This window comes from Cololabis saira, chromosome 24 (genome assembly GCF_033807715.1).
Source record: "Cololabis saira isolate AMF1-May2022 chromosome 24, fColSai1.1, whole genome shotgun sequence".
NCBI classification, from domain to species: domain Eukaryota; kingdom Metazoa; phylum Chordata; class Actinopteri; order Beloniformes; family Belonidae; genus Cololabis; species Cololabis saira.
The window spans coordinates 21,357,326-21,429,414 of record NC_084610.1 but is presented as its reverse complement, the minus strand read 5'-3'; the positions used below and the strand labels follow the sequence as shown (position 1 = coordinate 21,429,414).

The 72,089-nt window shown below is 42.3% G+C and overlaps 4 protein-coding genes across 7 annotated transcripts in view; all 4 read left to right on the top strand.

Moving 5' to 3' along the window:
- The window catches only part of LOC133425239 (protein EFR3 homolog B-like), a 34,090-nt gene extending 29,115 nt beyond the window's left edge, over positions 1-4,975 (top strand). For 3 of the 4 annotated variants that reach the window (XM_061715977.1, XM_061715976.1, XM_061715978.1), the window contains 5 exons: positions 339-472; positions 1,335-1,426; positions 1,516-1,564; positions 1,639-1,745; positions 3,295-4,975. In XM_061715977.1, coding sequence (XP_061571961.1) covers positions 339-472; positions 1,335-1,426; positions 1,516-1,564; positions 1,639-1,745; positions 3,295-3,429 — 517 coding nt within the window. In that variant the 3' untranslated portion in view covers positions 3,430-4,975. Of the gene's footprint in view, positions 1-338; positions 473-1,334; positions 1,427-1,515; positions 1,565-1,638; positions 1,746-3,294 lie in introns of those variants that run through there. The other variant, XR_009770942.1, reaches the window with a different exon arrangement.
- Positions 4,976-18,965: 13,990 nt separating this feature from the next.
- Positions 18,966-21,357, top strand: LOC133425246 (tripartite motif-containing protein 16-like). Its single transcript, XM_061715989.1, has one exon. It carries the CDS (start codon positions 18,966-18,968, stop codon positions 20,688-20,690), a length of 1,725 nt encoding a protein of 574 aa, XP_061571973.1. The 3' UTR covers positions 20,691-21,357.
- Positions 21,358-30,270: 8,913 nt separating this feature from the next.
- On the top strand, positions 30,271-33,961 carry LOC133425247 (tripartite motif-containing protein 16-like). Its single transcript, XM_061715990.1, has 2 exons — positions 30,271-30,322; positions 31,450-33,961. Exon 2 carries the CDS (start codon positions 31,655-31,657, stop codon positions 33,338-33,340), a length of 1,686 nt encoding a protein of 561 aa, XP_061571974.1. The 5' UTR covers positions 30,271-30,322; positions 31,450-31,654; the 3' UTR covers positions 33,341-33,961.
- Positions 33,962-54,822: 20,861 nt separating this feature from the next.
- LOC133425248 (tripartite motif-containing protein 16-like) lies at positions 54,823-58,594 on the top strand. The gene is made up of 2 exons (XM_061715991.1): positions 54,823-54,916; positions 56,127-58,594. Exon 2 carries the CDS (start codon positions 56,285-56,287, stop codon positions 57,962-57,964), a length of 1,680 nt encoding a protein of 559 aa, XP_061571975.1. The 5' UTR covers positions 54,823-54,916; positions 56,127-56,284; the 3' UTR covers positions 57,965-58,594.
- The last annotated feature ends 13,495 nt before the right edge of the window (positions 58,595-72,089 follow it).

The window sequence follows — 72,089 nt, the reverse complement described above, 5'->3', positions numbered from 1 at the left end:
CCGTGATCGGGACCAAAACGGTACTAGTTTCTTCTGAGCGTAGTCAGATTTTGGTCCGCGGGTCGAGGTCGTCACGTGATCCCGCTGCACCAATAGGATGTTACTAATACACAATATATTCATATTAATAACCCAATATCAGCTACAGTTTGTCACCTCCTGTGTGTGTGTGTGTGTGTGTGTGTGTGTGTGTGTGTGTGTGTGTGTGTGTGTGTGTGTGTGTGTGTGTGTGTGTGTGTGTGTGTGTGTGTGTGTGTGTGTGTGTGTGTGTGTGTGTGTGTGTGTGTGTGTGTGTGTGTGTGTGTGTGTGTGTGTGTGTGTGTGTGTGTGTGTTTCAGGCTGCCAGACGGTGAGCTGAAGGTGACTGAAGACTTTCTGTTTATCCAGTCAAAGATGTGTGAGGCTCTGGCAGGAAGCAGCTACAGCGCTCACTCAGAACGCCTCAACACGCCCTACACGCCTCAGCTGACAGGTACACACACACACACACTAGGGATGGGCGATATTTTACCGTTCACGATAAACCGGCAAAAAAATTCGGTAAGAATTTGTCATCTCGCGGTAAAAAGGATAAATTCCCGTTGATGTTTTTGTGTAAAGCTGATTTATGGTTCTGTGTTAAATCCACGCACAACGTACGTGAAGGAAGGAAGGAAGGAAGGAAGGAAGGAAGGAAGGAAGGAAGGAAGGAAGGAAGGAAGGAAGGAAGGAAGGAAGGAAGGAAGGAAGGAAGGAAGGAAGGAAGGAAGGAAGGAAGGAAGGAAGGAAGGAAGGAAGGAAGGAAGGAAGGAAGGAAGGAAGGAAGGAAGGAAGGAAGGAAGGAAGGAAGGAAGGAAGGAAGGAAGGAAGGAATATATGAGCCTGAAAGAAAGAAAGAAAGAAAGAAAGAAAGAAAGAAAGAAAGAAAGAAAGAAAGAAAGAAAGAAAGAAAGAAAGAAAGAAAGAAAGAAAGAAAGAAAGAAAGAAAGAAAGAAAGAAAGAAATGAGCCTAAAAAGAAAGAAAGAAAGAAAGAAAGAAAGAAAGAAGGAAATATATGAAGAAAGAAAGAAAGAAATGAGACAGAAAGAAAGAAATGAGCCAGAAAGAAAGAAAGAAATGAGAAAGAAAGAAAGAAAGAAAGAAAGAAAGAAATTAGCCAGAAAGAAAGAAAGAAAGAAGGAAATATATGAGTGAGGAAAGAAAGAAAGAAAGAAAGAAAGAAAGAAAGAAAGAAAGAAAGAAGTCCATACCGCCCATCCCTCACACACACACACACACACACACACGCACACACACACACACACACACACACCTGGGAAGTGTGTTGGGAGTTCTCAGAGTGTGTTTGCTGTAGATGACGACCGTCTCTCCAGGAGGAAGAGCATCGTAGACGCCGTCTCCCTGCAGATGTACGTGGACCTTCAGGGCAGCTCTGATGCACCGCAGGTGAGAGTCCGTCTGTCCGTCCGTACGTACGTCCGTCCGTACGTCTGTCCGTCTGCATGTCTGCTCACGGGTCTGTCGGTTCTCCACAGAAACCTCAAGCCGAGCACATCACCTTTGAGACGCTGAAGAACGCCATCGGTAACGGCCTTTCCTTGTTTTGGGTTTGAGACGTTGATCTGTGCGTTTTATTAGAAATGTCGTTTTTCTTTCAGAGGATAGAGGGATGGTGGAGGAGGAGGAGAGGAGGAAAAGGATGCAGGTGGTGGAGAAGTTCCAGACGGCTTCTTTTGAGGAAATAGCAGCTCACTGTGGAGCGCGGGTGAGACTGTGGTTTAGACCGGTTTACACTGGTTTAGACTGTTTTATAAGGGTTTAGACCTGTTTATACTGGTTTAGACTGGTTTATAATGGTTTACACCAGTTTATACTGGTTGATACCAGTTTATACCGGTTTATACTGGGTTATAATGGTTTATACCAGTTTATACTGCGTTATAATGGTTTATTGTTTAATAAACCTTTATAACCATTGTTTAATAAACTGGTTTAGACTGTTTTATAATGGTTTACACCAGTTTATACTGGTTTAGACTGTTTTATAATGGTTTACACCAGTTTATACTGGTTGATACCAGTTTATACTGGGTTATAATGGTTTACACCAGTTTATACTGGTTGATACCAGTTTATACCGGTTTATACTGGGTTATAATGGTTTATACCAGTTTATACTGCGTTATAATGGTTTATTGTTTAATAAACCTTTATAACCATTGTTTAATAAACTGGTTTATACTGCTTTGTACTGGTTGATACCAGTTTATACCAGTCTATACTGGGTTATAATGGTTTATACCAGTTTATACTGGGTTATAATGGTTTATTGTTTAATAAACCTTTATAACCATTGTTTAATAAACTGGTTTATACTGGTTGATACCGGTTTATAATGGTTTTTACCAGTTTAAACCTGTTTACACCGGTTTATACTGGTTAATACCGGTTTATACTTGTTTATCATGGGTTACACCAGTTTATACTGGTTTAGACCGGTTTATGTCTGCTTAGACTGGCTCACTATGGTTTAAACCGGTTTATTCGGGTTTACACCAGTTTATACTGGTTTAGACCGGTTTATGTCTGCTTAGACTGGCTCATAATGGTTTAAACCGGTTTATATGGGTTTACACCAGTTTATACTGGTTTACACGGCTGTAGACCGGTTTATTCTGGTTTACACAGCTTTAGACCAGTCTATACTGGTAAATACTGTGTTATAATGGTTTATACCAGTTTAAACAGGTTTATAGTGGGTTATAATGATTTATTGTTTAATAAAACATTTTAACCATTGTTATAACCATTGTTTAATAAACTGTTTATACTGGTTTATACTTGGTTATAATGGTTTATACCTGTTTTAACCTGCTTAAACTGGTTTAGACCAGTTTATACTGGTTGATACCAGTTTATACTGGGTTATAATGGTTTATTGTTTAATAAAGCTTTATAACCATTGTTATAACCATTGTTTAATAAACATTTTAAACTGGTTTATACTGGGTTATAATGGTTTATACCTGTTTTAACCTGTTTAAACTGGTTTAGACTGGTTTATACTGGTTGATACCAGTTTATACTGGTTTATAATGGTTTATACCTGTTTTAACCTGTTTACACCGGTTCATACTGGTTAATACCGGTTTACACTTTGTTAATAATGGTTTTTACTGGTTTAAACTGGTTTAGACGGGTCATGGCTGCCCATAAAACATGATTTAAATCACTTGGTTATGGAAACGTGTGAGACTAGTAGCAGGTTTTTCAGCCGCTGGTCCAGCTGCTAATGTTCTGGTTTCTGTCTGCAGACGTCGTTGCTCCAGTCCAAACTGGATCAGGTGTTTGACCTGATCATCCGTCCTCCTCCGTCCCCGTCTGGACAGTCGCGTCCTCGGTCAACGCCGCTCCACGAGATGAAGTTTCCAGACCTGTGCGTCTATTAGGGTGATGTTGGTGTTGGGGGGGGGGGGGACTGTAGCACCCTATAATGTAATAATTTCCTGAAAATGTAATAACGCCAAAACGTCAAAATATCCTGACTGATATTGTAATAACATGTTTACTGATAATGTAATACCTTATTACATTATTGGGAATTTATTACATTTTCAGATGGGTCTTTTTTTTTTCCAAAACTGATAATGTAATATTTGACAAATAATGTAATATATATTATTATTATTATTATTATTATTATTATTATTATATATGTTCATTTTCAGTCCAGAGTTCTACATTTTGTGTTTTAAGAATCTAAGAATGTTATATACGCTGGATTTGAAACACCAGAATGACTATTGGGTTAAATTGCAGACTTTGAGTAGCATGTAATAAATTCCCAATAATGTAAATAAACGTATTACATTATTGGTAAAAATTTTATTACAATATCCGTCAGGGTATTTTATTACATTATTGGTGAAGTTATTACATTATTGGGTTTTATTACATTTTAGATTGAGTTAAGTGCAAATTTTATTACATTTTCAGGAAATGATTACATTATAGGGTGAAATGATTACATTATAGGAAATGATTACATTATAGGAAATGATTACATTATAGGGTGCTACAGGGACGTCCCGCTGATGAGCTGCTTTTGCCCCTTTTGATGTTGTTGATGAAAACTAGCTCACTGTTCCTGAATCTCTGCTTCAAACGTTGTCATGTTCCTTCAGCCTGCTCGCCAGAGATGAAGCTGGAGAATTTAAGAATTAAAACCTTTTATTTGACTTTCTGTTTGTCCAAGATGTCTCCGAGCTCATTTCCTCTACAGGAGCCACATGACCAATCACGTGTCTTTAGGCTAATTAGTATGATAAATATTCTTTTGCAACCTTTTGAGTTATTTCTTAGTTTGGTGACGTGCTGAAGGTTTGATCTGCAGATAATCAGAAACTCCTCCCACTAGTTTGAGTCTTCAAGGACGTGACAACTGATTCTGGATGAACTTTGATGAAAAGGTAGAATTTTTGTCTCCTTCAGCAGCTAAAAGGCTCTTTATTATTCTTGAAAAAATGTTTAATTAATATGATTTAATCTTAGACTGGAGATAAAACTGGGATGTTTTCTATAAAAAAGTTGGGAAAAAAGCACCACTACCCTAAAATACATAACAGAATAAATTATTTATATGTGCGTCCTAAAATGTTGGATATTTTGAACAAAAATCAAGAAAAATGCACATTAAACAATGAAAATAATAACTTTATGGATATGTAGCTCCGTTTACAGAGAAATTAAACACATGATGATGGTTTCTATGGTTCCCAGTCAAAGAATGCCTTGGAACATGCTCTTGAACCAACAATGTTCATTTCTAACATATAAACTAGCTTTTATAATTGAATTGTATGAATCTGATCACATCAGGAACTATTAAAGTATAACTAAGGTTTAATTAAAGGTAATAACTTGACTACAATGGTGTTAAATTCTGCTTTGTTTTCTGTACAAACCTTTTCATGAAATAAAGTGTAAAAATTCAAAGTGTCAGTGGACTGGATTCAAAGGTCCAATGTTGTTATTTTAATGTTTCGCTGTTATAAAGCTGCTGCAGACCAACAACCTCAAAAAACAAGAGCCAGAGGCTCTAGATGTAGATAGAAAACACTGAAAGAAATCCAGAAAACTACTGACAGCGTAGCTCAGGGTGTTTACCACCAACATTGAAGTGTAAAGCTTCAAAAAAAGCATTTCATTGTGTCTGACAAGTAGCTCAGAGGGTTAGATGAAGCTCTGTAATCCACAGGTTGAGGGTTTGAGACTCCCAGCTGAAAGACTTTTTTTGGTTTTGACTCTAAATGTAGATAGAAAAGACTGAAATAAATCCAGGGATCTACAGACAGCGTAGCTCAGGGTGTCAGAGAGCTGCCTGGGGAGTCAGAGGATACAAGTTCAATCCCTGGGAGGATCTGGGTCAAAGTGATGGAGCCACAACTTATGATGGATTCAGTTTTTAAGGCCACAACCTAGCGCATTTAACCAAAAGTTAAATGCGCTACGAGAACCAGCCTCAGTGTGAAGGGGATCGGTGGCGTGGCGGGTTAGTTCACGGCTGTAAGGCACCAGGAGGTCGGTGCACGCCGGTTCAAACCCAACGCCGGTACCTGGAGCCCTTAAAACTGGAGTCACTGTGGTGGGGAAGGGGAGGAGGTGAGGGTGTCTCCTCCCCGAAATACGGGGACACAGAGGTAGAGGGTTATGGAGGAGGAAGCAGGAGCAGAGGGGGTTTTAGTGCTCAACATGAGGCTAGAAGAGGATTGAGTAAATTACTGACATGACTAATTTAAGTTAATTACAAAAGTAGTAAGAAAGTAAGTTATTTATGTTGGTAAGGTACTAATAAAGTAACGCCCTACTTAAGTATGTAAGTAACGCTCTACTTAAGTAACTTATAGTAAATTACTGACAAAACAACAAATCTAAGTTACTTAAGTAGAGCGTTACTTTAGTAGGGCGTTACTTTATTAGTACCTTACCAACATAAATAACTTACTTTCTTACTACTTTCGTAATTAACTTAAATTAGTCATGTGAGTAATTTACTCTATCCTCTTGTAGTCTCATGTTGAGCAGTAAAACCCCCTCTGCTCCTGCTTCCTCCCCCATAACCCTCTACCGTTGAGTCCCCGTATTTCGGGGAGGAGACACCCTCACCTCCTCCCCTTCCCCACCACAGTGACTCCAGTTTTAAGGGCTCCAGGTACCGGCGTCGGGTTTGAACCGGCGTGCACCGACCTCCTGGTGCCTTACAGCCGTGAACTAACCCACCACGCCACCGATCCCCTTCACACTGAGGCTGGTTCTTGTAACGCATTTAACCTTTGGTTTCAGGCAGTGGAGTTAAAAACTGAATCCATCATAAGTTGTGGCTCCATCACTTTGACCCAGATCCTCCCAGGGACTGAACTTGTATCCTCTGACTCCCCAGGCAGCTCTCTGACACCCTGAGCTACGCTGTCTGTAGTTCCCTGGATTTCTTTCAGTGTTTTCTATCTACATTTAGAGTCAAAACCACAAAAGTCTTTCAGCTGTGAGTCTCAAACCCTCAACCTCTGGATTACAGAGCGGTCATCTAACCCTCTGAGCTACTTGTCAGACACAATGAAATGCTTTTTTTTTTTTTAAGCTTTACACTTCAATGTTGGTGGTAGAATTTTGGTCAAAATGCTTTGCTAAAGTAAACTCAGTTTTTACACTTTAAATGAATATTGAAAGGCCTAGTTGAATTATCTATGTCTTAGTTATTTCACAATAATTTTTGTGAAATTATTATTTCACTAGTTATTTTAAAGTCATATAATTCAGGCAACAGCTCAAAAAACAGTTTTAATAACACAAATCAATATCGAATCGGATCAAATGGTGATAATTGATTCTGAATCTTAAGAATTGGAATTAAATCGATTCCTGACATTTGATTCGATACCAGCCCTATTAGAATATTAGAATAACACATACAGTTATCTAATACATTTGTTTTTTTTATACTTTTTTTATACTTGATGTTGTGGCAGGATGAGGCTCGACTCCAGAGGTTGGTAAAACAGGACTTTATTCCCACACAAGGGAATCCAACTGACAACAGAACTGACAGTTGACAACTAACAGTAACAAACACCCTTGCTAAGCAACACTTGTGACCACGCCCCCTTCCCTACAGTGCTGATGGGTGCAAGGTCCATAATTGTGTCCGCCACACAGCCCCCCCCAGAACACCCAGAAGGTTGTCCTGGAAGGACCATCAGTCCCTCACTGGTGGCTTAATCAGCCGACCATAACGGCTGCGCCGTCCTTCCTGTACCACCACAGGAGCATCAGTGTGAGCAGGACGCTGCAGGGAAAAAACAACAGTCTTAGGTGGTAAATCCACAAAGAATAGTTTGCGCCCGCAAATAGCGCTGTGAATTGCGCCGCATTTGCCCCCGCAATTTGCCCCGCTTTAAGGTCTTATTCACAAAAGATTTTGCTCTAATGATATGCCGGCGCAAACACGCCCATAAAGTTTTGCAGCTGAGTGCAATTGTCCCTTGTCTGAGTACACCGTGTCCTCACTGCACACATTCTAGATTTATATGTTTATATGGTGGAATTGTTTGTAATAAAGCAGCCCCTTACTGTATGGATGAATCCTGAGCTCCGTCCTGTTATTTTTATTTTTAAATCCGGGATAAGTCCACAACCCGACTTAATCTGACTGTCTACCGTCATGTCTGACTGTAGATTTCACCCTTAATATCATTCAGTATCACACAGGCTTGAATAATATTGAAGAGAGAGAGAAACAGAGACAGAGGGGGAGTGAGGAGTGAGTTTGCGTGCAGTTAATACACGCTTCGAAAAGACGGTATTTGCTCCACTATTTTTGCGTGTGGCAAAAAGCGCTGGCCTTTGTGAATTAGACGGTTTTTGCAATGAGGCTTATTTGCATAGAAAAGGCAATTTTGCGCCGAATGTATGAATATTACCTAATTTACATGCATGCAAATGGCACAGGCGCACCATGACACTATTTGCTTGGCAGCGCAGTTTGTGGTGCAATTCGCCCTTGGCGGGTGCTTTGTGAATGAGACGCTCTCTTTTTTTTTCTCTTTTTTCAATTCTTTATTTGCGGAGCTTTAGCAGATATGAGATTAAAATGCGATTAATTAGATAAGGCAAGGTAAGTTTATTTATATAGCACAATTCAACCAAAGGGTCATTCAAAGTGCTTTACATCAATATTAAAAGCAGCAAGACACAATTAAACAGTAAATAACAAAAAAATGAAATAAAATGATAAGAAAAAAGGTAAAATAATAGAAAGCAGCAGTTGTTAAAAAGTAAGGGCAGTAGAGTACAATAGGGAGAGTACAGAGTACAGAGAGGTTTTCCATACATTTAGATTATATTTTGTTCCGCGGTGGTTTTCCATACCTTTTAGGTCCTATTTTGTTCCGCTGTGGTTTTCCACACATTTAGGTCCTATTTTGTTCCGCGGTGGTTTTCCATACTTTTAGATTATATTTTGTTCCGCGGTGGTTTTCCATACATTTAGGTCCTATTTTGTTCCTAAATCTAAAAGTATGGAAAACCACCACAGAACAAAATATGACCTAAATGTATGGAAAACCACTGCGGAACAAAATAGGACCTAAATGTATGGAAAACCACCGCGGAACAAAATAGGACCTAAATGTATGGAAAACCACCGCGGAACAAAATATAATCTAAAAGTATGGAAAACCACCGCGGAACAAAATATAATCTAAAAGTATGGAAAACCACCACGGAACGAAATAGGACCTAAATGTATGGAAAACCACTGCAGAACAAAATAGGACCTAAAAGTATGGAAAACCACCTCGGAAAAAAATATAATCTAAAAGTATGGAAAACCACCTCGGAAAAAAATATAATCTAAAAGTATGGAAAACCACCGCGGAACAAAATATAATCTAAAAGTATGGAAAACCACCGCGGAACAAAATAGGACCTAAATATATGGAAGACCACCGCGGAACAAAATAGGACCTAAAGATATGGAAGACCACCGCGGAACAAAATAGGACCTAAAAGGTATGGAAAACCACCGCGGAACAAAATATAATCTGAAAGTATGGAAAACCACCGCGGAACAAAATAGGACCTAAAAGTCTGGAAAACCACCGTAGAACAAAATATAATCTAAAAGTATGGAAAACCACCGCGGAAAAAAATATAATCTAAAAGTATGGAAAACCACCGCGGAACAAAATATAATCTAAAAGTATGGAAAACCACCACGGAACAAAATAGGACCTAAAGGTATGGAAAACCACTGCGGAAAAAAATAGGACATAAAAGTATGGAAAACCCCCGCGGAACATCCATACATTTAGGTCCTATTTTGTTCCGCGGTGGTTTTCCATACTTTTAGATTATATTTTGTTCCGCGGTGGTTTTCCATACTTTTGGTTATATTTAGTTCCACGGTGGTTTTACATTCACTTTACATTCACTGTATTTTGCTGTTAATGAATGAATTGATTAATGAATTAAAAGCATGTGACTCTCTGGAACAGTTTGGAGCAGGAAATGAAACAAAGTACTAACATAAATCTGTTCAAAGATGAGGAAATGGGTTAACGAGGAGTGTGATAAACAAATAAAATAAGGAAAAATTGTATATTATACTTGCTTAAGATATGTTTAGATATTTATGTGGATATTTATGTAGTATATATTATATGTTGAGAGGGATAGTTATAATTATGTATTAAAACTGCAAGCAGCGATGAACGGGCCCTCGCACTCACGGCCACCGCCCCCCATAAGCATATCAGAAATGACACCACCCACGACTCCCTATGTCAAACCATTCAAAAGTTATGGCAGAAAATAGGAACTATGAAATATCGACCAATCAGAAAAAGGGGCGGGGCTAATTTGCACCAATTATGGTCAAGGACTTAAAACAATGTCCGATGACACCACCCACGAGCCTTCAAACCATTCAAAAGTTATAGCAGAGAAAGGTTTTCTAGGGGGCGCTGTTGAGCCATCTTGCCACGCCCATTCATGCAAACCATGAAATATCAAATTTATTGATTTAACATCCGTTCATCTCGCTTGGAGCACAGATGCATACTAGAAGACATGACAATTCCTGGTGCAAACATGTGGCGCTACAACCGATCCTGAATATTCCACCATAGATGTCTTCAGGCTCAGTCTACAATCGTGCACATACGTTTTCAACCACATCAAATCATGTATTGCTGAGTTACAGCCAATTGATGTTTGATGACGAGCCTTAAAAATGACCTCAAACTTCGCCGGATCACTACGGTCAAGCCCTCTGGTCAAAACTTAAAAGCTTTGCAATTTAGCGTCGGCCATGTGTCTAGATTGTTCAAACCAAGTTGTGAGCCAATCCAATAAAATCTCTAGGAGGAATTCGTTAAAGTACGAGCCCTGGAAATGACCAGAATTCATGAAAAATGACATTTTCTGTTCAAAATGCTGGACTTCCTGTGTAACTTAGAGCATGGGTCCAAGAGACTTTTTCGTAGGGCTTTGTCAGATATAATAGAAACATTAAGGTCATTGCTGCAGGTCAAACCATATTATGGGGCTCGTCGAAAAACATAAAATAGGTGGCGCTATGGAGCCCATTCTTGTCATCCCATGCCTGCCGCCCATAAAATACGTAATTTTTCGCGACTCTGGAAGCGTGTGCAAAATTTGGTGAGTTTTCGAGCATTTTAAGGCCTCCAAAAAGGCAATTCATTTCTCGGAAGAAGAATAATAATAATAATAAGAAGAAGAAGAATTAAAGCTGCAAGCAGCGATGAATGGGCCCTCGCACTCATGGCATGAGCATATCAGAAATGACACCACCCACGACTTCCTATGTCAAACCATTCAAAAGTTATAGCATAAAATAGGGACAACCAATCAGAAAAAGGGGCGGGGCAAATTAGGGCCAATGAAGGTCAAGGACTCAATACAGCGTCCAATGACACCACCCACAACTCTATGTCAAACCATTCAAAAGTTATAGCAGAAAATAGGGACAACCAATCAGAAGAAGGGGCGGGGCTAATTTTCACCAATTATGGTCCAGGACTCAATGCCGAGTCCGATGACACCACCCACGACTCTTTATGTCAAACCATTCAAAAGTTATGGCAGAGAAAAGTTTTCCGCGGGGCGCTGTTGAGCCGTTAGGCCACGCCCATTAATGCAAATCATGAAATATCAAATTTATCGCCAGGCCTGGCTTGCATGCAAAATTTGGTGACTTTTGGGGAACTATCAAATATGGACCAATCAGATGAAGGGGGGGGGCGCGCTTTTTGGCGTCTAGCGTCGCCACGGTAACACTTTTGAAAGAGAAAAGTAATATGCGTAGTCACAGGATGGAGACGCATATTTTGATGTATAACACACCTGGGTGCACGTTACGGTTCGGGCCGTATTAACTGTCGAAGGAATGGCATAAATTTCTCCAAAATTACGCGATTAATTCAGAATGTTCAAAATGGCCGACTTCCTGTTCGGTTTCGGCCATGGCTCCAAGAGACTTTTCTTTAAGTTGCGACATGATACAGGTGTGTACCGATTTTCGTGCATGTACGTCAAACCGTATTGTGGGGCTTGAGGCACAAAGTTTTCTAGGGGGGGCAAAAAGGCCCTCCTCTTCCAGAACAATAATAAGAAGAAAAAGAATAATTCCTACAGCTACAATAGGTCCTTCGCACCTTCAGTGCTTAATTGTAATCTGTAGTTTTTGTATTAATGTTTGACTGTCGTTTTCCAAAGAATTCCCCACTAGTACGGCCTCCCAATCGATGTTCTGAACAGCACTTTTAAATCCATCCTGCATGTTTTTAGGAATCACCAAAGATTCCCCTTCTTGGACAAATGCAGTAAAACGCTTTTTAGTTAGCTTCCTAGCTATCCGAGTCAAGTTGTGATCTGATAGTCCAGTCAGCATGTTAAAGGCTTTATTGATTCGTTTTGGCCTTTTGCTAAAAATAAGATAAATTTTTGTGCTAGTATATTTTGTAATTCTTATGGGACCATTTACCAGCTGTGTAAGATCAAAACAATCCGTGATCTGTTTTGATGATTTAATTTCCCAATTGACATTAAAGTCACCCATGTCACCTCCTTGTTAAAATTACACTCCTTTAACATATTTTCAAAATGTTCATAAAAGCTATTATTGGAAGAAGGGGGGCGATATAATACAATAAGCGAGAAAGACATAGATGTGGATAAAGTCACATTAAGTCCAATACACTCAAGTTCATTGCAAGACCACTGTATTTCATGACATTGAAAACACTCTTTCACAAAGATTAAAACTCCACCACCCTTTAAAGCAGCACAATGTAACTTTCAGCTTTTGTTGAGTTTGGCGGCTCCTTTGGACAAAAGCGGTAGTGCTTTATCAGAAAGAAAACTACATTTCCCATGAGCACCAGCGCGTACTGCCGGAAAACTCCTGTGCCCGTCGCGTGCATTTGTTTTGATAGCGAATGAAGACGGGACGGACTTTCAAAAATGTTTAAATTGCTGGAAAGGAACTGGAATTTACCGGGATACCTTAAACAAGGAAGGCAGGGAGCGGTATATGGAGAAAATAATGATTATTAACGGTTTGGGTTCATATGAAATCCCTATCAAAGAGTGGAGCTCCGATGTGGACTTACTGCTGCAGTTCTGCACAACCCACGTCTCTGGCTACCTTTTTTAGGAGTGTTTGGCAGCTGCTTTGGTAAATGTTTGACTCGCCATGTGTTTCAATAAATTAGTATAATAGTACAACATACAGTACATGTTTTGTATTACTCTTACTTTTTTCTTTTTTGACTGCTATATTATGTTGAAGAGGCTCCGAGGCGTGAGCAATATTTTTGTTTTCCTTGTGAGATTATTTTTTTCCTCTGCAGCTACGAATAGAGTTAATATTTTTTCCTCAACAAACTAGTTTTATCTGAAGATTGGGGTTAATCGCACCGCAGAGAGCTGGCCAGCAACTGCGTTCATCTGGAGAAGTGGGGAATAAAACCCGTGTGAATGATCCAACTCCGGTCTGTGTGAGTGTTTGTTTGTGGTTTACTGTGGAAGGTTATGTTTGGTCGTTACAGCCACGATCCAACCGAGCCGACGACTCTTTGTTATCTCAGATACTCAGCCTCTGTGTTTCTGCCTCCGAGCAGGAAAGCGATGAAAAGTTAAACCATTAGCGATCTTTTCCCCACGTCTGTTGTGTGGAGCTGCTGCAGCTACAACACAGCAACGGGTTACCAGCTTCTGCTGAGCTCTGCGCTCCACGCCCCGCCCATTTTCGTCTCGACTACGAATCGGGAAGGAGGGGGAAGTGACGTATGCCGTAAAGCAGTCAAAGCCGTAAAAATTTGTAGTTTTTTAGTGTGGCAGGGTTCCTAACATGCTCCTCAAAGTTACATAGTGCCAGTGGAAGCGATACAGACCCCTCAGACCATGACAGAGGTGTCATTAAACCTGTTGGAAGTTGATGTACCATCACAATGATGATGATGAAATATTATATTAAGGTGGAAAAGTTACATTGTGCTGCTTTAAGCCTACTCTGTCTTTTCTATAAATGTTATACCCAGAAACATGTAATATTGATGATTGTGAATTTTCATTAAGCCATGTCTCTGATAAACACAGAAAATCTAGGTTAGAGTCCAACAATAGCTGATGAATTTGATCACTTTTAGATTTAAAACTTGCCCCTTGGCTTTAAATTTGGATCACAGATGATTCTTGAGTGGTTGACAGTCTGAAATAAGTTCAATTTCCGATTCTTTGAGATCGCTATATTTACAACCTTATTTTTTTACAGTGTATGGCATGTTGACTGGCATGGAGTTAGCAGAATTTCCCAACTTCGTTTTTACAGTGATTGCAGTTTGATCCAATGATACAGTTTGTTGTGGCAACAGAGTAGATGGACCGCTTGAAAATTCACAGGCCTTGTCCGTGTAAAGCAGTGGTCCCCAACCTTTTCTGAACCGCGGACCGGTTTAATGTCTGACAATATTTTCACGGCCCAATATAAAGGTGTAGCTGATAAAAACTAAATAAAATGACCGGCATTAAAAACTGTGGTATTTTCGCTATAGTAGTAGTAATAATAATAATAATAATAATAATAATAAAAAAACATCATTTTTGAAGAAATAAAATGAAATAATGGAAATTGTTAATTACCTATAATATCAGTGTTTCTATAAATGTGTTTTTATGTTTGTTTTCTCATTAACGTTATTTAAAGCCAGGCTTTTATTTTATTGTTATATATTAAGTAGACCGATATTTAGTGCTTTTATTTTGAAGGCGTCTCGCCGAGACCTCGTAAACATCCGGCGCTTCGGACTTTAACAGTAAAAGTTTAACGGCAGTAGAAAGTGTGTCTGAAAGACTAAACTAGTGTCGGGAATGCTAAAGTGGAGCCTTACTGACACAAAAAGCACCTACTGATGAGGATTTGTGCAAATTTTATACCGTATTTATGTCCAGCTTGAGTTTGGTCGCTCATGTATTGTGGTAGTTTTATTGCCAACCGAGCGAGCAGCTGCGTCGGTCTGTATTTAAGTTAAACTTATATGAATGTAGAAAGACTAACTATTTTATTTTATTTTATTCCTTTATAGCTCTTACGGTGTGTTTGCAGTGTATTTACATCCAAGGAATAAAAACATTGTGAACCATCAGTTTGAGAGTCAACCATCATCAGTCGGGGATTCTACAGAAATTATTTTTTAATAAAAAAAAAAAATATTTTTTTTTTTTTTTTTTTTTAAGAATTTTTTTTTTCTTTTTTCTCTCTCTGTGCGGCCCGGTACCAAATGACCCACGGCCCGGTACCGGGCCGCGGCCCGGGGGTTGGGGACCACTGGTGTAAAGGGTATGTTGAATGGAGCAATAATTACCTTTTTTGCGTGAGAAAGGAGAGAAATCCACACCTGACCCAGCGGTTCCGATGTTGAATGCGCCCGCTGCCCGAATCTCCCCAGCGCTACACCGCTGGTCTGCCTGCACAGCGCATCCACCCCGGGTGGTTCCCCGGCGACTCACTCGGCGCACCCTCCAGTCAAAGCCCTGGATTCTGGAGCAGCTACATGTCCTACTTTTCTCAATAAGATCCTGCTAGCCCAAAAGAAACTTTTGAGAATTCTTACTTTTGCCAAAAAAACAGAATCTTCTATTTTTCTTTTTAGAAAATGTCGCCGCCGGGGGGGGGGGGGGGGGGCTCGCAGGCGGTGGGTTGCCTCCTCCTACTTCTCCCCTCTGTGGGGTTGCCGGTGGCCTGGGTTCCGGGCTCTTCCGTGTCGGCCTCTGGTCTCGCGGGTGGCGGGGTTGCTCCCCCCCCTCCCCCACTATAGATACACTTCAGGTGGAGCTTTGTTTGGTTTATTACACACACACACACACACACACACACACACACACACACACACACACACACACACACACACACACACACACACACACACACACACACACACACACACACACACACACACACATATAGTCACTTAGTCACATGCATTTACACACACACACACACACACACACACATATAGTCACACACACACACACACACACACACACATAGATATACACACTGGCTTGTTCACCTGCATGCTGGCTCTCTAGTTTTTGGGTTTAGGTAGCGGTAGCGATAGCTTAGCTCAGACTGCGATCAGATCTCAAGATTTAGCTCGATTGCTGTTATTGTTTTGGTTGGCTCCGTGCCGGTTTCGTGCTTTGTTTGTGGTTTTTTGTTGCAGATTTCCAGTGCTTGACGTGTGTCTCCGTGTGTTCCTGCTTCCTGGATTGGCAGTGGAGGTCGTCACCCCCCCCCCCCCAAAAAAAAAAAAAAAAAAAAAAAAACCACTGGGTTTGTATGTGTATATTTATGTATGTGTACGCATATGTGTGCGTATATATATGTATATATATTAAATATAGTAATAATGCACACATATACACTTTTGGTTTCTACCGTCATGGTATCAATCAATAATATGTGTGCAGACAAGGTAAAAAAAAAAAAAAAAAAGAAAATGTAATTTGTTATCTGTCTTCAATGTGAACATCTATCAAACCTGTGTGTTTATGTATAAGTATGTATATTCATCTCATGACCTGCGTCTCAGCTTCCAGAATTTTTTTAAGTTTTCCTCAGACATCCGTTCATATCAGACACGACACTCAAAGGACTTTCACCTTCCTTTATGCCGGACTTCACACAATCAAAGCACTTTAAAAGGACCATCCCTATGGAACAATTTACCTACATCACTAAAATCAATATCTTCACTGGCTTGGTTCAAAAAACACAATGCAATTATCCTACATCTTCATCATTTTTCCTATCTTTCAATAATTCAGTATTGTTTTTCTTTTTCATGCTAGATTATCTTTTTCTGTTTTATATTATGTATTTCTATATTGTGTTCTTGCTTTGAAGTCATCTGCTACTACTGCTGCTGTTACTACTGTTGATATTGTTGTTGTGACCATTTGTAGACAAGAAAAAAGTTAATAGAAAAAGAAGTTTCTTCAAAAGTTTCAAAGTTCAAAAATCAAAAATTACAAAGGGCCACAAATGCATCAGGTCGGTTTGGCTTACTCAGGCAGATAGAAAATCCAGTTTTCAGTCAAGATCCAGTTTAAGATGATTTATTTTCAAACAGCAAACAAACATGCTTCAAACATGCTGCCTCTCTGCTCTGTCCTGCAGGTAAAAAAAACATTTTCCCTCCCAGTGCATTACCTGTCTGACACACCTGTGGGCTGCATTACCTTTCCCTCAATTAAACGATTGAACTGCTTAGTGCCCCCTAGTGTTGACCCATAAATGAACAATAATAAACAAACAAAATAAACTAATGAAATAGCTCCTACAATTGTTGTTATGTTTGTTTTATAAAAGGGGAGGCATTTTCATAAGCCTTTTGGGCTTCTACCTCTCCTGCACAATGCTTAATTGTTTTTACTGTTTATAAAGGTTCTGTTTTATGTGCAAATAAACTAAATAAACTAAACTCTACAAGCAGATCTTTACAAGAGATCGTGAACCCATCCACTTCTGCCTCAAAAATCATTTACTCAGACGTCATTACTTGGACCCCTGGGCTAACATAAAGCCCTTTTCTATTTTTACATTATTTTTATTGCAAACAAGTGATTATACCAATTAGTGTATATCATTAGATCGATCCATTTTCATTATAATGAAACCCATCAGATAAAAAAACAAAACAAAAAGCCTTTCACACGAAACACATTCAAGAGCCAAGAAAACAAATCCAATAACATAGAGAGGCGTTGGAGTGTGTAGAAGCACAATTATAAAAAAAGTGGGAGTTCGAATAAACGAATGATGATTGCACATGTGCAGCGTGAAAAATTACAAAGAATTAAAAAAACTGTAATACAACAAACCTGCCACTGGGTGGAGCCAAAGCGCCGTCGAAGTCCACGCGAGCTCTTCAGGTGGTTTTGTTATTTGGTGCTAAAACACTTCTCAGTCACAGGTTTCATATGAATATGTATCATAATAGGTGATATTAAAATGCTGCTTAAAATTATATATTTTTAAACTTATTCAATTTTATCTGAATTTAATGAGAAATTACAAAAACCTTACAAATAATATAATGCCTTCGAAATATAAGGAAATCGTTTTAGCAAATGTATTATTTTGTGGAGAATGTCTGTATTTCAAATACATTTTTCTTCATAAGACAGAATTACATCACGCCGACCTGGATGCAGTCTTCCAGTTCACTTCTTGAAGACCTAAAGCGTGTATGAAGGTGATGTTAACTCTGCACACGCTCGTGCTCCGACACTCACCTGAATCTTGGTGCCATTTTTCCCAGTTAAAGTGCAGCTCATCTCCTTCAGCGTCTAGCGCCGTCTGAGCCGTCAGGATGCCGGACAGTCGTCGTCCTGATCAGAACAGCAGCCGTCTGTGTGCATGTTTCATATCTGTGGGCACTGGGCATCATTAACACTCCTGAATTCATTCAGCATCATTTTCCTTTCTCTATTCCATTTAATTATTACCTTTTATTCAACCATTTACTTTGAAACACAGCTGTATTTACTTCCTAGACAGCTGTATTTACTTCCAGAGGCCTGTGCCGATCCCCCTCCAGCAGCGACACCAGGCCTTGTGCCTCTTCAGCCACCAGCTAAACTTCCACCTTTCCAGCAGGAGTGGAGCGTTATGCTTCATCCGAGGCCCCCCCACAAACCGGCATGCCAGGGTGGAGGCCCCCGGACACTCTGGTGGCATCGTCCCTAGCCCCCCCTCATTCCCACCCAGCCTCCCGCATCACCTGACCTCTCTCTGTTCTCCTGGATGCCTCAGAAGACGTGGCCGCTTCCTCTCTTCTGTGACGTCCAGCCTGTGGCAAGCTCAGGCTAACAGCAGCAAATTAAAATGTATCTTTTGGTAAAACTTGTAAATGTGGACGTTCATGAAAATCCCAGAGTTCATCTGGTTTCATCTGTGAACGCTACATGAAGTCTCGGTTCATGTGAAATTCATAAGAATTATAAGTTGTAAAATAATCCACCTGTATAAAATGAAACCTAAGTTACATTTTTGTGTTTTTATTTGTGACTAAATACAAGTTGAGGTAAAAGGAGTTTTCCTTGTAAACTGGAGTCGGATATAAAAGGGTTAAATGCAGAGTTGGTCCTCTTCTTGGAATCTGGTGCTGATGAACCTCCCTCTTCTTCCTGCTGTCAGACCAGCAGATGCAGTCGGACCAGTTTCCTGGTTCCCTCCCCTGCAGATCTGCAGCTTGAAGACGAGTCTGAACAAGATGAGCTGAACACTGAGAGATGACAGCCTCTGTTCTCTGCACAGATGCATGATTTGTAGATCAGCGCTCAGACTAGTTTCAGCTTTGAGGAAGTGAAACTGTCTCAGTCTCAGTTACCGAGAAGTGAAATGGCGCAGAAAGGAGATCAGCTGGACCAGGAAACGTTTTCTTGTTCCATCTGTCTGGAGGTTTTAAAGGATCCGGTGGCTATTCCCTGTGGACACAGTTACTGTATGAACTGTATTAAATCCTACTGGGATGAAGGAGAGAAGAAACTCCCCAGCTGTCCTCAGTGTCGACAGACGTTCAGACGGAGGCCTGAGCTGGTGAAAAACACCATGTTAGCAGCTTTAGTGGAGCAGCTGAAGAAGACCGGACTCCAAGCTGCTCCTGCTGATCACTGCTATGCTGGACCTGAAGATGTGGCCTGTGATTTCTGCTCTGGAAGAAAATTGAAAGCCATCAAGTCCTGTTTGGTCTGTCTGGTCTCTTACTGCGAGAAACACTTTCAATCTTATCATGATGTGGCTCCATTAAAGAAACACCAGCTGGTGGATCCCTCCAAGAACCTGCAGGACAACATCTGCCCCCGTCACGGTGAGGTGATGAAGATGTTCTGTCGTACTGATCAGAAGTGTATCTGTTATCTCTGCCCTGTGGATGAACATAAAGGCCACGACACGGTCTCAGCTGTAGCAGAAAGGACTGAGAGGCAGAGAGAGATGGAGGTGAGTCGACAACAGATCCAGCAGGAGATCCAGGACAGAGAGAAAGATGTGAAAGTGCTTCAGCAGGAGGTGGAGGCCATCAATCAGTCTGCTGATAAAACAGTGGAGGACAGCGAGGAGATCTTCACTGAGCTCATCTCTCTCCTCCAGAAAAGAAGCTCTGATGTGAAGCAGCAGATCAGATCCCAGCAGGAAACTGAAGTGAGGAGAGTCAGAGAGTTTGAGGAGAAGGTGCAGCAGGAGATCACTGACCTGAAGAGGAGAGACGCTGAGATGAAGCAGCTCTCAGACACCGAGGACCACAACCAGTTCCTCCAAAGCTGCGCCTCACTGTCACCACTCAGCCACTCTTCCAGCATCAGCATCCGTCCTCTCAGATACTTTCAGGATGTGACAGCAGCTGTGTCAGAGGTCAGAGGTCAACTACAGGACATCCTGAGAGACACGTGGACAAACGTCTCACTGGCCGTCACTGAGGTGGATGTTTTACTGCCACAACCAGAACCAGAACCAGAACCAGAACCACAACCACAACCACAACCACAACCAGAACCAGAACCAACGAGCAGAGCTGGATTCTTGAAGTATTCATGTGAAATCACTCTGGATCCAAACACAGTAAACACAGCGCTGTTACTGTCAGAGGAGAACAGAAAGGTGACAGCTATGAAGACACATCAGTCTTATTCTGATCATCCAGACAGATTCACTACAATGTTTCAGGTCCTGAGTAGAGAGAGTCTGACTGGACGTCATTACTGGGAGGTGGAGAAGACAGCAGGTGAAGTTCGTGTAGCAGTTTCATACAAGAATATCATCCGATCAGGGAAGGAAAGTGAATTTGGAGGAAATGACAAATCTTGGTCACTATGTTGTTCCTCAGCCAGTTGTTCATTTCATCACAACAGCATCCCAACCTCCATCTCAGGTCCTTGGAGCTCCAGAATAGGAGTTTACCTGGATCACAGAGCAGGTGTTCTGTCCTTCTACAGCGTCTCTGAAACCATGACCCTCCTCCACAGAGTCCAGACCACCTTCACTCAGCCGCTACACGCTGGAGTCGGGTTTGGAATTTTGTGGTGGAATGATCCTGTACACTCAGCTGAGTTCTGTAAACTCAAGTAGACGCGCTTCCTCTTCATGTTTTCATCTCGGTTTTTATTGATTTTCTTTTCTTCTCAGAGACGAACGTTTCAAACTCTGATGGATGGAGGGACGTTGTTGTTCTATAAGTTGATGTTTTGGAGGTGGAATTTGTTCTTTTGTAGCTTCACCTGGTAAATTTTCAGTAAATTAACATTTTCTATGTCAGTATAAAAACATAGAAATGAGCTGTGTTGTAATTGTTGTTAACTGTTAGTTTGGATGTGTTTCTAGCTTGTATTTCTCTTCTGCTCTTTTTCTTCCACTTCATGGACTCAGACGACCCACCAGACCTTCTTCATCTCTGATGTCATGTCTGCATTCACACTGGTTTCCTCCTTCATTAGCAAACCAAATTTTGTTGTTTTCTAAACCAGTGAAGACGTTTTAAGGTGAAATAACAGCAAAGCGTATCTGACGGCACAAACTTCTGAGATCTGCTCGGTTCTTGTTTAACGCTGCAGAGGTCAAAGTTCATGAAATGGTGACAGATGTTTGTTCTGTCTCTGACTTGTTGATGGTTGTTTGTTGACGTGTGAGAGGCTTTGTACATGACAGAAATAAACCACCACGCTTTAAAGAAACTCCAACACATCCCAACAGCTCTTTATTTGCACAGCGGAGACGAGAAGAAACTCATTTGAACAAAAACGCTGACTAAAGATTAAAATATTTCTGAGGTTAATTTTCCAGACACGAGCACAAAGTTAATGATGTTCAGAAATGTTACTGACCAACAGCAACGCACTCCAGCTTGGGTCCAAACTGATAATGAGGTAATAAACGGATCAGGGGTTCAAACTACCTCAATGCTGAACTTTAAACAAGTGCACGACACATTTTGCGCGAGGGGACGCATTTGCGCTGCCGTGAAGCAGAGGAGAAGGAAGAGACCTGTAATCTGATCATACAATGATTGACAGCACTCGACATCTGACCAATCAGAGGGCTGCGCCTGCAGGCAGGCCCTTGCAGAGCTGCAGAAGGTGAGGAGATGTCGACATGTCGTCCAAAAGACATCACAATCAGGAGCGAGCAAGAAAAAGAAAAAGGCAAAACACGAGGAAACTCGGGCTTCACTTGACGTTGGGAATCTTGTTGAAATAAAACTTTGTGGCACAAACACCTAAGATGCCAGTCATTAGATAGGAATCTGTCTCCAGTCTCTGTCTAGACTGGAGAATGTTGTTTTTCCAGCGGCCCTGATTAACATTTATTGAATGCCTTGTTAACGCCCTATGCATTCAACTCTGTTGAAAAGGAGTGGTAAAATGACTAGTTAGTGGTCGTATATAAGCTATAAACTTGAGCCCATATATAATATATTGGCGCAAGATTTATATCAATTTGTGTTAAGAAGTTTTCGACTATTTTTAAGGAGATAATGTCGCCATCTGTTGGTGAATTTAATTCACAACAGTCAGCTTGAATGTAAAGTTTGACATATCAGTCAGGAGATCATGAACCTTCCGGAGCTGCCACCACAAACAACTTCTCTGGAGATGTTGTCTTTTCTCCTTAAAAATAATTTGCAGGAACTGTATCCAAATCTCTGGATTGCCGTCTGCATTGCAATAACTCTCCCTGTTACAGTTGCCTCTGCTGAGCGAAGCTTTTCAAAACTCGAATGACCTATTTGATGACTTTGCATCCAGAAAATGCAGACGTGTACATCTGTAAAAGGCACACGTGCCTACTGTTTTTATTTTTTTTCGTTGAGAACATATCCTTTATTAATGATTACTGACATGATTATTGATTTGTAAGAATTCACATTGATATCCACGTTGTTATCCATGTTGTTATCCACGTTGTTATCCATGTTGTTATCCACGTTGTTATCCTGTTTTATCTTTTATTTCTTTTTTTTGGGGGGGGGGTGACATCCACTGCCAATCCAGGAAGCAGGAACACACGGAGGCACACGTGAAGCACTGGAGATCTGCAACAGAAACCACAAACAAAACACAAAACCGACAAAACCGACAAAACCGACACGGAGCCGACCAAAACACGAGCAGCAATCAACCCAAATCACAGTCTGAGTTAAGCTACAGCTGAGCTACAGAGCAAGCATGCAGGTGAACAAGCCAGTGTGTATGTCTATGTATGTATGTGTGTGTATGTGTGTGTGTGTGTGTGTGTGTGTGTGTGTGTGTGTGTGTGTGTGTGTGTGTGTGTGTGTGTGTGTGTGTGTGTATATTTTTGTGTGGCTGTGTATGTGTGTATATGAGTATGTGTATATGTATGTGACTGAGTGGCTGTGTGTGTGTGTGTGTGTGTGTGTGTGTGTGTGTGTGTGTGTGTGTGTGTGTGTGTGTGTGTGTGTGTGTGTGTGTGTGTGCGTGTGTGTGTGTGTGTGTGTGTGTGTGTGTGTGTAATAGTCTAATCAAAGCTCCACCTGAAGTGTATCTATAGTGGGCCCCCGGTCTCGCACCCGCACCCGCGAGACCGGGGGCCGACGAGGAAGAACCCGGAGCCCAGGCCACCGGCAACCCCACAGAGGGGAGAAGTAGGAGGGAGGCAACCCACCGCCTGCGAGGCCCCCCCCCCTCCCCGCCGGCGGCCAAGGGGGCCCGCGGGCGGGGCCCCCACGGCGCGGGAAGAAGCAGCCAGGGATCCCGCGGCGGCGGGCCGCGACCCAGGCAATCCCCGGCCACCCGGTCCGGGCCGGACACGCGGCCAGGAGGCCCTCACCCTCCAGGCCAACGACCCCCACCCGGCGAGAGGCCAGCCTGCCCGGAGAGACAGAGCCGCCCCGGCCGCCGACGCGGGCAGGCGCACCCGCCCCCACGAAAGTGGCCCTCCAAGACCAGAGGGGCGCCCCGCCGCGGAGGCCGCGGGGGGGACGGGAGACGGGCCCGGAGAGAGGGAACCCCCCAACAGGGCGACACCCGTGGGGGCCCGACAACGGAGGGCCCCAGACCCAGGCATCCCATTCATTCATCCATTCACCTATCCGATACCTATACTAATAATAATATAATATACTATACATAATAATGATAATAAAAATAATAATAGTAATAATAGTAATATTATTAATAATACTAATACTAATACTAATAATAATAATAATAACCATCTTTGTATAATATAATATTGATAAATTATTAAGTTTTGATGTCCTGCCAATGGAGGCCCAAATCCTCCATGGCAGGACCCTTCCATACCGCATTCTCACCGACACGGACGCACAATCACACACCGTTTTCCCCTCCCCGGGGGGGTCCAGCACTGCCAGAAGGCACCCCAGGCCGCGCGGCGAGCCCCGCCAAGCCCGGGCATCACAACCCACCCTATCTTTTATTTCCTATTTTTTGTCTCTGGCCTAACTGTTAATGAGCTGCAAAGTTGTTGTTATTATCGTTGTCTGTATGGTCTGTTTTTGAAAATAAAAAATGCACACGTTCATGTTTAGTTCTGCTTTCAGACCTGCTAGACCTGCTTTCAGATTTTTGTGGGGGATTGAGGTGGAAGTTACTTTCTTTTGATGAGTGATTGATGGCTATTTGTGACTCAGATTTGTTTATTTCAATTTGAGGTTCCAAATAAATTTCCCTTAGGTCCCAGTTTGGTCAGGGGTCCTGGGTGGGGGTTGGACTTGTGTGGTCCTGAAAGACCGGAGTGGAGCTGCCCCGGAGGACGACATGAGCTTCATTAGTCCCGACTCACCAGACTCTCCTCCGGGTGAGAATTTTGGTCCTGGTTCACCAGCTTCCCCCGTCTCATGAGAGAGATCCACGATGAGACGTCCACCTCTACGTCCTGCTGCTTCCTCTTCTGACCGCTGGAGTCTTCCTCCAGGTCTGGATCTGTGGATGTCCTGGTTCCTCCTGGTCCGGGCTGCAGCTCCTCTGCAGGTTACACAAAACCCCGTCCTCCTCCACCTCACCAGCATTTCATTGTGGGGTCTGCAATTACAAAAAATGACTAAAAGATATGATGCAGATCTGCAGGGGAAACGTCTTTCCACTTTGACTTGTCTGGGACACCTTTGTCTTTTTTCATGTCTGTGTCTCCTCATGTCTGAGTTAACGGGACCATCAAAGCCGGTTAAATCCTGGCTTTTGCTACAGGTGTGAATGTCATCCGTCCTGCTGGCTTCTCCCCTCAGCCATCAGTCTAATTCCAGCATGAGCAACACGTCAGCACTGGACCCCAGTTACTGGTGGCTCTTAGATCAGCGTCAGATTAAAGGAACAAACTTCAATCCCCCTAAAGTCTGACTGAAGCATCAAACCTGCTGCAGACCTGCAGGTTTAAGTTGTAACTTTCACTTCGGGTTGATGAAGGCAGAAATTCAGACTTTTGTGTCGTTTATGAAGAAACCCGATGTGGAAACCAGACGACACAATCGTTGCAACACGTAAACACACGTTTATTAAAGGTCTCACTGATACAAAATATTATTATTTTTTTTTTATCCCATTTTTTTAAATCTAGCTTGAGGTGAACCACATACCCAGAGTCAGACGGCAAACAGGAGGATGTTTTCAGCAGGCAGAGGATGATGCAGCAGGTGGACATTCAGTGATCTTTCAAACCAACTGACGCCTTGAAATCACAAATCAGCCATGAATTAAATTCAGCTTCCCCTAACTTTAGAAGCAACAACTTCAAACATCAGCCATAAGAGGAAGGAAATCTTTTTCTTTACACAGAATTACAGCAATGAGGAGAGACTTGGATACAGTTCAGGAGTATTTTCTTCCAAGTCCCAAGAATGCATTTCTTTCCAAGGGTCCCTGAACACATCACATCTGAGCTACACCAGTTCTTCTGACCATTATTCTCTTTTTTTGCACCGTTTGGTTTCAAGGCTTAATCCGACTGGTCCTGGAAAGGAGAACAAAGGTCAGTACGCGTCCAAGAACCGGAAGACACAACAGACGGGATTCCTAACAAACTGAACCCACCACGAGCTTCTACTTTCATCTTTGCTCAAATAATTAACGCAAATCCTCATTTTTTTTCTTTAAAATTGCACAAACGTTCTGGCCCAGATCAAGGGTCAACCATCACTAAGAGTTGGACACTCCTGGTGACATCACTCAGGCTTTTCAGGTACTTTTGAAGTGCAACGTTGGTGGAAACTGAGATCACCAAAATCTCAGATCTGAAAGCATCCAGGACGAGCTGAGCTCTGAACCGGAGAGAACACGCTCACTTCAGCTCATTTACCACAAATATAAATATCTAATCCAGAGCGGAGCAGCACTGGACCCGTGAGCCGAGAGACCAGGCCTCCCAGCGGAGCCGTGCATGCTGGGATATCAGCACCAAAGGTCAGCATGAAGAGAGTCAGCCAAACTAAAACAGCCAGGAGGGACTGACAAGGTGGGCGTGTTCCAGTCAGCTGCCAGATCTGTTTGTCCCGCCCATTTACAACCTGGTGCAGCTAAAAAACCAGTCAGAATCAGTGTGGATGACATCACAGGAGGGCGTGTCCAGCTCGGGTCCAAACCCACCTTGGTGCAGAACCATCCCGGGTCTCTGGTCTCGGACGTGCTCCAGGGTCGCAGCGATGTCGATCTCTTTCACACCTGCAGGAAGATCCGGTTTGGATCAAGAGATACTTCTCACCAGGTTTAAAACACGTTTTCTTTGATTACGTTCATGAAATTCCAAGTAACAAACAAACCCACGGCATCACTCACCTTTAGCCATGCGATTCAGAACCATGTCAATCAGGATGAAAGTCCCGGTCCGGCCTGTGCCGTCGCTATGGAAACACAGGACAAAGCTGAGACGTGGACTGGGACGAGATGATGAATCAAATCTGGAGAAAAACTCAGATGGAATCAGAAGCTGATGTGGTCTGAGATGAGGAGGAGACGTGGTCTGGCCTGACACCAAGTGGCTGACTGTGGTACTACACCAGAGTCCATATCCATAGTTTTTGAAATTAAATTATATTTTTTAAATTAATTTAAACTGATTTCTTCTTTTGTATTAAAAATAAAACAGTTACTCCATTCAAAAGGACAAAAATGTCAAATTACGACCAATTTAAGTCAATCAAAGGACCTGTTCCATAATAACACACCACCCTGAGATTAACGTGAACATTTACCTCCTAAAGCTGAACATTTCTATGAGAAAACACATTTCTGGAAGATCTCCATCTTCAGGTGTGGAGAGTTGAGGAGAAGCATCATCTCTGATGTTTCAGTTTTACCTGCAGTGAACGATGATGGGGCTCGATCCACCTCTGTAGCACTTATTCACCTTCCTGACCGGAAAACAGACACATATGAAAACATGACCCTCCAATGAGAAAATCGTTCCTGCTGCTGGGACTTTTGTTCATCTGAGAGATTACTTCTGATCTACACAACAGACAGCGAGTGTAAATGGAGATGAGACAAAACAAGCAGATCAATGTCTTTGCAGAAGTTTAAATCCAGAAACAGTTGTGTGCTGCAAAAATCTCTTTTTTTCTATCTTTAACAAGGATTCACGTGTCTAAAAACATCTGAAAATCACCATAATCCACGATAAAACTCATCTGATCATCATTTTAGAATTAGAAAAATACAAATCATTGTTTATTTCAGAGAAGAATAGAAAAGGCTGCATCTCCCCTGAAGATGAACGCTGAGCTGCTGGACGAGAGATGAAGATTATTTTCATTTAAAAAAAAAAAAGCCATAAGAATAATTAGTAGAAAACAATATAGTCATCCTACAAATCCATTATTCCTTCAGTTAAAACTGTTGAAATTTCTTGAATTAGTGGACCACAGAATTCTGCAAACTATGTGGAAAGCTCATAAGGAAATATTGCCAATCAATATACAGAGGAAAATTTGAAAAAAGAGAAAATAAGTATAACTTAAAAGAAACAGAGATCTTTAAAAAATCAAAATTCAGGAAAAAATTAATGGAATGTTGTGTTTCTGTAAAAGGTATCAGTTTTTGGAACAATCTGGATACAGAAGCCAAAAATGCAAAATGCCAATCAAACATTACATTTAAAAGAATAAGAAAAGCCAGTTTGATGAAGAAATATGATAATTGTTAAGTTAGGTGGGTTTTTTTCTTTTTTTTCTCTCTCTCTTTTTAGCACCAGTCATATTTTTTTTCTTTGAATAAAAAAGAATACGACTATCTGTGTTTGACGACAGCTATTTTGTGTTATTATATAACTTTGTTGTAGTTTTGTTTTTGTTTTTTTGTTTGTCTGTTTGTTTATTGGAAAGTGTTTTTTTTTAATTGCGTAATTTTTCTTTTTTTTATAATTACATTAATTGAAATTTGATTTATGAAAAAGGGACAGATAAAAAAAGCTTAGTCTTATTTCTGTTCCCTTTCATTCAAGGAAAGAGATTTGTTGTAATTATATTGAACTGTTTTGTTTTTCTTTTAATGAATGAAATAAAGATTAAAATTTAAAAAATGAAAATGAAGATTTCTGAAGAACTGCTGAAAATAAAGAAATGGATGAAGTCATGAAAATATCTGAATTCCTGTGAGTTGACTCAGTGAACCAGAGCTCAGAGTTTCTGTGGTGACGTCCACTCGCCCATGAGGAGCTGAAAGCTGAGCCTGCGTGGAGGAACCGATACTGGAAAGTTCTCCAGTAACAACTGGATCTCCGGATGTTTGATAGCAGGAGGGACAAAGCTGGACTATGTTCAACAGTAAACTTTCAGATCAACAATGCAGAGTAAGTGGTTATGGAGAGAACGTCCAGGGGATGAATGTGATGTATGTTGACACTCCTGCCACTAGGTGGCGTCATCTCAACTCTGGACAAATGAAAAAGTGCCATCTTTCTACACCTGCCTGGTAGAAATCACTCATTTGTTGCATCCAGGGAGGATTCAGTGGTGTTTGTTTGACTTGCGCCACCTTTGATAAACGTGGCAGCCTTTTATGTGATATTTGAGGAGACTAGAATCTTGTGAGCGTCCTGAATTAGATGTGTGTATCGGTACGACTCCCCGTGTACAAGTACTTCACTTTACTGGATAAACATGTTGGACTGGTGCTGATTCTCTGTTAACAGCAGCTTCGTGTTAATTTAGAGCAGATTTTACACTGATTTAACATTTTATACTGTTGTTTCTCTTTCAGGGAGGGGGTGGGTCTGTCATTCACATTTGTATTTACACGGTTTCTATAACTGAAAATGTATAAACATAATATTTTTAAAAAGCAAAAAAGATGAGTGGGTTGGAACCCGAATGCGGGATAATAAATGTGGCTATTTGTCGGCAGCAACAACATCCAGAGGTCACTGAGGAACCAGGTAAACTCTTCTGAGCAGATCAGACTGAGGCGCAGACGTTTCCTGGCTTTTCTGAAACCTCTTCCAGAACAAGCAGCACGATGCTGAAATGTTGGCCGAAGCTGGTAGGAACCGCACAGCTTCCCCGGTGAACACCAACCTACCAATCAGTTAAGTGTTAGTAATCAGCTAACCAATCAGTTCAGTGATGTAGCTGTGCACAAATGACCCACCACCTTTCAAAATAAAAGCACAGAGCTGCAACTCAAATAGACTGAAACAATAAGACTCACTGAACTAATTATGCAAAAGCAACACAATAAACACACATGAATGAAACAGACATCATCTTCTGCAGTTGCAGATCTGAAACAAGTAAAAGCAGCGTCAATCTGCAAAAGGGAGGAAGAACGTATCCGAGATTTACATCTCCGTAATATCGCAAACATCAGGAGAATAAACTGGGAAATAACCTTTGAAAACATCTGTTAGGATTTTATGAAATAGTTTAAAGGTTTGAAAGGTTTTTCTATAAGATTCTGCACCAGTGGTTGTTCTCAGGGCAGGATCCCCTCCTGGTTTAATGACTAGACTGTTTAGCTGAGTTCTCTTCTTTAGGCGAAGACAACAAACAGAAACAGATGTTTTAAAACTGAGAGATCCATCCTGCTTTTCTCAAAGTGTTAGTCATCTTAGATCTTTGCCGATTTAACATCTCAAGTAAGAAAGAGGCAACAGAAATATATGGCTGAAAGTGTGACATGTTTAGGCGTCTTTCCCCGCAGCGGCTCCACAGATAAGGTTCAACATCAGACCCTATAACGTAAAAAACACCTCCCTTTTCAGTATAAATATGGATCAATGACCACAGTGTGCTTTTCTCTCCTACCTCTGTGGTTTGAAATAAATAAAATAAATTCAGAGGAAAAACCCGCTGGGATGCATCAGAGTCCTGCATGTTTCAGTCTGAACAAATGACTTTCATGTGAACATTATAATGCATCTGTTGAATAATCATGTAAATGTAGACGTTCATGAAAATCCCAGAGTTCACACCACCAGCCGTGCAGCAGCTACTTTTCACACTTGTTGTCTTAATGTAAATTCTTAATCTTGTGTTTTAATCTAGCACACGTTGTGTTTAAGTGACCTTTATTATTAATAATGTTAAAATTAGAATGTGCATTTCATTTGTGGTAAGTAAGACATCTATATGGAGCAGACATTATTTAAGTCATGTTTTAGCATACACCTTTAAATGGGGGCGTATCCCACACCTGTGCAGGTGAACAGGTGACAGACGCCTAGAGCTTTATGATCAGTGTGATCAGACGCACAGTGGTACTCACATGAGCCTCAATCGGCATAATCACCAACTAGTAAGTGCCTTTTATTTTGCTTGTTTACTTGTTATTATTTTCTTGTTTTGTCCGCTTTGATGATTCGTGCACGGCTTTGCTTTGCTTTTGTGTTTACAATGCAGCATTATTTCCCCACATGAAAACAAACAATTAATATATTTCACAAAATTATTGGCAAAGGCGAATTAGTTAAAAATAACGTGCAGTATTTTTGCGTTGCCATCCGCGTTCATTTGACAGCGTTTGTGGTGTTAATTTGATAGAATACATTTGATATGTTACTTTGCTGTTGTTTTTGTCTGTTGTTCTTTTGATAGTTAGATATACATATGGTATTTTGGATATCAAAGTATTTGGTTTGATAATAGACAACATTTATTATGGATTGATGAACTAATTATTTATGATAATTTAATGTCATGAATTGATTCTTTATGAAAATTATTATGGGTTGAAGTATAACATTATTGCTATGGTAATTGGCATAAAAGGCTTCATAATTTATATTTATTATTTATTTGGGTTATGTGACACAGATTAGAATGGCTTTATGGTCATAAATGTCATTTATTTTATCATCATTTTAGGCTATTACCTGGGAACTTTTGCAAAATTATCTTAAAGGAAAATAAATGTAGAAAAAAAGAACCCTGAGTAATATCCATTTTTTTATGCTGATTGAGAGCCCCGTTCCATGGGGAAGGTCCAATAAAACGGAACACACATTTTTATTTATCTTGTTGAGTGTTGAGTATTTTACTTATTTATTTTATTGAGTGAGTTGGTGGTGTATGTTTTTAATTGTTGCACTTTTAATGTTTGTCTGGCTGCTGTCTTGGCCAGGCTTCCCTTGAAAAAGAGGTAATTGTATTTCAATGGGACCGACCTGGTTAAAAAAAAAAAAAAAAGAGTTCATCTGTAAACGCTACATGAAGTCTCTGTTGACATAATATATATAAAATAATCCATACGTCTAAAATGAAACCTAAGTTACATTTTTGTGTTTTTATTTTCGACTAAATACAAGTTGAGGTAAAAAGAGGTTTCCTTGTAAGCTGGAGTCTGATATAAAAGGGTTAAATCCAGAGTTGGTCCTCTTCCTGGAATCTGGTGCTGATGAACCTCCCTCTTCTTCCTGCTCTCAGACCAGCAGATCCAGTCGGACCAGTTTCCTGGTTCCCTCCCCTGCAGATCTGCAGCTTCAAAGACGGGTCTGAACAACACGAGCTGAACACTGAGAGCTGACAGCCTCCGTTCTCTGCACAGAAGCATGATTTGTAGATCAGCGCTCAGACTAGTTTCAGCTTTGAGGAAGTGAAACTGTCTCAGTCTCAGTTACCAAGAGGTGAAATGGCGCAGAAAGGAGATCAGCTGGACCAGGAAACCTTTTCTTGTTCCATCTGTTTGGAGGTTTTAAAGGATCCGGTGACTATTCCCTGTGGACACAGTTACTGTATGAACTGTATTAAATCCTACTGGGATGAAGGAGAGAAGAAACTCCCCAGCTGTCCTCAGTGTAGAGAGACTTTCATCCCGAGGCCTGCGCTGGTGAAAAACACCATGTTTGCAGCTTTAGTGGAGCAGCTGAAGAAGGCCGGACTCCAAGCTGCTCCTGCTAATCACTGCTATGCTGGACGTGAAGATGTGGCCTGTGATGTCTGCTCTGGAAGAAAACTGAAAGCCATCAAGTCCTGTTTGGTCTGTCTGGTCTCTTACTGCGAGAAACACCTTCAACCTCATCATGATTCATCTTCATTCAAGAAACACAAGCTGGTGGATCCCTCCAAGAACCTGCAGGACAACATCTGCCCCCGTCATGGTGAGGTGATGAAGATGTTCTGTCGTACTGATCAGAAGTGTATCTGTTATCTCTGCTCTGTGGATGAACATAAAGGCCACGACACAGTCTCGGCTGTAGCAGAAAGGACTGAGAGGCAGAGACAGATGGAGGCGAGTCAACAACAAATCCAGCAGGAGATCCAGGACAGAGAGAAAGATGTGAAGCTGCTTCAGCAGGAGGTGGAGGCCATCAATCAGTCTGCTGATAAAACAGTGGAGGACAGTGAGGAGATCTTCACTGAGATGATCTCTCTCCTCCAGAAAAGAAGCTCTGATGTGAAGCAGTGGATCAGATCCCAGCAGGAAAGTGAAGTGAGGAGAGTCAGAGAGCTGGAGGAGAAGCTGCAGCAGGAGATCACTGACCTGAAGAGGAGAGACGCTGAGATGAAGCAGCTCTCAGACACCGAGGACCACAAGCAGTTCCTCCACAGCTGCCCCTCACTGTCACCACTCAGTCAGTCCACACACTCCTCCAGCATCAGCATCCGTCCTCTCAGATACTTTCAGGATGTGACAGCAGCTGTGTCAGAGGTCAGAGGTCGACTACAGGACATCCTGAGAGACACGTGGACAAACGTCTCACTGGCCGTCACTGAGGTGGATGTTTTACTGCCACAACCAGAACCAGAACCAGAACCAACGAGCAGAGCTGGATTCTTGAAGTATTCATGTGAAATCACTCTGGATCCAAACACAGTAAACCAACTACTGTTACTGTCAGAGGAGAACAGAAAGGTGACTTTGATGGACCAAGGTCAGTCTTATTCTGGACATCCAGACAGATTCAGTTATTATTCTCAGGTCCTGAGTAGAGAGAGTCTGACTGGACGTCATTACTGGGAGGTGGAGAAGACAGCAGGTGGAGTTTATGTAGCAGTTTCATACAAGAATATCAGCAGATCAGGGAGGTGGGAGGAAAGTGGATTTGGATTGAATGACAAATCTTGGTCACTATGTTGTTCCTCACTCAGTTATGAATTTATGTACAACAACATCAGTACCTCCATCTCAGGTCCTCAGAGTTCCAGAATAGGAGTTTACCTGGATCACAGAGCAGGTGTTCTGTCCTTCTACAGCGTCTCTGGAACCATGACCCTCCTCCACAGAGTCCAGACCACCTTCACTCAGCCGCTCCACGCTGGAGTTTGGGTTTACTACAGTCCTGGAGGCTCAGCTGAGTTCTGTAAACTCAAGTAGATGTGTTTACTCTTCATGTTTTCATCTCAGGTTTTATTGATTTTATTTTCTTCTCAGAGACAAATGTCTCAAACTCTGATGGATGGAGAGACGTTGTTCTATAAGTTGATGTTTTGTTGTTGTTTGCTCTTTTGTTGGTGGAAGTCGTTCTTTTGTAGCTTCACTTGGGAAATATTCATGTTATTAACATATTCTATGTTTGTATAAAAACATAGAAATAAGGAGCCTCCAATTATAACAATTAACCAATAATTGTTGTTAACTGTTAGTTCGGATGTGTTTCTAGGTTGTATTTCTCTTTTCTTCTCCTCTTTTTCTTCCACTTCATGGACTCAGATGACCCACCAGACCTTCTTCATCTCTGATGTCATGTCTGCATTCACACTGGTTTCCTCCTTCATTAGCAAACTAAATGTTGTTGTTTTCGAAACCAGTAAAGACGTTTTTAAGGTGAAATAACAGCAAAGCGTATCTGACGGCACCGACTTCTGAGATCTGCACGGTTCTTGTTTAACGCTGCAGAGGTCAAAGTTCATGAAATGGTGAGATGTTTGTTCTGTCTCTGACTTGTTGATGGTTGTTTGTTGACATGTGAGAGAGGCTTTGTACATGACAGAAATAAACCGCCATGCTTTAAAGAAACTCCGGCACATCCCAACGGCTCTTTATTTGCACCGAGAAGAAACTCATTTGAACAAAAACGCTGACTAAAGATTCAAGTATTTCTGAGGTTAATTTTCCAGACACGAGCACAAAGTTAATGATTTTCAGAAATGTTACTGACCAACAGCAACGCACTCCAGCTTGGGTCCAAACTGATAATAAGGTAATAAACGGATCAGGGGTTCAAACTACCTCAATGCTGAACTTTAAACAAGTGCACAACACATTTTGCGCGAGGGGACGTATATGCGCTACTGTGAAGCGGAGGAGAAGGAAGAGAGCTGTAATCAGATCGTGCAATGATTGACAGCACTCGACATCTGACCAATCAGAGGGCTGCGCCTGCAGGCAGGCCCTTGCAGAGCTGCAGAAGGTGAGGAGATGTCGACATGTCGTCCAAAAGACATCACGAGTCAGGAGCGAGCAAGAAAAAGAAAAAGGCAAAACACGAGGAAACTCGGGCTTCACTTGAAGGTGGTACAGTATGTTGTTGAAATAAAACTTTGGCACAAACACCTAAGATGCCAGTCATTACAGAAGGAATCTCTGAATCTCCTATGCATTCACTTCTGTTGAAAAGGAGTGGTAAAATGACCAGTTAGTGGTTGTATATAAGCTATAAACTTTAGCCCATATATAATATATTGGCTAAAGTTTTATATCAATTTATGTTAAGAAGTTTTCAACTATTTTTAAGGAGATAATGTTGCCATCTGTTGGCGAATTTAGTTCACAACAGTCAGCTTGAATGTAAAGTTTGACATATATCTCAGCAGATCATGAACCTTCCGGAGCTGCCACCACAAACAACTTCTCTGGGGTGTTGTCTTTTCTCCATGAAAATAATTTGCAGGAACTGTATCCAAATCTCTGGATTGCCCTCCAGGGACAGGAATGAGAATCAGCACCTCCAAAACCGAGGCCATGGTTCTCCACCGGGAAAGGGTGGTGTGCCTCCTCCGGGTGGGTGGAGAAGTCCTGCCTCAGGTGGAGGAGTTCAAGAATCTCGGGATCTTGTTCACGAGTGAGGGAACGATGGAGCGTGAGATTGACAGACGGATCGGTGCAGCGTCCGCAGTTATGCGGTCGATGTATCGGACCGCCGTGGTGAAGAGGGAGCTGAGCTGAGTCGAAAGGCGAAGCTCTCGATTTACCGGTCAATCTACGCACCTACCCTCACCTATGGTCATGAACTTTGGGTAGTGACCGAAAGGACGAGGTCGCGGATACAAGCGGCCGAGATGAGTGTCCTCCGCAGGGTGGCTGGACGCTCCCTAAGAGATAGGGTGAGGAGTTCGGTCACCCGGGAGGAGCTCGGAGTCGAGCCGCTGCTCCTTCACATTGAGAGGAGTCAGCTGAGGTGGCTTGGGCATCTGTACCGGATGCCTCCTGGACGCCTCTCTAGGAAGGTGTTCCAGGCATGTCCCTCCTTCCTACGGAGGTGTTCCAGGCAAGTCCCTCCTCCCTAGGCAGGTGTTCCAGGCATGTCCCACGGGAGGAGACCCTGGGGAAGACCCAGGACACGCTGGAGAGACTATGTCTCTCGGCTGGCCTGGGAACGCCTCGGACTCCCCCCGGAAGAGCTGGAGGAAGTGTCTGGGGTGAGGGAAGTCTGGGCATCCCTGCTGAGGCTGCTGCCCCCGCGACCCGGGAACGGATAAGCGGCGGACGATGGATGGATGGATTGCCCTCTGCATTGCAATAACTCTCCCTGTTACAGTTGCCTCTGCCGAGCGAAGCTTTTCAAAACTAAAGCTCATCAAGACATAGCTCCTCTCATCAATGGCACAAGAAGTGTGCCATTGATGAGTGGCTTGTGGCTTGTTTATCATAAGCGTAAACTCAGAAATGGCACAGCAGTTGTCATACGATGACCTCATTCAGGGCCGCCGCAAGGGGTGTGCGAACCGTGCGACCGCACGCGGCCTCGCGCTATGGGCCGTTTTTTTTTTTTTTTCGTTTCTTTTTTTTCGTTTTTTTCCTTCTTTCCCTTATAAATATCAACAGTCACGTTCCATCACATACCTAAATGTGTCTGTGCATATCAATAAATAAATGTGCAATGATGTGCTTGCTGATTGATGTCTCTGCGCAGCTGCGCGTGTCTGTTGTTCAATACAACTGCGTCAGACCAAGCGCATTGACACAAGGTGCTCTGATCGACACGGGTGGAGTGTGGAACAAACTGTCACACAATGTTGAACGAGACAGATTCAGGAAATTTCCATCGGGGAATGAAAAAAGAAAAAAACTAAAGAAAATGGAAGAGTTTAATGCCTCTCTGAAAGGCTTGTTTGATAAATTTCTTACAAAAATCAACAATCCGACCGGGTCTCAAGCAGCTGTGGGGCCCCGCGTCGAGGCAAGCCAAATGATGATGAGGCAGGGGAAGGTATCCAGTTTTTTTTCTAATTGGAGAGTTAAAATTGCGCATATAGACACCCGATCCGACCCGAAAACCCCCAAAACTTCAACGGCCCCCCCCGGCCATTTCGCAAAGGGCCTTGCAAATCTCCAAGACGGCTCTGACCTTATTTGTGACTTTGCATCCAGAAAATGCAGACCTGTGCATCTGTAAAAGGCAGATGGGCTTACTGTTTCTTTTTGTTTTTTTTCTTTGAGAACACGTCCTCGTTGTTATCCTGTTTTATCTTTTATTTCTTATTTTTTGTCTCTGGCCTCACTGTGAACCGCGATGTTGTTGTTATTGTCGTTGTCTGTATTGTCTGTTTTTGATAATATAAAATGTTGATCACCAAAAAAAAGGCACACGTTCATGTTTAGTTCTGCTTTCAGACCTGCTAGACCTGCTTTCAGTTTTTTGTGGGGGATTGAGGTGGAAGTTACTTTCTTTTAATGAGTAATTGATGGCTATTTGTGACTCAGATTTGTTTATTTCAATTTGAAGTTCCAAATAAAATTTCGCTTAGGGCCCCAGTTTGGTCAGGGGTCCTGGGTGGTGGTTGGACTTGTGTGGTCCTGAAAGATCGGAGTGGAGCTGCCCCGGAGGACGACATGAGCTTCATTAGTCCCGACTCACCAGACTCTCCTCCGGGTGAGTGTTTTGGTCCCGGTTCACCAGCTTCCCCCGTCTCATGAGAGAGATCCACGATGAGACGTCCACCTCTACGTCCTGCTGCTTCCTCTCCGGACCGCTGGAGTCTTCCTCCAGGTCTGGATCTGTGGATGTCCTGGTTCCTCCTGGTCCGGGCTGCAACTCCTCTGCAGGTTACACAAAACCCCGTCCTCCTCCACTTCACCAGCATTTTATTGTGGGGGGGTCTGCAATCACAAAAAGGGACTAAAAGATATGATGTAGATCTGCAGGGGAAACGTCTTTCCACCTTGACTTGTCTGGGACACCTTTGTCTTTTTTCATGTCTGTGTCTCCTCATGTCTGAGTTAACGGGACCATCAAAGCCGGTTAAATCCTGGCTTTTGCTACAGGTGTGAATGTCATCCGTCCTGCTGGCTTCTCCCCTCAGCCATCAGTCTAATTCCTGCATGAGCAACACGTCAGCACTGGACCCCAGTTACCGGTGGCTCTTAGATCAGCGTCAGATTAAAGGAACAAACTTCAATCCCCCTAAAATCTGACTGAAGCATCAAACCTGCTGCAGACCTGCAGGTTTAAGTTGTAACTTTCACTTCCGGTTGATGAAGGCAGAAATTCAGACTTTTGTGTTGTTTATGTAGAAACCCGATGTGGAAACCAGACGACACAGTCGTTGCAACACGTAAACACACGTTTATTAAAGGTCTCACTGATACAAAATATTCTTCTTTTTTTTTTATTCCATTTTTTTAAATCTTGCTTGAGGTGAACCACATACCCAGAGTCAGACGGCAAACAGGAGGATGTTTTCAGCAGGCAGAGGATGATGCAGCAGGTGGACATTCACTGATCTTTCAAACCAGCTGACGCCTTGAAATCACAAATCAGCCATGAATTAAATTCAGCTTCCCCTGTGTAGCATATATTTGGCTGTAACTAATGAAATAAAAATGTAGCAAATAGCTAGAGGTAGGCTAGTAACCTCAGAAGACTAGATTCAGCCGAGGAGAACACGTATGATGCACAATGAATGACACAGAGGCAGATGGCTTCAGTTTAGGTACCTTGTATTAGAAAAAACACAAATTAAATTACTCAAACGTTGAAAAATAAATATGGCCACGTAAAAAATAAACTTTCTTCAAGTAATAGAAATTCAAATTAACGAAAAAATATAACAATGACTTCAGCTTAGTTAGCTTATGTCAGGTGCACCATTAGCTTCAATTCTGTTCCACACTATTTACTCAATGTGTGGAATAAAAGAAAATACATCAACTCAAAATTATCCGAAAAACAACAAAACAACCCACCAAAACGTAAACAAATTAATGTGGGTTCCCCACTCAAAAAATAAAGTTCACTGTTCTTCACAGTTCTGGTTCCTCAGAGTTCTGTTCCTCAGCACCAGTCAGTCAGTCAGTCAATTAGTCAATCTGGGTGCTGGGTCCCAGTGTGTGGTTGAGTGAATGGGGCAGAAGAGATGAATGGGGGGGGAGTTTTGCTGCAGTGGCCTACCGCTGTGGCAGACACTCAATTACTGTTGAGTATGATTCCTGGTTCCTCCACGTGGACTCCTGATCACTGGATTCTGGAATAGCTCACCATCCGGGATCACAAAACCTGGCCAATTCAGGCAGTCAAGTATTCAACAGGTTTCTGACATCGACAATCAAGTGTTCAGTTTCAGGCTTCGACAACCTCCCGACAGCCAGTGGACAACCTGCAGCCGCTCCGCTCCGTGCATCAGCTCCATGGATGTATTATATAACTGCTCCCATTCATCCAACAATGAGAGCGTCTGCTTCCTGTAAATAGCGGAGCGGCTCAGCTGATTGGCTGAACGCTAGTCACATGACGTCACACTGACGGGGTCTGAATGAGCTTGAAATTAGTTTATAAATATAAACATAAATATATATAAAAAATATAAATATGAAATAACTGCTCATTTAGCACCTGGGTTACACCTGACTTTAGAAGCAACAACTTCAAACATCAGCCACACGAGGAAGGAAATCTTTTTCTTTACACAGAATTACAGCAATGAGGAGAGACTTTGATACAGTTCAGGAGTATTTTCTTCCAAGTCCCAAGAATGCATTTCTTTCCAAGGGTCCCTGAACACATCACATCTGAGCTACACCAGTTCTTCTGACCCTTATTCTCTTTTTTTGCACCGTTTGGTTTCAAGTCTTAAGCCGACTGGTCCTGGAAAGGAGAACAAAGGTCAGTACACGTCCAAGAACCGGAAGACACAACAGACGGGATTCCTAACAAACTGAACCCACCACGAGCTTCTACTTTCATCTTTGCTCAAATAATTAACGCAAATTCTCATTTTTTTTCTTTAAAATTGCACAAACGTTGTGGCCCAGATCAAGGTTCAACCTTCACTAAGAGCTGGACACCCCTGGTGACATCACTCAGGCTTTTCAGGTACCTTTGAAGTGCAACGTTGGTGGAAACTGAGATCACCAAAATCTCAGATCTGAAAGCATCCAGGACGAGCTGACCTCTGAACCGGAGAGAACACGCCCACTTCAGCTCATTTACCACAAATATAAATATGTAACCCAGAGCAGAGCAGCACTGGACCCGTGAGCCGAGAGACCAGGCCTCCCAGCGGAGCCGTGCATGCTGGGATATCAGCACCAAAGGTCAGCATGAAGAGAGTCAGCCAAACTAAAACAGCCAGGAGGGACTGACAAGGTGGGCGTGTTCCAGTCAGCTGCCAGATCTGTTTGTCCCGCCCATTTACAACCTGGTGCAGCTAAAAAAAAACAGTCAGAATCCGTGTGGATGACATCACAGGAGGGCGTGTCCAGCTCGGGTCCAAACCCACCTTGGTGCGAACCATCCCGGGTCTCTGGTCTCGGACGTGCTATGAGAAAACACATTTCTGGAAGATCTCCATCTTCAGGTGTGGAGAGTTGAGGAGAAGCATCATCTCTGATGTTTCAGTTTTACCTGCAGTGAACGATGATGGGGCTCGATCCACCTCTGTAGCACTTATTCACCTTCCTGACCGGAAAACAGACACATATGAAAACATGACCCTTCAATGAGAAAATCGTTCCTGCTGCTGGGACTTTTGTTCATCTGAGAGATTACTTCTGATCTACACAACAGGCAGCGAGTGTAAATGGAGATGAGACAAAACAAGCAGATCAATGTTGTCATGAACAGTAACGGGAGTTCAAAGATGACGACCACGTCGACTCAGTTCGGCATTAACCAGCCGTTTATTAAACAGAGAACCACGCACACGATACAGATACCAGCTTGTTAAGAACGCACACCGATGACGTCATACCGCGACTACGGTAGCCCGTTTGTGCTCATCATCACATCTCCCCCTTAAAGTGGTTAAACTCACAACGTTAACTGAGATGCATATCTTCTAACACAAGCATGGAGGTAGAGAACATAAAAGCTTTAACTTACTTTAACTTACTGTGACTAACTGTGACGTTATGATTTCACCGCCTTTAACTCAACAGTAATCACATTTCTTCAGAAATTAGTACAAATAATATGAAATATAAACCCAAATTTAACCATGTAATTTCCATTCATTAATAATCTTTTTTTTTTCTTTCTAAACTGTCAAATTAAACATAATTAAACCAAAAGTTATCCTTTACTCAAATTATCTTTCACACAACTTTTCACCTGAGCTTAATGTGAAGTTGAGTACTTCTCAATCCTAAGTGTCTCTATACCTGAGAGGAACTCTGACCTCACGACCTCTAGATGTCACCTGTACAGCACTATGTGGAGATGAACTCTGCGGGGCCCACTCCACATCTGAGTCTGTCAGTCTCTGGTTAGAGTTCTGGTTCCTGAGGCCGGTACGGACCACAGGTAGAGGGCTTCTGGGCTGCTGCACTGGAGATCCAGGCGGCTGCAGCTGTCGGTCAGGTGGGTCAGCAGACTGTGGAACAGCCTGCAGATGTCTCCGGTTGCGTCGCAGTACTGCTCCGTTGTCTGTCTTCACCATGTAGGATCTTGGCTCCCTGCACCTTTCGATGACTCTCGCTGATGTCCTCCACCCCTTCTCTCCATCCAGCTTCACTCTGACGTCCTGCCCTGGTTGTAGAGCAGGGAGAGGCAGTGCAGAATGATGCCGGTCATGGAAGAACCGGTAAGCAGACTTGGTCTGGATGTCCTTCTGCTGGACTTGATATCGGTCCACAGGTGCAGGTTGTAGCTTGGCCTCCAGCATAGGAAGTGTCGTCCGGATGTGCCTCCCCACCATAAGCGAGGCTGGGCTCACCCCTGTCGCAGCACTAGGGGTCGCCCTGTAGCACATCAGGGCCAGATGTGGATCAGGCTGCTTTAATATGTGTTTTGCAGTCTGAACGGCACGCTCCGCAGCGCCGTTAGCCTGGGGGTAATGGGGGCTAGACGTCGTGTGCACAAACCCATACTCCCGGCTGAAGTCCTGAAACTCAGCAGAGGTAAACTGAGTGCCGTTGTCACTCACCAATTCTAAGGGAATGCCCCACCTCACAAACATGCTCTTGAGCCTGTTGATTACTTGACGGCTCGATGTTGTAGTCAGGTGGGCAATTTCAATGTCCCGAGAATAGTAATCCGTCACGATAAGGTAATCCCCTTTTCCTGACTCACACAAATCAGCAGCAATACGCTGCCAGGGGCCCTCCGGCAGAGGTGTGGTCAGGAGGGGCTCGTGTCTCTGGCTGGGTTTCTGTTCTATGCAGAATTTGCATGTGGAGACTGTTTGTGTGATCTCAGCTCCAATGTGTGGCCACCACACAGACATCTTGGCACGAGCACGGCACCGTGTCAGTCCTTGGTGCCCCTCGTGCAACAGCTTTAATATGTTCACCCTTAGAGCAGTAGGAATGACCAGTCGGTCCTGATATAGCACTAGGCCATCAGTCTCTGAGAGTTGCGCTCTTGCAGTGTAAAATCCATGCAGCGATGGTGACAGCGTTGATTTAGCCGGCCACCCCTTACTAATGAAACGCAAGACCTTCTGCAGATCTTCGTCATGCTGCGTGGCTGCGCGGATTTCCCAGAGTTTTTGTGATGAGACAGGTGCATTTGCTACTACAGACTCGACGTACGCCTGTACCTCCTGGTCTGTGCTCTCATCTCTCACGTTGGTCAGCGGGCTCCGGGAGAGCGCGTCGGCGACGACCAGCTGTTTCCCTGGGACGTGTTCTGCTACCACGTGAAACCTTAAAAGCCGCATGAGGAGCCTCTGGCACCTCGGAGGTGCCTTGTCCAGGTCGTAGGTGTTGATAAGCGGCACCAGTGGTTTATGGTCCGTTTGCAGGCGGAAACCATCCATGCCCTGCACGTAACGTGCAAACCGCTCACACGCCCACACGCCTGCCAAACACTCTTTCTCAATCTGAGAATACCTTTTTTCGGCGTCGGACAGCGTGCGGGAACAGAATGCCACTGGTTTTAAGCCGTCTCCATGTTCCTGCAACAGCGCTGCTCCTAAGCCGAAGCTGCTTGCGTCAGCGCTGATGACAGTCTTTCTTTTAGCTTCATAATAAGCAAGAGCTGGGGCTGACACAAGCATGGCTTTAACTGCAGCAAATGCTTGTTCTTGCGCGTCACCCCATGTCCACTCGCTTTCCCTCCTCAACAGGCAGGTGATCGGGTGGAGCTTCGTGGAGAGGTCAGGCAGGAACCTCCCGACGTAGTTGATGAGGCCCAGAACCTGACGAAGCTCCTCCACATTGGTCGGGCTTGGCATGTCGGTGATAGCTCTCACCTTATTCGGGTCCGGTCTCATCCCGTCAGCACTGATTATGTGACCAAAGTATGTCAACTCGGATTTAGCAAAATGGCACTTGGCCTTATTCAGTTTCAAGCCGCTGTCTTTCACAGTCCTCAGAACCCCGTTCAGACGCTTATCATGCTCCTCTTTAGTTGCTCCAAAAACGAGTATGTCGTCCATCACCACGACAACTCCTTCATGACCCTTCAGCAGCGTTGACATTTGTCTTTGGAAGATTTCTGGAGCTGAAGTAATTCCAAACGGCAGCCTTCGGAAGCAGAATCTGCCTATAGGCGTTATAAACGTAGTCAGCTTTTGGCTGCTTGCATCCAGAGGAATCTGCCAGAATCCACACGAAGCGTCCAGGGTGGAAAACACTTTTGCTCCAGCCAGCTGTGGGGCAATATCTTCCAAAGTTGGCAGGATGTAACGTTCTCGCTTCACAGCTTTGTTTAAGCGTTTGAGATCAACGCACACCCTCACCTGGTCTTGGTTCTTTTTTTCCACTGGAACCATCGGGGCGCACCAATCGGTGGGCTCCGTGACCTCCTCGATAATCCCCATGGCAAGCATCCGCTTCAGTTCTGTCTCCACTTTTGACAGGAGAGGAAATGGGATGCGTCCCGGTGCTGTCAGAGTGTAGGGCTCCGCATCTGCTCTCAGTTCAATTTTGACTGGATCACACTTGAGCAGACCGATGTCCCCATACACGTCCGCTAACATCTTTGTGTCAACGCCATTAATGCGTTTGACCAGTCCCATCCTCCTGGCAACAGTCCCTCCTAATAGGTTGTGAGCATACGGGCCTTTTATGACAGTGACCCAGTAGCGATAGTTCTGTCCTTTAAACTGCGTTCTGGCCAGGAATTTGCCAACACACTGCACCTTACCGCCAGGACTGGTCACTAATGGTATCTTCTGCGTTGTGACCAATCTTGGGCTCTGTGCCAGTCTGTTAAAAGCAGTTTGTGACATCACCGTGATGTCAGCCCCTGTGTCAATTTTAAATTTGACAATGCTGTCATTTACAGGCAACTCCACCAGCCACTCGTCCTCTGTGTCTGGCTGCTCGATCACGGCTGGCTTATATTCAGTCACTGCTCCAAGGAAAAACATGTCCCCGTCTCCCTCTGATATTTTATCAGGAGCCAGCGCCACCTCTTTAAGCATTCGCGTTTGACAGGCTACTTCAAAATGTCCCAATTTTGTGCACTTTCTGCACCTCTTGTTCTTTGCTGGGCAGGGCTGTGTTTTCCCATGATGTCTAGCACAGCGAGAGCACGCAACTGTGTTTCTCTGCTCACCTTGCTCCTGCTTCCGCCGCCATTGTCCATCATTGTCGCTCCTTTTAGCGCGAAACTGCTGCCTTCTTTGTCTCACAGCATCCACAGTACAATCCGCACGCAGGCTCACGTTCTGCTGCTTAATTTGTTCACTCTGGCGTGCAATCTGGATAGCTCTTTCGAGCGAGAGTTCAGGTTCGAGCTGCAACTTTTGGGAAACTTCGTTGTCGGATATTCCAATAACAATCCTGTCCCTGATCTGTTCGTCTTTTGTCCCCTTGAACTCACAATATTGTGCCAGCTCATACAGTCCCCGAACAAAAGCTTCAACCGACTCTCCAGGCTTCTGTACCCTCATGTGGAAGCACGCCCTGTCATGAATGACGTTCCTCTTGGGCACAAAATGCTCGCTGAATTTCTCCATTACCGTCGTATAATCGAGCTCTGGAGGGGGCTCGTCTTCGTCCTCTCCGACGTTGTCGTACACAAAAGAGTCATAAATAGCCTCTGCCTCCCTTCCCAAGGCGTAGAGAAGCGTGTTCACCTGCACTTCCCCGCTGTCTCTATCCAGCTTCGACGCCACTCGGAAGCGGTCGAAGCGGCGGCGCCACATCGGCCATTCAGCCGGCCGGGTGAAGTCAAAAGGCTCTGGCGGTTCGAACTTTGCCATATCTCACAGCGTAGGCTTCCTGTCGGCCACTTCTGACACCATGTCATGAACAGTAACGGGAGTTCAAAGATGACGACCACGTCGACTCAGTTCGGTATTAACCAGCCGTTTATTAAACAGAGAACCACGCACACGATACAGATACCAGCTTGTTAAGAACGCACACCGATGACGTCATACCGCGACTACGGTAGCCCGTTTGTACTCATCATCACAAATGTCTTTGCAGAAGTTTAAATCCAGAAACAGACGCGTGCTGCAAAAATCTCATTTCTGTCTTTAACAAGGATTCATGTGTCTAAAAACATCTGAAAATCACCATAATCCACGATAAAACTAATCTGATCATCATTTTAGAGTTAGAAAAATACAAATCATGTGTTTATTTCAGAGAAGAAAAGAAAAGGCTTCATCTCCCCTGAAGATGAACGCTGAGATGCTGAACGAGAGCTGAAGATTATTTTCATTTTACAAAAAAAGCCATAAGAATTATATAATAATCTGAAGAGTTCGAAAAAGATGTACTTTGATGAAACTAAAGTCCGAGTTGCGGCTCCGCGCTAAACCGACGCAGAGCCCACGCCGCAAGGCACGCGTCGCCGCGCCTAACCCTACGCCGTAGCCTCTGCGCCGGCGCAACGCAGAACCACGAATCGGCCCCCAGTCAGTTCAGACTTACCATTGTCGGCGCTTATTTACCAACCGAGGCTTGATCTTTCTCCAGGGAAGAAATGAACTGTTCGGCGTCGCTCAGGTCCTGGAAGGTGTAAATGTTGCTCCCCCGGGACAGCTTGATTGTAGCGGGATAAAGAAGGAAAGTCTCAAATCCGTGAGTGCGGGCCTCGTACATCAGCTTGTAGCACGGTCTCCGACGCCTGGTTGTAGCCTCGCTGTAGTCGGCAGTGAACTTCAGCTGGATGCCCTCCACCTCCGGAGGATTCTTCCTGGCTTCGTTGAGTAAGCGATCTCTATCAGTGTAGCGGAGGCACTTGATGATTTTATGATCATCAATACCATGATGTGTATTCCATATCTCCCTTTCTCTCTTTGTGGCGTTCTCTACAAAGTGACTTTAATATGATATTTGCTGTCTTTGATAAGCCTATGAGATGTAGTTAAGTTTACTATTTAGTTTATTAAACTTTTTTACTGAGAGCTCTCTCTGTTGATTGTTGTTCCTCTAGGCTTAAGGAAACCTGATATTTTTTGTGATGCCCCATTTTGCGCGGTTTACTGTCCCATAGTTTAAATGCAAGCCCTTATTTTTTATTTTTCAGTGGAGGGTGGAGGGGCTATGACTGCTCTGTTCCATGATGACTGGTATACTTTTTTGGGGGGGTGGGCTGTCTTCTCCTTTTTTCTGGAGAGGACTTTTGATGGTCAAGGCAATTTTTTTTTTTTTTTTTTTTTTTTTTTTTTTTAATTTTGTGTGTGTATGCACGTATTTGCTCATGTGGGGGGTGGGTGGGGGGTCCAGGTGTCCTTTGTATTTCCAACCCTACCAAACTGGATGTATTTATTGTATTTGTGGATCGGTATGCCAACCTTCAATCTAAATAAATATGAATAATATTAATATTCTGTCATGGAATTCACGGGGCCTTAATTCACCCCAGAAGCGTACTAGTACTCTGAAGCTCCTTTATAGGAAGAATATCCATTTTGCTTTTATACAGGAGTCACACCTTCTTGAAGTTGATGTACACAGATTTAAGAATAAATACTATCATGTGATTGCCTCCTCCTGTTACACCAAAAGGAGCAAAGGGGTTTTTATAGCTGCAAAACGTAACCTAAATTATACTAATTTGGGTACAGGAGGATCTGATGATGGTCGAATCACTTTTTGCAAAATAGCTTATAATGGTATTAAGATTGCTTTGATCTGTGTTTATGCACCAAATTGTTTTGATCAGCATTTTTATGACTCACTAGCCTCTATATTAATAGATCTTCCAGAGTACCAGCTTTTAATAGGGGGTGATTTCAATGCTGTATGGCTCCATGACATTGATAGAACAGGAGTAACAGAAAGTAGAGATCAACAGCTGGCATCTATAGCATTACAGAAATGGTCTACAGATCATGGTGTGATTGATATTTGGCGCCTGATGAATCCTTCCACCAGAGAATTTTCTTTCTTCTCCGCTCGACATAAGACTTTTTCAAGAATTGACTATATTTTTGCATCCAAAACTCTTTTTAGTGATATTCACAGAACTGGAATGACCCCAATCTCATTATCTGATCATAGGCTGTTTTATGTACTTTATCATTAAGAGCTAGTCAATCTAAGGCTGTCCGCTGGCATTTTAACACGTCTCTACTTCAGAATGACACTTTTAGACGAGAGCTTGAGGCTGAATTGAACGAATTCATCACAATAAACAGTCCATCAGTTGATGATCCTCGTGTGTTATGGGATGCGGTTAAAGGTTGCATCAGAAACAAAGCGATTTCATTTGCATCAAATCTCAGTAAATCTAGAAAACATCGTATTGAATCTCTGGAATCTGAAATTGTAGCACTTGAGCAAGACATGATAAATAATATTTCTTGTGAAAATACCTGTAAGCGACGGAAATTACTTGGTGAACTTAATAGTCTGTTAAGAAGGGAAGCAGAATTTATTATCCACCGCACTAGGCAGAATTATTATATGAACAGTGCTCGACCTAGCCGATTGCTTGCACATAAAATACGAAAAAATGACAATCTAGCAAATATATCTTCAATTAGGACGAATGAGGGGGACATAACATCTGATCCCATAAAGATTAATAGCACCTTTCAGCTGTTTTACCAAAATCTTTATAAGTCAGAGGTGCTTCATGAGGATAAACTCTGCTCTGAATTCCTTAGGCCATTGCATTTACCTAAGCTAACTCAGGAGGCCACCTGTCAGTTAGAGGCACCTATCACTCTAGAAGAATTAAGGAAAGCCATCCAATCAATGAACAGAGGAAAATCTCCAGGCCTGGATGGATTACCACCAGAATTATATGATGCTTTCGGGCCTCAGCTTGGTCATTTGCTGTTAAATATGTTTAATTTTGCTATTAAAAGAGGCTCCTTCTCTGTTAGTTCTAATATTGCAATCATTTCTCTTCTACTAAAAAAGGACAAACCATCTGATGACTGCAGCTCCTACAGGCCTTTAAGTCTCCTGAACTGTGAAGTTAAGCTTTACGCTAAGGTTTTAGCTACCCGTTTAGAACAGCATATGCCCCGTTTGGTCCACCATGACCAAACTGGGTTTATTAAATCCAGATTAGCATCTGATAATGTCCGTCGCTTACTCCATATTATAGATTCAGCCTCAGATTCGGAAGATCAAAGTGGCATTCTCTCATTAGATGCCGAGAAGGCTTTTGACCGGTTGGGATGGTGTTATTTATGGTCTGTACTCCAACACATGGGCTTCAGTGATAGTTTTATTTCTATGATTAAATTATTGTATGTCAACCCTTCTGCAGTTGTTATAACGGGCAACACTTGCTCATCTAGGTTTCCAGTCTCCAGATCCTCTCGTCAGGGCTGCCCTTTATCTCCACTTCTATTTTCTTTATCTCTGGAACCTGTTGCTCAGGCGATACGACAGTCAGAGGTTTTTGAACCAATTGTTATTCACAATACTCCACATCATATTTCTCTGTACGCGGATGATATTTAGATTTTTACAAAAAATCCATCTAAATCTCTCCCACATCTCTTTAAAATTGTTGATGTCTTTAGCAGTATATCAGGTTATAAAATAAATTGGACAAAATCAGCCTTGATGCTATTGGGAAGACCGGGTGATCAGACTCCCCTCTTTAATATTCCAGTTGTTTGTGAATTTAAATATTTAGGAGTGTCCATCCATCCCTCCCTTAACTCACTAACGTCTGCTAACTATAATAAAGTCTTAAGTGATATTGATGGTGACTTGAAAAGATGGGGTATGCTCCCAACCTCCTTTCAATCCAGACTTTCAGTCATCAAGATGAATATACTGCCCCGCATTAATTTTATCAGTTCCATGATTCCTCTAGCTCCACCAGGTGGTTACTGGAAGAAGCTCCAGTCCATTATTAGTACTTTCTTATGGAACAAAAAGAAACCCAGAATCAAAGCTGCTACTCTGCAAAGGTGTAGGTCCTCAGGAGGTGTTTATTTGCCCAATTTTGAATGGTATTCATGGTGTTTTATTTTGCGTCCACTTACTACTTGGCTGAACTCAGAGACTCTAGTGTCATGGCGCCCTATCGAAGAGCATCTAATCTATCCACACAAACTGTCTAATCTGATATACTCCAATATACCCCAGAGGACAGTAAAACGCGATTTTGGGCCAATAATTTCGTATCTTTTTATAGTACGGCATAAAGTCCAGCGATTTGCCAAAATTCACAATCAATTCTTTGCTCAATCCCCTATTTTTCTTAATTATTCTCTTCTAATCGAGAAAAAACCAATTGTTTTCCCAAAATAGAGGGATAAAGGAGTCTGGGTTTTTAAAGACATCATAGGAAGAAGTGGGCTTCGTGAATTCCATGACTTAGATAGGTCTTACAACCTACCAGGTACTTTTTACTTTTATTTACAGTTACGTGCAGCAATGTTCGCTCAAGGTGTTCCGTGGGGCACTGAGTTGGAAAACCATCCTCTCCATGCTCTTTTTGACACTAAAGGCAAAAACAATGGTATTGTTTCTGATTTATATAAATTCATAACCAAGGCGTCATACAAACCTCTATTTCTTAATAGACTCTGGAAGACGGATATTAGTACTCCCTCAGATCTAGATTGGCAAACTATATGGTAAAATGTATCTTTGTCTTCCAGAAATCCTGATCATCAAATGATACACTACAAATTTATTCATAGGTCTTACTTAACTCCTCGGAGACTACAACAAATGAAATTCAGAGATAATCCATACTGTGATTTTTGTCCAGACAATACCATCGCTACTTTCTATCATATGGTTTGGCAGTGTCCGGAGGTGAATAGTTTTTGGAATAATGTCTCGTGTATCATGTCTAACTTAACTGGAAAGGCCATTCCTCACTCACAAGCTTTGCTTTTACTTAATGACACCTCATCTCTAAAACTAACCATAAACAACAAGCGTCTATTGTTGGCTGGTGTTACAGCCGCTAAAAGAATGATAGCCTGTCGCTGGAAACCCCCACATGCACTGTCGGTGGGGGAATGGCTTTTTGCTTACCGGGATATTGCACAGCTTGAGCTTTCTACAGCTCGCCTACATCATGCCAAATCATCAAATATCAATTGCTGGTCAAATCTATTAGAAAAAATTTCTGAGAGGTTATGAATGTTTGTGGTCCAACTCGTCCATGGTTTACATGATCTTTGTCTGTTTGGTTTTATGTTTAGAATTATTTAGTGAATGGGAATGTCATGGGATTCCTGGATGGCAAGGGGGAGTGGTGTACTTGCTTTGTGTTTTGTTGCTGCTGTTGTTTTTGTTTCGTGTGTTTTTTTTTCTTTTTTTTTTTGCTCTCTGCATTTGGATCCCTTATTTGGGGGGGTATGGGGTGGGGGTAGAGTGGGTTGGTGGGAGTGGGAGGGTGTGGGAAGGAAGGGGGAAGAAGCATCTGAGCAGGTGGTTTTTTGTTGTGTTTTTTTTTTTCTCTCCCTGGACTGTGGGGACGCTTCTCTCTATATATAAATAAAAAGTTGATCACAAAAAAAAAAAGAATTATATAATAATTAGTAGAAAACAATATAGAACAATATAGTCCTCCTTCAAATCCATTATTCCTTCAGTTAAAACTGTTGAAATTTCTTGAATTAGTGGACCACAGAATTCTGCAAATTATGTGGAAAGCTCTGAAGAAAATTTTCCCAATCAATATACGGAAGAAAATTGAAAAAATAGAAAATAAGTATAACTTAAAACAAACAGAGATCTTTAAAAAAAAATCAGGACAAAATTGATGGAACGTGTTTGTGTAAAAGGTATCAGTTTATGGAACAATCTGGATACAGAAGCCAAAGAATGCAAACAATTGCATTTAAAAGAATAAGAAAATCCAGATTGATGAAGAAATATCATGTTTATTGTAAAGTTAAGTGGGTTTTCTTTTTTTTCTCTCTCTCTTTTTAGCACCATTGTCATATTTTTTTTCTTTGAATCAAAAAAGAATACAACTATCTGTGTTTGACGACAGCAATTTTGTGTTATTTTATAACTTTGTTGTAGTTTTGTTTTTTAGTTTTTTTTTAATTATACGTTTATAGGAAAGTGTTTTTTTTAAATTGCGTAATTTGTCTTTTTTTCATTATAACATTAATTGAAATTTGATTTCTTGGGAAAAAGTGACAGATAAAATAAGCTTAGTCTTCTTTCTGTTCCCTTTCATTCAAGGAAAGAGATTTGTTGTACAGTAATTACATGAACTGTTTTGTTTTTCGTTTAATGAATGAAATGTAGAAAAAAATGAAAAAAATGAAAATGAAGATTGCTGAAGAACTGCTTAAAATAAAGAAATGGATAAAGTCATGAAAATATCTGAATTCCTGTGAGTTGACTTAGTGAACCAGAGCTCAGAGTTTCTGTGGTGACGTCCACTCGCCCATGAGCTGCTGAAAGCTGAGCCTGCGTGGAGGGAACCGATACTGGAAAGTTCTCCAGTAACAACTGTATCTCCGGATGTTTGATAGCAGGAGGGACAAAGCTGGACTATGTTCAACAGTAAACTTTCAGATCAACAATGCAGAGTAAGTGGTTATGGAGAGAACATCCAGGGGATGGATGTGATGTATGTTGACACTCCTGCCACTAGGTGGCGTCATCTCAACTCTGGACAAATGAAAAAGTGCCATCTTTCTAGACCTGCCTGGTAGAAATCACTCATTTGTTGCATCCAGAGAGGATTCACTGGTGTTTGTTTGACGTTCACCACCTTTGATAAACGTGGCAGCCTTTTATGTGATATTTGAGGAGACTAGAATCTTGTGAGCGTCCTGAGTTAGATGTGTGTATCGGTACGACTCACCGTGTACAAGTACTTCACTTTACTGGATAAACATGTTGGACTGGTGCTGATTCTCTGTTAACAGCAGCTTCGTGTTACTTTAGAGCAGACTTTACACTGATTTAACATTTTATACTGTTGTTTCTCTTTCAGGGAGGGGAGGGGTCTGACATTCACATTTGTATTTACACGGTTTCTATAAATGAAAATGTAGAAATATAATATTTTTAAAAGTAAAAAAGATGAGTGGGTTGGAACCCGAATGCGGGATAATAAATGTGGCTATTTGTCGGCAGCAACAACATCCAGAGGTCACAGATCAGACTGAGGCGCCGGCGTTTCCTGGCTTTTCTGAAACCTCTTCCAGAACAAGCAGCACGATGCTGAAATGTTGGCTCTGATCGTGTCCTGAGGCGACACCGAAGCTGGTAGGAACCGCACACCTTCCCCGGTGAACACCAACCTCAGACCTCCAATCAGTTAAGTGATGTAGCTGTGCACAATTGACCCACCACCTTTCAAAATAAAAGCACACAGCTGAAACTCAATTAGACTGAAACAATAAGACTGACTGAACTAATTATGCAAAACAAACACAATAAACACACATGAATGAAACAGACACCATCTTCTGCAGTAGCAGATGTGAAACAAGTAAGACCAGCATCAATCTACAGAAGGGAGGCGGGACGTAGCCGAGATTTCCATCTCTGTAATATCGCCAACATCAGGAGAATAAACTGGAAAATAAACTTTGAAAAGATCTGTTAGGATTTTATGAAATAGTTTAAAGGTGTGAAGGGTTTTTCTATAAGATTCTGCACCAGGGGCCTGTACTACGAAGCAAGTTCAACATATCCAGGATATCTTTTCCTTATCCAGATTCACTAAGCGGGACAATTGCAATCACGCTAAGCGGTCACACGACGGTGGTTATCAACTCGGTAGATCGACCCAGCTTTCTCCAATCTGGATATGAGCGCGTGCACATAAAAGGGGCGGTGTTTTCAGCGCATGACCAATCGCAAGCATGGAGAAGTCCGCTGTCAGAGCCGCTTACTTCAGTAGCGAAGAGCAAACAATAATTTTACGGAAATATGATGAGTATAGGCATATAATACAGGCAAAAAGCAACACAGTTGCAGCTGCAAAATGCAGGAAAGACAGCTGGCAAAAGATCGCTGACTGTATAAATGCGTAAATTCATAGGGATATAGGGGTTAATTTGTGCCGGATCCTGCCGGAACAAGATCCGGCACCTCTCGATTTTGGCCTCCCTGCGTTCCGGGACTTATTTGGGCAGATCCGGCACCTCTCGTATATATAAAACAATAATAATATAAAAAAGTTTTTTTTAATGTATAAAAAATAATAATATGCATAAATTCATTTACAGAACAAATCCCAAGCATTTCATGTTGTTTATAAAGATTTAACGTCATTTGAAAGAGTCGGAGATTTGTTGATGCAATGAAAAGATGGGCCAGCAAACCACGCCCCCGACCAAAAAAACTTTGGAACTTTGCTGGATCTGGGGAGCCAGCAGCGAGCAACGCAAACATGTCAAAAAGACAGTTGAATTTACTGTCTTTTTTCAAAAAGAAGGAAGAGTTGCATGATTCTTCAAAACGAATCAGAAAAGCAACAAGCGGCGATGAGGGCAGCTGCAGCGGAGCACATACACATGAATGGATTTGTGTCGGTTGCTGTGGATTATGTTCTCACTACAAATAAAAAAACGGGCTGAAGCCCCCCATAATTTGATCTCAGCCCCCCCAAAATTAAGAGGACATTTTTCCCTTTCCAACGATACCAATATCGTGTTTGTACAATTTAAAACGGCGTTATTTTGGGGTTGATGCAGCCGCGTCGCTGCTCCATTCCCAGTTCCGACTTCCGACTTCCGAGGTACGCACATGGGAGCAAATAAAAAATAAATATAAAAACATAATTCAAAGCGGTAAGTAGGCTCACTTTCATATCTTAGAAATACAACAAGTACAAGGCTTTAGTGTTTCTATCACTCTCTGTTTTAGGATGATATCAGTATACAAAAGCACAATGAAATAGCATTGACATTACTTGCAGCAAACAGAAAAAAAAATGACAAGAAGAAGATCGGAGGAATCCTCTCACGATCCGCGCACCGAGCTCCACTGGATTCTCTTCGAAAGGGCATGTCATTTTCCAAGAGAGCTGATTGGTCAGTGGGCGGGGCTTTTACACCCGGCGATCTGTATCTCGAACATAACCTGCTCCGGAGCAGGTTAGCGGTTCAGCATAAGTTACCATGGCGATGTGCCCCGGTAAGAAGTGAACCACCGTCGTAGTCCTGAAAACCCAGGGTTAAACCTGAAGTTACCTCGCTAACCCCAAATCCCGCTTCGTAGTACAGGCCCCAGCTGTTGCTCTCAGGGAAGGATCCCCTCCTGGTTTTATGAGTAGACTGTTTAGCTGAGTTTATGTGAAGACAACAAAGAGAAACAGATGTTTTAAAACTGATAGATCCATCCTGCTTTTCTCAAAGTGTTAAGTTAAAAGTAAGAAACAATCATCAGAAATATATGGCTCAGATAAGGTTTAACATCTGCGTCTATAACGTACAAAACACCTACTTATTCAGTATAAATATGGATCAATGACCACCGTGTGCATTTCTCTCCTACCTCTTTGGTTTGAAATAAATGAAATAAATTCAGAGGAAAAACCCGCTGGGATGCATCAGAGTCCTGCGTGTTTCTGTCTGAACAAATGACTTTCATGTGAACGTTAAAATTAAAATCTACAACATGTAAATGTAGACGTTCATGAAAATCCCAGAGTTCACACCACCAACGGGGCAGCAGCTACTTTTCACACTTGTTGTCTTAATGTAAATTCTTAATCTTGTGTTTTAATCTAGCACACGTTTTTTTGTTTAAGTGACCTTTATTATTAATAATGTTAATATTAGAATGTGCATTTCATTTGTAGTAAGTAAGACATCTATATGGAGCAGACATTATTTCATTCATGTTTTAGCGTACACCTTTAAATGGGGGCGTATCCCACACCTGTGCAGGTGAACAGGTGACAGACACCTAGAGCTTTATGATCAGTGTGATCAGACGCACAGTGGTACTCACATGAGCCTCAATCGGCATAATCACCAACTGGTAAGTGCCTTTTACTTTGCTTGTTTACTTGTTATTATTTACTTGTGTTGTCCGCTTTGATGTTTCGTGCGCGGCTTTGCTTTGCTTTTGTGTTTACAATGCAGCATTATTTCCCCACATGAAAACAAACAATTAATATCTTTCACAAACTTATTGGCAACAACGAATTAGTTAAAAATAACGTGCAGTATTTTTGCGTTGCCATTCGTGTTCATTTAACAGCGTTTGTGGTGTTATTTGTGTTGAAAGTTTGCTGCAGTAAAATCGAGCTGTATGCACTTCCTGGTTTCCAGCGCGTGATGCATGCTGGGAATTGTTGTTTTCTTTGCAGTAAACGCCATTCATTCATATAGTAAACAAACTACAGGCCCAGTTTTGGGCAAGTTTTCATTATATTACTGAGAATATATTTGATATGTCAATTTGCTGTTGTTTTTGTCCGTTATTCTTTTGATAGTTAGATATACATATGATATTTTGGATATCAAAGTATTTGTTTTGAAAATAGACAACATTTATTATGGATTGATGAACTGATTATTTATGATTATTTAATGTGATGAATTGATGCTTTATGAAAGTTATTATGGGTTTAAGCATAACATTATTGCTATGTTAATTGGCATAAAAGGCTTCATAATTTATATTATTTATTTGGGTTATGTGACACACATTAGAATGGCTTCATCGTCATAATTGTCATTTATTTTATCATCATTTTAGGTTATTACCTGGGAACTTTTGCCAAATTATCTTAAAGGAAAATAAATGAAGAAAAATAGATAACCCTGAGTAATATCCATTTTTTTATGCTGATTGAGAGCCCCGTTCCGTAGGGGGGGGCCCAATAAAATGGAACACACTTTTTTATTTATCTTGTTGAGTGTTGAGTATTTTATTTATTTATTTTATTGAGTGAGTTGGTGGTGTCTGTTTTTAATTGTTGCACTTTTAATGTTTGTCTGGCTGCTGTCTTGGCCAGGCTTCCCTTGAAAAAGAGGTCATTGTATCTAAATGGGACCGAACTGGTTAAATTAAAAAGAAGAGTTCCTCTGTAAACGCTACGTGAAGTCTCTGTTGACGTGAAATCTATAAGAATCATAAACTATAAAATAATCCATCCGTCTAAAATAAAACCTAAGTTAAATTTTTGTGTTTTTATTTGTGACTAATTACAAGTTGACCAGTTTCCTGGTTCCCTCCCCTGCAGATCTGCAGCTTGAAGACGGGTCTGAACAACACGAGCTGAACACTGAGAGCTGACAGCCTCCGTTCTCTGCACAGACGCATGATTTGTAGATCAGCGCTCAGACTAGTTTCAGCTTTGAGGAATTGAAACTGTCTCAGTCTCAGTTACCGAGAGGTGAAATGGCGCAGAAAGGAGATCAGATGGACCAGGAAACCTTTTCTTGTTCCATCTGTTTGGAGGTTTTAAAGGATCCGGTGACTATTCCCTGTGGACACAGTTACTGTATGAACTGTATTAAATCCTACTGGGATGAAGGAGAGAAGAAACTCCCCAGCTGTCCTCAGTGTAGACAGACGTTCATCCCGAGGCCTGCGCTGGTGAAAAACACCATGTTAGCAGCTTTAGTGGAGCAGCTGAAGAAGACCAGACTCCAAGCTGCTCCTGCTGATCACTGCTATGCTGGACCTGAAGATGTGGCCTGTGATTTCTGCTCTGGAAGAAAACTGAAAGCCATCAAGTCCTGTTTGGTCTGTCTGGTCTCTTACTGCGAGAAACACCTTCAACCTCATCATGATTCATCTTCATTCAAGAAACACAAGCTGGCGGATCCCTCCAAGAACCTGCAGGACAACATCTGCCCCTGTCATGGTGAGGTGATGAAGATGTTCTGTCGTACTGATCAGAAGTGTATCTGTTATCTCTGCTCTGTGGAGGAACATAAATGCCACAACACAGTCACAGCTGCAGCAGAAAGGACTGAGAGGCAGAGAAAGATGGAGGTGAGTCAACAACAAATCCAGCAGGAGATCCAGGACAGAGAGAAAGATGTGAAGCTGCTTCAGCAGGAGGTGGAGGCCATCAATCAGTCTGCTGATAAAACAGTGGAGGACAGTGAGGAGATCTTCACTGAGATGATCTCTCTCCTCCAGAAAAGAAGCTCTGATGTGAAGCAGCAGATCAGATCCCAGCAGGAAACTGAAGTGAGGAGAGTCAGAGAGCTGGAGGAGAAGCTGCAGGAGGAGATCACTGACCTGAAGAGGAGAGACGCTGAGATGAAGCAGCTCTCAGACACAGAGGACCACAACCAGTTCCTCCACAGCTGCCCCTCACTGTCACCACTCAGTGAGTCCACACACTCCTCCAGCTTCAGCATCCGTCCTCTCAGATACTTTCAGGATGTGACAGCAGCTGTGTCAGAGGTCAGAGGTCAACTACAAGACATCCTGAAAGAAATGTGGACAAACGTCTCACTGGCCGTCGCTGAGGTGGATGTTTTACTGCCACAACCAGATCCAACGAGCAGAGCTGGATTCTTAAAGTATTCATGTGAAATCACTCTGGATCCAAACACAGTAAACAGATATCTGTTACTGTCAGAGGAGAACAGAAAGGTGACTTTGATGAAGGGACATCAGTCTTATTCTAGTCATCCAGACAGATTTACTGATGTTCGTCAGGCCCTGAGTAGAGAGAGTCTGACTGGACGTCATTACTGGGAGGTGGAGAAGACAGAAGGTGGAGTTTATGTAGCAGTTTCATACAAGAATATCAGCAGATCAGGGGTGGAAAGTGGATTTGGATTGAATGACAAATCTTGGTCACTATATTGTACCTCAGACAGTTATGTATTTATGTACAACAACATCGCAACCTCCATCTCAGGTCCTCAGACCTCCAGAATAGGAGTTTACCTGGATCACAGAGCAGGTGTTCTGTCCTTCTACAGCGTCTCTGAAACCATGACCCTCCTCCACAGAGTCCAGACCACCTTCACTCAGCCGCTACGCGCTGGTGTTAGGTTTGAATTTTCTATTTTTTACCGTTCTGGACGCTCAGCTGAGTTCTGTAAACTCAAGTAGATGTGTTTCCTCTTCATGTTCTCATCTCAGTTTTTATTGATTCTCTTTTCTTCTCAGAGACGAACGTCTCAAACTCTGATTGATGGAGGGACATTGTTGTTCTATAAGTTGATGTTTTGTTGTTTTTTCCTTTTTTGGAGGTGGAAGTCATTCTTTAGTAGCTTCACCTGGGAAATATTCATGTTATTAACATCTTCTATGTCTGTAAAAAAACATAGAAATCACCTGTGTTATAATTGTTGTTAACTGTTAGTTTGGATGTGTTTCTAGGTTTTATTTCTTTTCTTCTCCTCTTTTTCTTCCACTTCAGGGACTCAGACGACCCACCAGACCTTCTTCATCTCTGATGTCATGTCTGCATTCACACTGGTTTCCTCCTTCATTAGCAAAACAAATGTTGTTGTTTTCTAAAGCAGTGAAGACGTTTTTAAGGTGAAATAACAGCAAAGCGTATCTGACGGCACCGACTTCTGAGATCTGCTTGGTTCTTGTTTAACGCTGCAGAGGTCAAAGTTCATGAAATGGTGACAGATGTTTGTTCTGTCTCTGACTTGTTGATGGTTGTTTGTTGACGTGTGAGAGAGGCTTTGTACATGACAGAAATAAACCGCCACGCTTTAAAGAAACTCCAGCACATCCCAACGGCTCTTTATTTGCACCGCTGAGACGAGAAGAAACTCATTTGAACAAAAACGCTGACTAAAGATTAAAGTATTTCTGAGTTTCATTTTCCAGACATGAGCACAAAGTTAATGATTTTCAGAAATGTTACTGACCAACAGCCACACACTCCAGCTTGGATAATAAGGTAATAAACGTAGCAGGGGTTCAAACTACCTCAATGCTGAACTTTAAACAAGTGCAGGCCCACATGGTTCCCTTTGAGGTTGAAAGATACGTGTTCGTTTGTCTGGAGAACCAAGAAAGACTAGTGGAATGGAATCACAGGTTAATACAACTTTTAATCATGTCAAGCACAAGGTTGTTCCGGCCGGATGGTACACTTCTTCTCTGACCACGTGGGTAGGAGAGAAATGCACACGGGGGTCATCGATCCAATCTTTTTTATACTGAAAAGGAGGGTGTTCTTTGCAAATGATTTTCATTGGTTGAGCCTAAGAGACGTGTCACTTCCTGGGGTGTCAAGCCTAGCTCACAGGTGAGTCTCCCCACAGCTAAGCGTCCGCTTATTCCCCCATGGCATGTGTATTGTTCTTTTACTGGTTTTTAAATGTCTTAACAGTCTTGGGCCATCTTATTTATCTGATCTGCTTTTACCGTATCAACCCTCACGGACCCTGAGGTCCTCTGGCACCGGCCTTTTAACCATTCCCCGAACCGGGACAAAAACCCACGGTGAGGCTGCATTCAGCCATTATGGCCATTATTTATGGAACAGCCTGCCAGAGAACCTCAGGACCGCAGAGAACGTTGATACTTTTAAAAGGAGGCTCAAGACACACCTTTTTAGCTTGGCTTTTATCTGATCTCATTTACCTAGTCTTTTCAGCTATTTATTGTATTTACTTTTTTTTTTTTTTATCTTCTATCTTTTACCTGGATCGTTAGTGCTAAGCCATGTCACCAGTCCACTTATTGTGTGTGTGTGTGTGTGTGTGTGTGTGTGTGTGTGTGTGTGTGTGTGTGTGTGTGTGTGTGTGTGTGTGTGTGTGTGTGTGTGTGTGTGTGTGTGTGTGTGTGTGTGTGTGTGTGTGTGTGTGTGTGTGTGTGTGTGTGTGTGTGGGCGTGTGAGTGTATGCACATGTGTATGAGTGTGAGTGAGGGTGTGTGTATGCGTGGGGGGGGGGGTGGGGTCGTATGGGATGTTTTAAATTGTACTTTTGATTGTTATTTTATCTCTGTATGTAAAGCACCATGAGTTGCATTTACACTGCATGAGTTGGTGCTATACAAATAAATAAAGTTTAAAGTTTTGCAAATTAATTTCATTAGGAGAGTCAGATCAAGGAGAAATCGCCTTAAGGTGTCACCTTTCCCCCGTCTCCTCTCCAACAATGTGTATTTGTATTTAACTTCATTAGAAGAGCCATATCAAGGGGAAATCAAGGGGACATATTATGGCATTTAATGTATATTTTAAACAGGCCTTGAAGACTTTAGATTGTCTTAAAAACAATCTAAAGCTTGTTTTTTCTACATAAATCATAAATCCAGCCTGTGGGCCCTGTCACAAGTTTTACTGCTTCTAACCCCTTTTTCTGTGCTCCATTCTAAGGGAAGGGGGGGGTATGATAATGAGGCTCTGCGCTGATTGGCTCCCTGAATGACGTGTAGCAGGGGAGGAGAATAAACCTCGCTCCGCCAGAGCAGCCCGAGCCTGTAAACACTGAATTTTCACAAATGGAAACTTTATTGTTAAAAAAATAAAATATGAGTTGTATATAAATAACATTTATGCACTATTTCAGTCGGATCGGCCCGGCGGATGCTGAACGCTGGCCCCGGAGCCATGCCGGGCGCCCGGCTGGAGCAGCGCGCATCACCGCGGCTTTAACCGGGGAATCTGACCGGTTCCGAACGGCCGGGACCGTAGGAACCGGCCTGGACTGGTAGCAGGGACTCCTGGGGACCAACCAGCGGAATTTCAGCCGGATCTGCCCGGCGGATTCTGCGTGACGGGCGCTGCAACTCCACGGCGGGCGCACAGATCCGCTCCGGGGCGCATCCGCGGCGCATCGCTCGTTACCGGTGATCAAACCGACAGATTTGGCTGAAAATCGGTAAGGGTGAAGCTGGTCCGACCTGGGACAGACCCCAAGGACCCAGCTCCCAAACCACCCGGGAACCTGGATGATTTAACCCGGATCCGCTCTGCCGCGGCGCCGCGTCCGACTGGCTGAAGGAAGGACCGCTCCAGCAGCGGAGAGAGCTGGTTGTGGGCGTGGTTTCAGCAGCGGAGGCTGAACCTCTGGAAATCTGCTCCCGTCGTTACGTAACGACGGGAGCAGATTTTAATCGGCTCAAAAAAAACCTGGTCCTGCAGACTTTGATGTTTCCTCTTTGCCCATGATTTCTTTTGTTAAATGTGAAATTCAAACTCTGTAAAGGTGTAAAATCAGCTCCGGCATCAAACCTGTTTCCGTCTGGTGAAGCTGTTCTTTTTTTTTTTTTTTTTTTTTTTTTTTTAATATCTTTTTATTTCACAATAATTTTCACAATTCACATTTTCACATGCATGATTTCTATTATACCCACATTCCTACCCTCCCCATAATTACCCTAGGAAAAAAAAAAACATACATTAAGGGAGAACAAAATTAAATAAATATAAAAAAAAAAAATAAAGTAAATAAATAAATAAAAAAATATATATAATGGCAGCAACAGCGATATCAAACTATATATATATCCATACATACATACAAACATACATACATATAAGGCACAAGTTCGAAAATAAAGATACTCATTAGTCCCCTTTGGAAAAATTATCCAGTTTTGAAAATAATGGAAACCAAAATCCTTGAAAAATATGACCCCGGTTGTATTTTTCTAAAGTTAATTTTTCCAATGGTAAAAAAACTGAAATTTGATCCAAAAAAAACTTGAAAGTTGGAGGGGAATCATCTTTCCAAAGTAAAAGTATGCATTTCTTAGCGAAGTATGTGATCATAATTAATATCCTGCTTTTTTTCCGGTCTAACTGAAGATCCAGTGTGTCATTTAATAAATACAAATTGGAGCTTAAATCAAAATAAATTTCTAATACTGATTGTGTGAAGGAATTAATTGATTTCCAGAAACTTATTAAAAAGGTGAAGCTGTTCTGAGCAGCAACAAGTGAATGTAAGGATGATTGAAATGTTTCTGAGGGAATAAAAGATGTTTTTATTTGAAACCTGTGGTGGCGCCGTGACTGGGTCCTGGACCCGGGAGGTTTCAGCAGAACCTCGAGGTCCAGATGTGGTTCCAGCGGCAGGACGACGGTCTCATCCAGGACCGGAGCTCCTGCTGGAGGTGTTCTCCCCGCGGAGACTCAGCAGGTGAGGGTTTGAGACTCACAGCTGAAAGACTTTTGTGGTTTTGACTCTAAGTGTCAAATGTCTAAACTCAGAGAGTCCATCATGTCTTTCCTAATGTGACGCCACTGCGTTGGCCAGATTGAGACCCTGTTGGGGGTTTGTTCCATTCATGTTTTGGACCTCACAACTCTTTTACAACAGACAGATTGTTGACTGAACTATTACTATGACTGGAAAACCACCCAGACATGCCAGGAAGAAGCTCAGTGGACTAACATGATCACTGGTGTCCTGGAGGTCCCAGGTTCAAGTCCCTCACTGAGTTTCCTTTGGAAAAGCATTTTGAACAAAATTCTACTTCCAACATTGGAGTGTAAAGCTTAAAAAAAAGCATTTCGTTGTGTCTGACAAGTAGCTCAGAGGGTTAGATGACAGCTCTGTAAACCAGACCAAACCCTCGCAGCTGAAAGGTTTTTGTGTTGTTGACTCTAAATGTCGATAGAAAACACTGAAAGAAATCCAGAAAACTACGTAGCTCAGGGTGTCAGAGAGCTGCCTGGGGAGTCAGAGGATACAAGTTCAATCCCTGGGAGGATCTGGGTCTAAGTGATGGATCCACAACTTATGATGGATTCAGTTTTTAAGTCCACCGCCTGAAACCAAAGGTTAAATGCGCTACGAGAACCGGCCTCAGTGTGAAGGGGATCGGTGGCGTGGTGGGTTTGTTCACGGCTGTAAGGCACCAGGAGGTCGGTGCACGCCGGTTCAATCCCGACGCCGGTACCTGGAACCCTTAAAACTGGAGTCACTGTGGTGGGGAAGGGGAGGAGGTGAGGGTGTCTCCTCCCCGAAATACGGGGACACAGAGGTAGAGGGTTATGGAGGAGGAAGCAGGAGCAGAGGGGGTTTTAGTGCTCAACATGAGACTACAAGAGGATAGAGTAAATTACTGATGTAACTAAGTTAATTACAAAAGTAGTAAGAAAGTAAGTTATTTATGTTGCTAAGGTACTAATAAAGTAATGCCCTGTATGTAAGTAACTTAGATTTGTTGTTTGTCAGGATCAGAAAGTTACTGACATAACTAATCTAAGTTATTTACAAAAGTAGTAAGAAACCAAGTTACTTAGTAAGTTATTTACGTTGGTAAGGTACTAATAACGTAATTCTCTACTTATGCTAGTAAATAACTTAGATTTGTTATTTATGTCATGAACTCCCCATCCTCTTGTAGTCTCATGTTGAGCAGTAAAACCCCCTCTGCTCCTGCTTCCTCCCCCATAACCCTCTACCTCTGTGTCCCCGTATTTCGGGGAGGAGACACCCTCACCTCCTCCCCTTCCCCACCACAGTGACTCCAGTTTTAAGGGCTCCAGGTACCGGCGTCGGGTTTGAACCGGCGTGCACCGACCTCCTGGTGCCTTACAGCCGTGAATTAAACCACCACACCACCGATCCCATTCACACTGAGGCCGGTTCTCGTAGCGCATTTAACCTTTGGTTTCAGGCGGTGGACTTAAAAACTGAACCCATCATAAGTTGTGGCTCCATCACTTTGACCCAGATCCTCCCAGGGATTGAACTTGTATCCTCTGACTCCCCAGGCAGCTCTCTGACACCCTGAGCTAATCTGTCAGTAGTTCCCTGGATTTATTTCAGTGTTTTCTATCTACATTTAGTGTCAAAACCACAAAAGTCTTTCAGCTGCGAGTTTCAAACCCTCAACCTCTGGATTACAGAGCGGTCATCTAACCCTCTGAGCTACTTGTCAGACACAATGAAATGCTTTTTTTTTTAAGCATTTCCATGCTTAAAAAAAAAGCATAGAGAAATCCTATGGGCGTATTTGTCTCGGAAAACGGAGCAGTATCCAACCCGAGCTCGGACCCGAGGACACGAGGCCTCGCTGGTTTGATCCCCGTCAGCCAGACAGATGATGGTAGAAGATACAACAAATCAGCCACCATGATGAAGTCTATGCTGCTCTGGTCTATCTGGAGACGAGTCCTGAGGATCTCTTGTTTCCGTGGAGACGAGTCCTGAAATATCCCGGGTCCGGGACCCAGTCACGGCGCCACCACAGGTTTCAAGTAAAAACATCTTTAATTCCCTCAGAAACATTTCAATCATTCTTACATAAACTTGTTGCTGCTCAGACAACACACTCTCACTCCCAACGCGTCGCAAACCGACGCTTGGTCAGGAACCTTGAGCGTCACCTACTGACGCAAAAGGTTCCCATCTGCGTCTCTTTCAGACGCAGGTGGACTCCAATAAGTTCCAATGTAATCCCGTCTGCGGCTATATGTGACGCCAACTCAGTCTCACATAAAAACGTACCCTGCCTACGTTTCTCATTTTTTAGTGAAACAAATCAATATTTTGAGTTCGTTTCTGCATAAAACTGCGTTTTGATGAAATATATATTTTACTTTCATAATATTCACTCAGTGTACATAATCACACGCTTCAGTTGTTTCAGATCTTGCCAGAAAAATGTGAAATCTCAACGTTTCAATAATGTGAAATTGCAACATTTTGGTTCTGGGATAGGCTACGTGCTCGTGATACACAAATTATTACATTATTATGGTAAATGGCTTACAAAATATTGCGCTTTCCAGCTGTACTCCTACAGCCGCAAAGCGCTTTACACTGTCTGTAGAGCAGAACAACGGCGCTGGCCTGACAACCGGGAGCAGCTAGGATTATTACATTATTATTAATTATATGGGGGACGTTTGACACGGGGAATTCCCTGGGATTCCCCTCTATGTCATAGTGACGAGGGGGATCCTGGACACGTGACAGATGCCCCGATCGTTTGCCGTTGACTGTTTATCAGCCCATTGTAATGGGATGACGCACCGTATCTTAAAATAACAAGATAGAGTAAATAAAATACACATTTCTCGCTAGGAACCTTAATAAAAATGCATTTTAATGCCACGGCTCTGTCACCTTCGACATAGCAAAGATCAACGGCTTATAGTTTACATATGCCGGCCTTCTAAGAAAAAACGAAAATGACGGGTGGCGAGGTACAGCGCCAACAACTCAAGGTCAAAAACACTATACTTTCGCTCACTGTCACGTAGTTTGCGGCTGAAAAATGCAAGAGGTTGCCAAACTCCTGCCGACCGTGCCTCTACGACTCCCCCTACTGCTATGTCTGAAGCGTCGGTTGTCAAAGAAATGGGCGCCGGAGGTGAAGGGTGAGCTAAAAGTACTTAATTGCCCAGGGCAGACTTAGCATCCTCAAAGGCACTGATGCGGTCAGGTGTCCAGTCCACTGGGTCACAGCCTTTCTTTTTTTGCAAGGCTCCATAAAGCGGCTGCAGGAGGTGGGCGGCGCGAGGGAGGAAACGGTAATAAAAATTAATCATACCCAAAAACTCCTGCAGCGCCTTAACCGAGGCCGGGCGGGGAAAATCTGCCACCGCTTGAACCTTAGACGGCAGTGGAACTGCACCCTGAGCTGAAATCCGGTGCCCTAAAAAATCAATAATTGGCAGGCCGAACTGGCACTTAGCCGGGTTGACAATAATACAATAATAACTACAATCCCCCAGTCTTACACGGGAAAGCGCAGGAAAAGATGTGGAAACAGGAATCCGCCATCGTCCGGGCCCAGCAGTAAAAACATCTGGTCCATCAGATCCACCGCCGACCTGTCACCCAAGCCCGGCGGGGAGAGGAGTCTGTCCGCTCTCTCCGAGGCGGAAAGGCTGAACCTCTGGAGGAGCAGCTGTTTCAGCGCGGCGTACTTTTCTCGTCGCGGGGGCGCACGGAGCAGCTGCAGAGCCTGCCGAGTTGACTGTTGGCCCAAAGCGACGACGACCAGATGATACCGGGAATCATCTTCCGTGATTCCCCGCAGCTGGAAAAGCGCCTCGATATGCTCGAACCAGGAGCCGGGGTCCTCCTGCCAAAACTCAGGGAGCCTCAAAGCCGCAACTTGCAGGCTGCGGAGGCTGCTGAGATGAGGACGATATGGCTTCTGTTTCCTCGAACATGTTCAAAAAGGGGTCACCAATGTGGCAGGATGAGGCTCGACTCCAGAGGTTGGTAAAACAGGACTTTATTCCCAGACAACGGAATCCAACTGACAACAGTACTGACAGTTGACAACTAACAGTAACAAACACGCGTTGCTAAGCAACCCATAAACACTTGTGACCACGCCCCCTTCCCTGCAGTCCTGAAGGGTGCGAGGTCATAATTGTGTCCGCCACAATGTAAACATTATATGTACTTTAGTGAAACCAAGGGGTAAATCCACAAAGAACAGATTGCGCCCGCAAATAGCGCTGTGAATTGCGCTGCATTAGCGCCCGCAATTTGCCCCGCTTTAAGGTCCTATTCACAAAAGATTTTGCTCTAATGATATACCGGAGCAAACACGCCCATAAAGTTTTGCGGCTGAGTGCAATTTGCACTTGTCTGAGTCGAGCGGAGCTGTTTCCAGTGTTGTCCATATTTCTGCACACAGATTGGTCCATAATGAAAACTGCAGAAAATAAAAAATAAAGCGAGTGAAAATAAAACGCCGTGAGGCGCAAGGGCGCAATTTCCACTGGGAACAGGGGGGACATGCCCCCCCACTTTTCAAACTCTTTTGTCTTTTGTCTGCTTTTGTCTCTCTCCCCCCGTTTTTTTTTTTTTTTTTTTTTTACAGTTTAAGAACTAACGGTAGGCTCAGCCTGTAAATCCTCAAGACACTGTGCGAAGAGCCCCGCTCCCCCTCCTCCCTCCTCCCTCAGTGCTGTTCAAGGCTGAATATGGTTCCGCGTTAAATCGACGCAGAGCATTCGGCGTAGGTTACGCGGCGACGCGCACCGTACAGTGTGCGCGTCGCCGCCTACCCTACGGCGTAGGCTCTGCGTCGATTTAACGCGGACCATTATTTAAGCATAATTAGGCTTAACTAGTGTGTGCGTATGTGACAGACGCGCATGGGACGATTGTGAAATACGGAATAAACTGTTTTATATGAATTCTAATTCCCAATTACGTAACAATTCCGTATTTCAAGGGACGGGTGGCAAGCCCACCCGTCCAGCAGCTGCATCTCCAGCAGCAGCTGAGAGTCCTGACTGACGCTGAGCTTCACAGGGACACGATCAGCGCTATTTTATTATAAGTCTGATATATGTTGTGATATGTGATGACATTATTAAGCTGTTAAACACACACATTCTAGATGTATATGTTTATATGGTGGAATTGTTTGTAATAAAGCAGCCCCTTATGTATGGATGAATCCTGAACTCCGTCCGGTTACTTTTATTTTTAAATCCGATAAGTCCACAACCCCCCCTTTGCGGGTGCTTTGTGAATTAGACGCTCTCTTTTTGTCTCATTTGCACCGGTTTAGCGGCCGCAAAAGCCGCGCAATCCTTTTGTGGATTTGGCCCCAAGTGTTGTATTTGTAAGACGACGCCAAGTCACATCCGGTAGTTAAAGACCTGTTGAGTTTTGGATTAAAAATATGGGAAATTTACCGTCAACCGAGGTCAAGTATATACACATAGCATATAGCATTTGTAAAAGCCAAGGTGGCGAAGAGTATATACAGGGGCGCAGATAGGATTTTTGAACTGGGGGGGACCAAGCTGTCAGCAAATGATTCCAACTAGTTTGTGTAAATGCATTGCATGCCCATTGTTCCACCACGCACACATAGGCCCCCTAAAAGAGTTTCTGGTCATATATATATATATATATGACCAGAAACTCTTTTAGGGGGCCTATGGGTACGTGGTGGAACAATGGGCCCTAGAGACAGATTGTCACACTTGTCCTCTGCCTCCTTAAGTGGGAAACGGGCCCTCTTCTATTTCATTTAGGGTATGCGTGTGTGTATGTATGTATGTATGTATGTATGTATGTATGTATGTATGTATGTATGTATGTATGTATGTATGTATGTATGTATGTATGTATGTATGTATGTAGTTATATATATATATAACTACATACATACATACATACATACATACATACATACATACATACATACATACATACATATATATGTATGTATATATAAATGTGTGTATGTGTATATGTATGTATGTATGTATGTATGTATGTATGTATGTATGTATGTATGTATGTATGTATGTATGTATGTATGTATGTATGTATGTATGTATGTATGTATGTATGTATGTATGTATGTATGTATGTATAAAAAATCGTTAACAAAAAAATAATATAATAATAGGATAATATTTCTTTCTACCACTATCATAGAGATAACTTCTCATTTCAACTAACTGGATCAGCCGTTCTTCATCCATGATGTTTCCTACAGCACTTTCAACCGGTGTTCTGAGATTTCTTCCTACCTAAAAATTTTTTCTTCCTACCTAAAATTTGTACCTACCGTAGCGAAAAATTGTAATCATAAAAATTATAATAAATAAAATAAATCAAACCTTCTTGCTGGATGCTGCAGTTAACCTTTGGTGGTCTGTCCATTTCCTGCTCTACCTGTTGATTTCCATCACTGCTTTTGGCACAAAACTGAATAACTTTTCCAGCTAATTCCAGCTGTTTAATACAGCTGGAAAAGCACATTCACTCACACACAGGCATAAAGACATGCCATGCCCCTCAAACGTATATGCATTAAATACTGTCCATACAAAGTATTAAAATACAAGAAACTAACCTTTTCTCTTCCGCGGCGATCAGGTAGCAGGATATTATGGCCTTCTGAAGTCTGAAGTTGCTGCTATACGCATGCGCAGTCAACTCGAGTAGGAAAAAACTATGGGTAGGAAGAAATCTCAGAACACCGGTGTTCTGCCAATTTCTGCTCCCTGCCAAGAAATGCTACTTTTTGCTTCTGCGCATGCGCACAGTCGATTTTCAAAGTTTGTATAATTTCTTGCACGACGTAAAATTGATAATATGGGATTTTGAGTATTTGATTCTTCAAAATATACTACCCATAACATGAATTGCATTACACTTTGTGAACAATATACGATAAAGAGAAAAAAAAACAATTCTATCGTTTTATTTTGATATTCATTCAGTCATTCGCCTTTATTTAACCAGAGAGGTAATTAAGAACACGTTCTTATTTACAATAACGGCCTGGCAAGCGACAAGGACCACTTGGGGGGGAAGGGGACGTGGTTTAGGAAGTAAAACACAGTCAAATTGTAGCTCTGCAAAAGTAGAAACCCATTAGGGAGCATTTTTTGGCAAAGGCGCAGAAATCGGCAGAACACCGGCTTTCAACCAGCTTTCAATGCGAGCCGCAGGAAGAAAATAGAACATTTAAATATCACAATATCAAGCTTGTTTTCTGTTTAGAAAGTACAAACGTAGGAAGATTACAAGTAGTCACCCATCTTTTACCTGTCTCTTTACTCTTTTAGGAGTTTCTTTCAGCAGCGCACGGGCGGGGAGTGCGGTGAATAAAGGCGGATTTATGGTCCGCGTAAAATCGACGCCGTAGGTTACGCGGCGACGCGCAGAGTTCGGTGCGTGTCGCTGCGTACCCTACGCCGTAGGCTCTGCGTTGGTGTAACGCAGAACCATAAATCAGCCTACAAAGCGAGTTTCAGCTGTCAATCAAAATAACGTGCGGGGCCCATAACACTTTCAGTGTGGACAGAGCGCGTGTAACGCAGCAGTGGGACGCAATAGTCCGACGCTGCATGCAGTTAGGACAGGCTGTTTAGTGGGTGGGAGGGACGGATTGGGACCACTATAAATCTGGGGGGGACGGATTGGGGTCTTTATAAATCTGTCCCCAGTGCCATCTGCGCCCATGAGTATATATATTTTGAATAAGGTTAAATTTATTTTGAATACTAACACACTAAGAACTCTGTATTGTACACTTATGTTGCCATATCTAAATGATTGTGTGGAAGTGTGGGGTAATACCTATGTAAGTAACATCTCTCCTCTGTTTGTGCTACAGAAAAGAGCAGTGAGAGTCATTCACAGGGTCGGCTTCAGAGAACCATCAAACAGATTATTTATTTCGGCAGGTTTGTTGAAAATGGCGGATATAGTTGAACTTCAAACTTTAAAAATAATGTTTAAAGCAAAAAATAGATCGTTACCAGAACAGTTACAAAATGTGTTCAGATTGGAGGATGAGGGAACAGACTTAAACTTGATTTCAAACATACTTTTGCAAGGCTAAACATAAAACCAATGTGTATTTCTGTTACAGTTGTAAAATTATGGCATGGACAAAGCAAGGAACTGAAAAGTTGCACAAGTTTGTATCAGCTTAAGAAAATGTTTAATAAAGAAAAGATAAGTGCCTACAAAAAAGAAGGAGAAAGAGAAAAAAATAGATAGAAGAGTGGTATTTTTGTTTGTTTTCTTGTCATAAATATGTGTATAGATAGATTGGTGTTCAGTAAGTCAGTAACGTAATGGTATTAACAGAGAGGGGCAGGTATCATAAGTTTTCTTCTTCCTGCTCCTTTTCTTTCATGGTGATAATGTGTACTTCATGGAATTTTGTACAACATTATTAAGAATATATACCATGAATGGAATAAATGAAATGAAATTAAGTATCTTACATTTTAAGACAGATTTACAATAAATCTAAAATAATTAACTGTCAAACTTTTATAATCTACAATTATTTGATCTTTATGTACCTTTGTTGACACTGAAATGTTGTGTACTTATGTCATTCCTAGAATAGAGCCTCAGTGAAAACACTAGTGAATTAAAGCACATTTATTTATTTTGCATATTTTTAGTTTATATACACATTTATATTTTTTATTTATATTTTATCTTAACATTTATATTTTATTTTTATTTGTCATTTTCCCTCATGAGGCTCTCTGTCGCCGCCCTGGTGGCGCTGACGGACATCGTTCTTCCCCCGTTAGAGACTAAAAACGCAGATGAATCTTTCAGAAATCATAACTGAACATCCTGCTCCTCTTTGGGAAAGTTAATTTAATATCCTATTTTTACAGATATTTACACAAAGTTTTTGCTTTTTTTTGTTTCAGTTTGCTGTTTAAAAATTATTATAATATAAAACGGGAAATTTACGGGAAAGAGGGTGAAATGCGGTAGTTTTCCGGCCGAAATGTACGGAAAGGTATGAGTTAAGGTTTAAATTAAAAAGTATTAAAAAGGTTAAGTTCACATTCATTTTATGGTCATTGAATGGCATATGGAACGACTCTCAAATTAAATAAATAATTAATACACATTCAACCTTCTACATTTATTTTTCAAAAAAAATTTTGTCTGCATATATATTAATGGTTAATACCATGTTGGGGCATTAAGTGCCTATTGAGACTCAGCCTAGCAGATATGAGATTAAAATGTGATTAATTAGATAAGGCAAGGCAAGTTTATTTATATAGGACAATTCAACCAAAAGGTCATTCAAAGTGCTTTACATCAACATTAAAAGCAACAACACACAATTAAACAGTAAATAACAAATGAAATGAAATAAAATGATAAGAAAAGAGGTGCAAAATTATAGAAAGCAGCAGTTGTTAAAAAGTAAGGGCAGAGGTTTTCCATACTTTTAGATTATATTTTGTTCCGCGGTGGTTTTCCATACTTTTAGTTCCTACTTTGTTCCGCGGTGGTTTTCCATACTTTTATGTTATATTTTGTTCCGCGGTGGTTTTCCATACTTTTAGATTATATTTAGTTCCGCGGTGGTTTCCCGTACTTTTAGATTATATTTTGTTTCGCGGTGGTTTTCCATACTTTTAGGTCCTATTTTGTTCCGCGGTGGTTTTCCATACATTTAGGTCCTATTTTGTTCCGCGGTGGTTTTCCATTATTTTAGATTATATTTAGTTCCGCTGTGGTTTTCCGTACTTTTAGATTATATATAGTTCCGCGGTGGTTTCCCGTACTTTTAGATTATATTTTGTTTCGCAGTGGTTTTCCATACTTTTAGATTATATTTTGTTCCGCGGTGGTTTTCCATACTTTTAGGTCCTATTTTGTTCCGCGGTGGTTTTCCGTACTTTTAGATTATATTTTGTTCCGCGGTGGTTTTCCGTACTTTTAGATTATAATTTGTTCCGCGGTGGTTTTCCGTACTTTTAGATTATATTTTGTTCCGCAGTGGTTTTCCGTACTATTATATTATATTTTGTTCCGCG

Coding starts and splice junctions, on each gene's coding strand:
- LOC133425246 (XM_061715989.1), top strand. CDS start 18,966: ATGGCGCAGAAAGGAGATCAGCTGGACCAGGAAACGTTTTCTTGTTCC.
- LOC133425247 (XM_061715990.1), top strand. CDS start 31,655: ATGGCGCAGAAAGGAGATCAGCTGGACCAGGAAACCTTTTCTTGTTCC.
- LOC133425248 (XM_061715991.1), top strand. CDS start 56,285: ATGGCGCAGAAAGGAGATCAGATGGACCAGGAAACCTTTTCTTGTTCC.